This window comes from Vicia villosa, unplaced genomic scaffold (genome assembly GCF_029867415.1).
Source record: "Vicia villosa cultivar HV-30 ecotype Madison, WI unplaced genomic scaffold, Vvil1.0 ctg.002430F_1_1, whole genome shotgun sequence".
Lineage (NCBI taxonomy): Eukaryota > Viridiplantae > Streptophyta > Magnoliopsida > Fabales > Fabaceae > Vicia > Vicia villosa.
Genome location: NW_026705924.1, coordinates 1 through 72,089, shown reverse-complemented (window position 1 = coordinate 72,089; position 72,089 = coordinate 1). Strand labels below are relative to the sequence as shown.

The 72,089-nt window shown below is 34.9% G+C and overlaps 2 protein-coding genes across 2 annotated transcripts; both read left to right on the top strand.

Annotated features, from left to right (window-relative positions):
- The first annotated feature begins 48,199 nt into the window (after positions 1–48,199).
- On the top strand, positions 48,200–49,480 carry LOC131638806 (dehydration-responsive element-binding protein 1E-like). The gene has a single exon (XM_058909354.1). It carries the CDS (start codon positions 48,567–48,569, stop codon positions 49,296–49,298), a length of 732 nt encoding a protein of 243 aa, XP_058765337.1. The 5' UTR covers positions 48,200–48,566; the 3' UTR covers positions 49,299–49,480.
- Positions 49,481–52,710: 3,230 nt separating this feature from the next.
- Positions 52,711–58,865, top strand: LOC131638807 (dehydration-responsive element-binding protein 1A-like). The gene is made up of 3 exons (XM_058909355.1): positions 52,711–53,671; positions 53,932–54,063; positions 55,741–58,865. The coding sequence occupies exons 1-3, from the start codon at positions 52,982–52,984 to the stop codon at positions 55,888–55,890; spliced, it is 972 nt and encodes a 323-aa protein (XP_058765338.1). The 5' UTR covers positions 52,711–52,981; the 3' UTR covers positions 55,891–58,865.
- Positions 58,866–72,089: the final 13,224 nt, after the last annotated feature.

The following is a 72,089-nucleotide window of genomic DNA, read 5'->3' as shown; positions in this document are numbered from 1 at the left end:
ATATATATATATATATATATATATATATATATATATATATATTTAATTTATTTTTATTTTATGTGTGTCTAAGTATTGTATTTGTGACCACACAATAAACAAACACCAATTGATTTTGAAACACGTGGCTGCTAAAGAGGAACTCAATTGTCCTTCTTATATAAATCCAAACAAATATGATAACAAAAATTCAGTATTAAGAAATGGAAAGGTAAAGGAAACCTGCCGACATGAGTCGACTGTGCAAAAATAGGAATGAGTTGGTCACTCCTCCTAACAACACAATTTTATAATCAAGTTACGTCACACTAACTGTGTCTGCCAATGTTTTAAACCAAAAAAGAAACTTTGTCTAGCAAATAAATAATTCAAGGTTGAACAGATCTCATTTTATGATATTTTTGAAATAAAAGTAAAAGCAAAAGTTTTTATATACCTGTTCGTGATTCAGTTCTATAAAAAAATTGAACCGAATCATATTGAATTATTACATAATGTCACCCGAGCCGTTTCAATTTTTCTAGAACCGAATTGAACCAAAAGTTTTGATTTGGTATAACGGTTCTTAATTCTGAACCATACCAAACCATTTGAAGACAAATTTTTTCAAACTAAACAAAGAACCAAACCGTTATATTTAGTATAAAAAAAAGACTTTTTTTTTTTGCAAAAAAATGTTTTTTTTAATTTCGAAAAAAATCGACTTTTTTATTTTTGAAAAAAAACGACTTTTCAAATTTACAAAAAATGACTTTTTTATTTTAGACAAAATCGAATTTTTGTATTTTTGGGATAAATCAAGTTTTTTTTCCCTCATTTTGTGAATAACATATTTATTGGTTATTTAATCAACTGTTATTCAAAAAAATCGATTTTACTGCATTTAAAAAATGTTTTTACTGTCTTTTCAAAAAACACGATTTTACTGTATTTTTGGAAAAACTCAATTTTATAATAATTTTTGAAAAAACACTTAATTTTACTGTAATTTCAAAAAACTTGATTTTACTGTATATAAAAAACAATTTTACTGCATTTAAAAAATATTTTTACTATATTTTCAAAAAAACACGATTTACTGTATCTTTGGAAAAACTCGATTTTACAGTAATTTAAAAAAAACCAATTTTACTGCAATTTCAAAAAACTCAATTTAACTGTATTTAAAAAATGATTTTATTGCAAAGGTGATAGAGAGTCAGTGAGGCTGCTCATGGAGGAATTTCATGCCTTCTCTTATGCGACAGGCCTAAAGGCACACCCAGCGAAATGCAAAGTGCTGTTTGGGGAGTTAATTATCGTGAAAGGCAACAGATACTTACAGACACGAGATTTGCAGAGGGGGAGATGCCTTTCAGATATTTGGGAATACCGTTATCTAGTAGAAGGCTCACCATACAACAATGCAGACCTCTTATAGAGCGTGTGGTTGCGAGAATAAAACATTGGACAACTCGATTATTAAGCTATGCAGGGAGATGTCAGCTGATTAAAAGCTTGTTATTTGCAGTCACAAGTTATTGGATGCAAATAATTTCGTTACCACAAAGAGTTATCAAAGACATTGAGGCCACGTGTAGAAGTTTCCTTTGGAGTGGAAAGGAGATTATAACCAGGAAGGCACCGGTCTCGTGGGAGCATCTTTGTGGTGCTACAAGGGCAGGGGGTCTCAATATTATTTCTCTTAAAACCTGGAACACAGCTACCATGGGGAAATTACTATGGAATATCCACAAGAAGGCGGACAAACTATGGATACAGTGGCTGGAGATTTACTTTTTCAAGGGCTATGATGTGATGCAATGGCAATGTAAAGACTCATGTTCTTGGATTCTGAAAAAGATAATGAAAAGCAGGGAGTATGTGCATAATACGGATTGTTGGAACAAAGCAGTGACCAAGGGACGGTATAAAACAGGTGCTATGTATAAAGAACTGCGTGGAGACGCTGTGCATGTGAGATGGGATAAAATCCTACTGCAGAACCGTGCGAGGCCGAGGGCAAGATTCACTCTATGGATGAGTTTATGGAAGAAACTTCCAACAAAAGACCGGCTAGCGAAGTTTGGTATTGATTTAGATACCAGGTGCTGTTTTTGTGATAATATTAAGTCGATTGATCATTTATTCTTTGAATGTCATAGTTTCAAAGTTATTTGGCAGCGTATTTTAAACCGGATTGGTATTGTGAGGAGTCCGTTGGGCTGGAATTTAGAAATGGAATGGCTTATTGTGGAAACAAGGAAGAAGGGATGGAAGAGACAAGTCCTAAAGATTGTTGTGGCGGAGACGATTTATGAATTGTTGAAAGTACGGAATGATTATATCTTCTCCCAAATACAGTTTGAGGATACCATTTCTGATAGAATTATTAATAGTATTTTGATTCGGTGTTCTATGTATAGGAAACTAAGTATACATATGAGATAGTATGCTTAGTCTTGGTTTAATTTGGAGACCTGGATCCTAGCGATCGGTTTGTACTTATCGTTTTTTGGTGAATAAAGTTTAAAGCTATTTCTTCCAAAAAAATGATTTTATTGTATTTCCAAAAAAAACCTGATTTTAATGTATTTGGAAAACTCGATTTGAATGCATTTTTTAAAAAACTCGATTTTACTGTATTTTTGGAAAAATTTGATTTTATCTTATTGGAAAAAAACCTAATTATATTATATTTTTAAAAAAAACTCGATTTTACTGTATTTAAAAAAAATCGATTTGATGTATTTTCAGCAACACCCAATTTTACTGTATTTTCAAAAAAACTCGATTTTACTGTATTTTTTCAAAAAACGTGATTTTGCTATATTTTCAAAAAACTCGATTTTACTGTATTTTTAGAAAAATGATTTTACTGTATTTTTTCAAAAATACAGTAAAATTGAGTTTTGGAAAAGAAATTCAATTTAGAAACTAATATAACAAACGGTTTGGTTCGATGTTAATTAGGTATTGGTTAATTGATTAACAGTTTGGTTCTTGAACCATTAATAAAATATAAGTTTGATTCACTAACCATTACTAATGTTTGGTTATTTTAACTTCGGTTCGGCAGTTCGGTTCAGTTTGGCGGTTCTTTTGAACAACCCTACCTACGAGTTTTACTTAATATCTATTATATAGACGTGTTTACTTAATATCTTTTGAACAATGTTGGAGCGGTAAAGCGGCAAGCAAAAAGTAATAGGTATTATTTATTACCGGGTGATATAGGTTATATCGTATCGTAGTCCACAGAGATTGGTAGAGAAAAACTGCCGTCCGACTATCTCGCGTTCTAAGTTTCATGATTGGGTGCGGAAAGGTAAATGCGGGAAAAGTAAATAAAAGCAAATAAACAATCTCAATAGTCTAAGAGAAATAGTTATGGAATTGCATTTCGTTATACCCGTCGAATACGTAAATCGGAAGATCTTATCGCAACACACTCACAATATGCATCAAAATCACCAGGCATCAATCGAGACGCCACATCAGTGTCCATTTCTGCAACACCGACGAAAGCTCAACCATACTATTCACATCAGCGATGTCTCAACCGACACACACAACACGGAGGCATTAAACTCGATACTCATTAAGATTATTAGCCCTAAATCCATGTCTCAAATCTAGAAACTAACAGTTATCATTCCTAATCAAGATTTATGATGTCTATTTCTACAACAACACAAATCCAGAGCATTTAAGCAAAAAGATAAAAAACAACAATGATGATTTGTAAAGCGAATATATAAACGATCCCAAGATCGACAAATGTACATACAATAAGAGTAGAAATATACATACAAAACCCACCATTGGAATGAAACATATGGAAGAAAGAAGATGAACCGGGAACTCTCACCGTGTCAAGGCAATCGAGACAAATCCATAGCCAATCCACATGATGTAGCACCTAATGGTGTTTCCTAAGCCTCTAAACTATCAAAAATGGATCAGAGCCACTCCAAGGGGGAAATGGATGATAAAAACCTAAAAAATTCTGTTCTAAGCTATTTATACAAAAACTGAAAATAGCAGAGCGCGTGACGCGCCCTTCCTCGAGGCTCCGAAAACGCAAAAATACCTACAAAAAGACAACAAAACTATCAAACAGTACATATTTACATGAAAACGTAATAAAACACAAACGATACAAATATACACAAAACAGGGAATTATTCAAACGGTATTAACAAAAAGTATCGATAAGTGCCTCTATTTACATACACAAAATAACTACATTTTGGCATTTATCAAACAGCCCTACCTATGAGTTTTGCTTAAAGTGTACATGGATGATATGATCGTAAAGTCTTGCCAAGAGGAACTTCACGCTCAACACCTTCAATGAGTGTTCAAGAGATTCTGACAATATAATATGCGCCTCAACCCAGAAAAATATGTTTTTGGGGGTAGGGTAGGAAAATTCTTGGATTTCTATTTAATTGAGTGAGGGATTGAAGCAAATCAGGAAAATGTGAAGTGGTGATCCAGATGATCTCTCCTACTTTAAAGAAGGAGGCTCAGAGGTTAAACGATATACTAACTGTCTTAAATAGATTTATTTTAAAGTCAGCACAACACGCTTTATGTAACACAGTAATACAGTGGGAGAACTGACTTTTTAAAATGTTGCTGATTGCAAGAGTCGCCACCAACTTTTATTTTATCCAATTGGAAAGGCTAAAAGAACTGAAAAAGACCTTTGAAAAAGACTTTGAGTTCGGGGGGTAGGTTATACAAAGGGAAGGTATAAACACCCTTTGTATCCATGGTTATCCGTGGGCTCTTAATTGCTTAGCTCACTTTTGAATTGTTTGATTTGTTTGAATAGTGTAGTGTGTGTGTATAGTAAAAGATTTGAATAAGGACTTTAGCTTGTAAAATAAGTGTAGCCTTTTTGAAAGTAATTTGAAAAGGAGTGGGAAAAGTATTTTTGATTTGAATTTGAATAGAGCAAGCATTTAAGAGCACCTACCCTAAGTTTAATTTTCTGTTCTTTAAGACTTTTGTTTGAAAGGGCTATCCATAACATAAAAAGGACAGGTAGTCCTTTCATTGGATTTGGAAAGGGTCATCGAGGATTATCATTCGCCATAAGACTGTCCCTACCATAAAGAGGGCAGATAGTCTTTAGGGAAGGATATAATAGTCATTTTAGGCAACCAGTGAGGATACCTTAGCATTCGAAAAGGACTATCATCATTAATCATAGGCAACCTCGAGGGACAAGATCATATATTCGTAGGCAACATCGAAGGGACTTATGATCTTTTGTATTAGGCAAACTAAATTTATTAAACTGTTGTCACTCCCTATATTACTAACCACACAGTATAAATATCAGCAGAAAATATAAACCACAGTTATAGTTATAAGGTGCGGAAAGTAAAGGCAGGAAAATAAATCCTAATTACTGTTACATAAAAAATCTTTTACAAGCCTATACACATTTTCTAGAATTTAAATGGCAGAAAATAAATAAATTAAAATAAAGGAAAAAATTTAAATAAATAATTAAAGACACGCGACATACACAGAATATGGGATGAGGAGAGAAATCGCTAATAAAATATACTTTAAGAAAAATCAAAGTTAAAACCTTATAGCTAAAAAACCTACAGTTAATGGACAGTACCTACCAGTGGCAAACCCTAATGGGTTAAGGAAACTAATTACTGAGCCTAACTGCACTAAATTAAAAAGGCAAGAAAAAGTCAATTGATTAAATAAACCTAATTATCCTAAATTGCTTAACCTAAATTAAATTAAAAAACCTAATTATTTGACCTAATTTAATTAATTATTTATTTAATAAACCTAATTAATTATTAATAATCTTAAACTTAATTAAAAAACTAAAGTTAATTTAACCTAATTAAAATTATTAACTAATTTAATTATTAAATTAAAAAACAAATTCTATTAATTAAAAAAAATTGTTATTAAAAAAGGTTAGGTTTTTGAAAAGAATTTATTAAAAAAATTAGTCAAAAAGAAAATAGTAAGAAACAAAAAAAACTATAAAATAAAAATAATAAAACAATTAAAAAACCTGGGCGAATAATCTAGTGCAGCGAGTTTGGAGGGTCCGTGGTGAACCTGCGTTTTCTGGAGCGTTAGATTTGCTGGGCGTTGGATCCAATGGACGAGATCTGAAGGCGTATGGTGGGTGTGCGATGGAATGGAGCACTGAATCTGTGAATGCAATACTTCTAAAAAAAATATGGAAAAGCCAGGGTTCGAACCCAGGTTGTCTTGGTCACCAATATCCCCACTTTTCATGTTGTGCTACGCTGCTCATATGATAATAAACTAGAAACAAATAATTAAATACTAAAATAAACGTGATTATGGAGAAAGTTAACAAACCGTCCCTGTGGCCCCCCCGGATCACGCTGCACCCAATTGTAAGAAGAGAGAGATTCTTCTTTTGGTTGACCAACGAATAGAGGCTCAACACGCATGTGGTCCATTGGTCAAGCCTTACACGTCATCATCGTCTACCTCGGCATCTACGGATTTTATTGCGGACTTTGCTGCGGATTTACCTGTGGATTTTTCCGCAGGTTATTCGTCTTCTTCACCTGCAATCTGAAACACATACAAAACACGATCCAAACACACTTAAGCGTGCCCAGATCTCCTTAAGTGGACCTTGTGATCTCAAACATGGCTTTAGTTTGGTTTATATCGGCCTGTAAGCACCAAACTGAATCAAGAATGCTTGGTGCCCTAGCTATGGCATTTTGCGATTTAGGCATGAAAACATGCCAACGATAGCCCAGACATGTCCTACTGCATCTCATGAGGCCATTAGTATGGTTCTTTTGAATTGAAACAATGTATAAATTAAAATACAAACAACAGAAAAATTCAACCCCGTGAGTTCATGCATGCACGGTTTTGTACGTTATAGCCATGTAGTTTGATCCATACTTACTCTATGTTGATCCTGGAACACGATTTAATTCTTGAAAACCCTTGAAATAGTCTGCAATTAGGATTACGATGGTGCAACTTCTCTTGGAAATTTTGAATAATACCCTAGTCTCTTGGGCTGCCTCTTTCTCTTTTTTTCGTCCCCCTTTCCTTCTGAATGGCTTGGTCTATTTATAAAGACAGGAATTAGGGCAAAAGATTTGATCCAATTCCAATACTTGAAGAGAAAAATATTTGATTGGAAAGTTATTGAAAATTTATGGAAATCATGCTATTCTTGGCCTCAATCTTATATTTTCCTCTCCACGAATTTGGGGCCATATATTTGACATATTGATTAATGGGATTTGATTGTAAAATCAATGTTTGATTTTAAACAAATTATTTCATATTTTATATAACTTATTAATATTTAATTGAATTAAAATCCAAATAAATAAAATAAATATTATAAACATGAAATAATTGGTCCAAGAGTCTTCTAATAGCCCACAAGCACGTTTGAAACCCATCTTTTAGGCCCATTGGTCCAAAAATTCATTTTTGCTCATATTGACTTTTGTGCATTTCTCCAAAATGCCTAACTTTACCAAATCATAACTCTCTCAATAATAATCACATGAAGGTGTTCTAGGACTTTTTGGAAAGCCCAAGATGTGCTCTAAAAGCCCCTTTGAAACTATTTTTGCATTTGAGGATTTTATATTGATGATATGGCTCCTGACAAAAAACAGCTTTTTGCGAGTTTCTAGAAGGACCTGTAATGTTTTGGCTCATATATCTCAAATGGTGAATTTCTTGATCTTGGGCCCAACATCAAAGTTGTAGAGAATTGAATTTCCTTAAGAATAAGCTTTGGTTGGGAAATTTCTGATGAAGTGTGAGAGAGATATGATTAGTCAAAGTTGGGTTGACTTTTAGTCTAAAACCCTAATTTTAGCAACTTGGACATTTAGTGATTTTGAAGCTTTCCCTGATGAATCATGATAAATTCTTGATCAAATGATGAATGTTACTTCAAAATATTGATGTTAACCAAAAATCAGGAATTTTGACTGTATGTTGACCATAGTTGACTTTTAGGTCAAACTGGTCGACTGTTGACCATTTGCACTGTTGACTGAGCAATCTTGTGAATCAGAGCTTGAAACTTGGCATGAGGATACTACGAGGCATATGAGAGGCTATGAAGTCCACTTGAGGTTTTAGAAATTGATTTTACTTGAAGAAAAGCAAAACCCTAGTTGTGGGTTGATTGCTTAGGAGAGAGATAATCAGGCTTACTTCTCAGTGCTTGAGCCAAAATATTTTTGAAATATGATGGGCAAATTTTGGGGTATGACAAACACCCTTCTAAACCGCGCGGAAAATATAACATAAATCAGAGTAAGATATCATGCATATTAATTTAAGGGTGTCACACATAATTGAAAACCCATAAATACCTGTCATGCTCAATAACTCTTTGAATATAATTCATGTTTCCATAGCTCAACACATGCACTTTCGCAGTGGATACATATTCGATCAGACAAAACACATTATTGTCTCATAATAATTTCACAATAGAAAGGAATACAAGGCATCCTTCAAAAACATAAATTAAAAATGTTCCCCAATGTTACGTAATCAAAGCACAACTCAAAACCCAAAAATACTAAACAAATGGTGTATAAAACATCATTCTAAAAGAAGGTTGAGAATTCACATCATTATAGAAATATATAATAATAAACAATGCGTAATAAATATACATCAAATGAATTCATCACACTTCACATAATCATGTATTCACATATTCCATTTATACAACATTACTCAACCAATCATGATTCAAATAATAATCAATCGCAAAATTTAACACAATTTAACATTCACAACAATACTATATTTAGCACACCAGTCCATCAATTCACATTGATACATGTGACTCCAATGCAACTCAAAACTATGAAAAGTATATGGTACCATTCGTTTCATAAGATCCCTCCAAATAACTCCTGTCAGAACTCGGGTACATTGCTCACGCCCCACTTGGGCACACGATCATCCACTCTTCGTCGCTCACACCCCACATAGACACAGGACCAACCTCATCGCTCACACCCCACATGGGCATATGATGACATGATTCTCATTAGAATCCGGATATACCGCTCATACCCCACATGGGCACACGATAATCCTAAACTTGCACAAAATGTATGCATGAACTATGTACAATCATGCAATAATCATACTATATGCAATTAAGACCAACTCCAAATCTTAATCATACAAGCATATATCACAAAATTTATCATATTTGAATTATCTCACCATAGAGCATACATACACCAACAATCATATGCAATTAAGATCATCCAAATCTTAACCATACATGCATATCACAATAATCCATCACATATGAATTTTCTCACCACTTGCACAAACATACATGTATCATGTTATCATCACCAACAATGAATTCACATAGCATTAACCATATCAACACATCACAAATAACATATAGCATACAAATTCAAACCAAGTTATTCACATCCAACACTCATTCTCAAACCAAACAATACAATTACAAGTCATTTATCTAATCACATTATTATTAAATCATTTATTGACAAAAAGATCATTTTTATTGAAAAGAATATGACATTAGATTCCTAACATTTTGAACGGAGACTCAAACGCTGCTACGATTCAAAAGATATGAATTGTTACAGTTTCAAAGAAAATGCAAACACTGGCATCATGCACTGACACCACAAAAACTCATTATACACCAAAATGAATTTATTTCCAAACATGAAACTATTTTTACAAGAAAGTATATTGTATTAGGTTTCTCCAGGTTCGAAGGGTGAGTCAAATGGACACCCGAAACTCAAGTTATGAATTTTGGAAGTTTCTCCAAAAACCAGAAAAATTCCTGCGGACAGCTCTCGGGCTCATACTAGTTCTTCACTAAAATTCAACCAATTCAATCATTTTTCATGAAATAAACACATATTCATTCATACCTAACATATAGTAATTATTTGGAACAATAAAACATGAATTCTAACACATTGATTTTGACCCCAAATCTCAAACCTTAACATATCAAATCTCATGAAATTTGAACATACAACCTACTCATGCTTACTACCCATTGCATACAATCACCCTTACCTTAGTTCAAAATCTTCAATATAGGATTGCCTCCTTCTTCTCCCTTTCTCTTCTCTTATCTCTTCTTTTCCTCTTTTCTTCTATTTCTCACTATCTTTCTATTTTCCTTATTTTGTGAAAACCTCACTATCTCTTTAGTTTTCAAATGGGCTTAAAAAATACACCTCCCTCATTTGACATACTAACCAACATTAGGCCCAAATAGTTATTTTCTCATTTTTTCTCTCACTAACCCAAAACACAAATATCACAATTATGCCATAAAACATATATTTAATCAATTATCATACCAAATAATAATTAATAAAATAATAAAATAATAAAAACTAAAAACGGGATGTTACAACTCTCCCCCACTTAAAAGATTTTCGTCCTCGAAAATATACCTCAAACAAACAACTCACGATAAGAATCCTTCATCTTACTCTCGAGTTCCCAAGTCACGTTCCCACCTATTGGTTCTCCCCAAGCAAACTTCACTAAACCAATCTCATACGGTCCAATAAAACGCGGCGTCGACTTACGCGACTTCAATTCTCTTCCAACACGCGTTACCGGAGTAACTCTAAGAAACACATGGTCTCCAACCTCAAGAGTAAGATGAGAAGCCTTCATCTTATTAGGATAACTCTTCTAACGACTCTGAGAAGCCTTCATCTTCTCCTTATCCATAGTCTCTTGAATTATCTCAAGTCCAACCACAACACTCTCCCGACTCGTACCAACACCAAGGCGTCCTACACCTCCTACCATACAAAGCCTCAAAAGGTGCCATTCCAATACTCGAATGAAAACTGTTATTATAAGTAAACTCAATCAAAGACAAATAAATTTCTCAAACACCACCTTGTTCCAAAACACAAGCTCTCAAAAGATCCTTAAGCGACTGAATCGTCCTCTCAGTCTGACCATCAGTTTGCGGATGATACGCCGAACTCAAATGCAACCTAGTACCCAAAGCACTTTGCCAACCTTCCCAAAATCTAGAAGTAAACCTCAGATCTCTATCAAAAACAATATTATATAGAATACGATGCAAAGAAACAATTCACTCAACATATAGCTTCGTAAGCCTCTCAGTCGAATAATCCATCCTCATCGAAATAAAGTGAGCAGATTTTGTTAATCTATCCACAATAACGCTTATCGTATCACAGTTACTTAGTGTCCTAGGTAAACCAGACACAAAATCAATATACATGTTATCCCATTTCCACTCAGGAATGGATAACGGTTGTATCAAACTAGACAGTTTCTAATGTTCAATCTTCGACTTTTGACAGATCAAACAAGAATACATAAATTCCGCTATCTCCTTCTTCATACCTTGCCACCAAAATAATTTTCTCAAATCTTGATACATCTTAGTAGCTCCATGATGAATACTCAACCCAATACGATGTCTTTCCTCAAGAATCCTCTTCTTCAAATTTGTTACATCTGAAACACAAACTCTATCACAACATCTCATGATACCATTCTCATCAATTCGAAAATCACCATCTCTACCTTGATTAGTGTAGCGGGGAAAATCTGATATCGAAGCCATAGGATTGACTCGAATCAATATTTCGTTTGAAACCGCCACCGCGCTTTATTTTTTCAAAGGAAAAGGGAAAAGAACGAAAAACCCAAAGTTTTGTTTTTTTAAAACAAGAAAGAGAACTCAGGTTCGGGTGTTGATTATACAAGGGGAAGGTTTAAAGCACCCCTCATATCTGTGGTACTCCACAGGAACCTTTTTGAAAATCTGTGTCGTGTGTGCTAAAAAAAAAAGAGTTTGTTTTATTTTTAAAATAAGCTCGGCAAAGCGTTAAGGTTTGTGCCTACATACCTCCTCGGTGCAATGGAGAAGTCAGAGCTAATGTAGTTCCGCTTAAAGGAAAACATTTTTAAAAACGAATAAACACTTTATCGTCGTCGGAGAGAAATACTCAGCCATTGATCTTGAGCATGAGAACAAACAAGTTCTTTGCATCGCAAATGAAAGAAGGGCTCCAACTCGGATAAAATCGACGAGTATGCCACTAGCTCTCTCACGCGGAAAAGATCTCATTATAACAATCAATTTCAAAATCGTGGGGTATAACCACTCGTTTCGACAATTAATCGTGTCTAAACTTTTGAAGAAAAAGAGGAAAAAGGCCACTAAGGGCAAAAGATATTTTTAAGAAAACGCTTTGAAAAGGTTTGCAAACATAAGAATGTTTTTGAAAAAGGGAGAAGATTTTGAAAATTTAAGAATGGGAGGAGATGAAGAGGCTATCCTATTGCGTAAAATAAAAGCTAAGGAAAGAAACGGTCTAACCGAAATAAGAAGCCAACACTTGACATTATGAGTCAAGGTAGATTTCCCATCCTTTGGAATATCAATACTAAACCAACATTATCACTTGGGGATCCAGATGAACTTATTGTCTTAGCACCACTTTGCATTAAGCACATTAAAATTCTGACGAAAATCGGGCAGAGTAACGGCTGTTTTTGGGTAAAATCCTCATTTCAATGCCTTGGAATTAACCATCAAGGACTTTCAAGGAAATACCTGCACACATAAACAAACAACAATCCAATGCCAGACAGACAGAATAACAGCAGAGTAACAATATCATGAGGGTCCAGAGGTACTAAGTCCATAAGTCCGAATCTCCAAAATGCTAGGGATAGTAACCAATAGTCCAAAAGAGAGCCTTAGGTGTTTTTTAGATTTTTGTTATTTATTAGTGTTTTGGCATAAAAGTAAAGTATGGTCCGAGTGGACAAAAGAAAAATAGCGGAAGCATAAACATAGTGTCCAAATGGACAAAGAGAAAATAGCGGAATATAAACGTCCAAATGGACAAAAGAAAAATAGCGGAATGTAAATATGATGAAATGATAAAATAAAGCGATAAAGCGAGAAACATAAAGAGCAATATAATAAAGTGCGGAAATTAAAGTCAATTGTTAGATGTTAAAGATAACCATCTTGAAACTTGTCAAGTATGTTATCAAAGATAGTAATGAAGATCGATGGTGAGTGAAGGATGTACTCGGATTTAAATTCAATAGAAATTTATCAGAAGCTTGATAAAATCATAGCGACTACACGATAAACCTCCATAAGTCTTAAATCAACCGCATACAATTCTCTTCCATATTTGATCTTTTTAATTCGGGACACGAAATATTGCGCTATGTTAAGCAGATCGCCAAGTGATTTATGTAGAAATCACCCTACAACGAGGCCGGTCAAAACTTTATGTGCTAATGCATGCGAGAAGAACGATATGTAGATCGTTTTCCGAAAGCAATACCGCACGAAAAGAAAAATGGTGAGTGATCTAGTCTTTACCAAGAATCCATAAGAATTCTCAAGGTATTAAGACTTTCATCGATCAAAAGAAAAAGAAATAAAGATGGAACCACATCAAAGGCTCCTTTCATCCATAATTTCAATCACTTAATATTGCGGATTCGGATTCTCATCCTATCGACGCCCTAAGTCCATTGAAATTAGAGAGAAATTAGGCCTCTAACTTGTGATTCAAAGAAAATATCAAAAGAAAGGAGTAGAAGATGAGTTAGAACCAAAAACAAGTCAAAAACCACAAAAACAAGCATTCTGCCCAGACGTAAATCGATTTGCACAGAGTGTAAATCGATTTGCATAACTCTGTTTTCAAATCTGCGCAGTTTTTCAGTTATGTAAATCGATTTGCACCAGATGTAAATCGATTTGCACAACACAGTTTTCAAAAAAACAGCAAATAAAGAGAAGAAAACTTGTTTAAACATAAAACCAAACACCTTGTGATCTTGGATCAATTTGTGCACGAAAATGTATCAAGTAAGCAAGCAAATCTCATCAATGTAGCACCAAAGGTGCATCAAGCATAAACAACAATGGATCACATCTTGAATTATGGAATGGATCTAGAATTTTACCAAATCTTTCACAAACTTTGAATCTTCTTCAAGAACACACAACCACAAGCCTTGATCTCTCACAATTGATGAAGAAAAAGTAGTGTTTATGTTGAGGTTTAGCTCTAAATTAGTGAGGTTCAAGATGTGACTCACTAATTTTATGGAAGAAGAAAAGAGCTTTGAGTGAGGGGTTTGGAAGGGGTGAGGAGAGAAAGAGCAAGAGTTTTCTTGGCTATCAAAGCTTGAAAAATGAGGAGGGGAATGCCTCAATTTATAGCACTTAGGCTTGGGAAATTTTGTGGCTTGGAGTTAGGATTGGAAAATAGAATTAGGCTTGGGAAATGGTTTTGGAGCCAAAAATGAAATCCAATGGTCTTGATGCAATCACATGAGAGTTTATGATTAAATGATGTAGAGAATCAAATGTAAGAACTAAGTTATGCTTCCCATACTTGCAAATGATGTCAACACTTCAAAAAGCTGAAATTTGCCTTCATTTTTTCAAATCCGCACTGGTGCAATTGATTTGCATCTTATGCAAATCTATTTACATAGCTGAAAAAGGCAAAATCTGGGGCAAAAACAGTTATGCAAATCGATTGCTGTCTTATGCAAATCGATTTGCACTGATGGCAGAAGCAAATCTGGTGCAGAAACAGTTGTGTAAATCGATTTACACCTTATGCAAATCGATTTGCATAGTGAAAATGTTGAAAAATGCTCCTTTTGATGGGTATTTTGACTTGGTACCTACAAAACACAAACATACAAGAGCACAAGGCAATTTTTTTGGTATTTTGGTTAGTGAAACAATATATACAAGACTAAATCATGGGTGCTCGATGATTCCCTTGCAGATGAATTGAGCACAACATTACAAATAGAGCTCTAAGTTAAAACTTCTTGATTGATGATTGTTATGCAAATGATGTGTGATCTTAGGGTCAAAAATTGGGGTATGACAGATGCCCCTATTTAAGTTTCTTCGATTCGAAGATACAATGATTGGAAATCTTCATTTTGACGAAATCAAAGAGACTTAAATATATAAAACACAATTTTTGAACCTAAGATGCTATGCAATATTTAATGAATGCATATGATGGGGATAAAACACAGCAACACCGGGGAGGAAAAGGAACTCCACTGGGGAAAACAAATGTCTTGCTGGCATAACTCCGCTGGGGAAGGCAAGACTTTGTTGGAGAGACGAAACTTTGGTGGGAAAAGAAACTTCTCTGGGGAAAACATTTCGCACCAGAGAGGTTAAAGCAATCACCTTTCGCTGGAGATGATAAAGAGGGCATCCTCTTTCACTAGGGATGAGAAAAATATGCATCCTGAATCAGAATGCCAATCTTCCGTTAACAGAAAACACACCATCGTACCACTGATGATATGAAGAGATGTACCGCCGTACCATTGACGATAGCATATACCAACGTTCCACTGAAGGTATAAAGAGATATACCACCGTACCACTGATGATATAAAAGAGATAATTCATCGACGTACCACTGATGATGAAAGAGATGTACCGCCGTACCACTGACGATAACACATACCAACGTTCCACTGAAGGTATGAAGAGATATACCACCGTACCACTGATGATATAAAAAAGAGATAGTTCATCGACGTACCACTGACGATGAAAGAGATGTACCGCCGTACCACTGACGATAACACATACCAACGTTCCACTGAAGGTATGAAGAGATATACCACCGTACCACTGATGATATAAAAAGTGATAATTCATCGACGTACCACTGACGATGAAAGAGATGTACCGCCGTACCACTGACGATAACACATACCAACGTTCCACTGAAGGCATGAAGAGATATACCACCGTACCACTGATGATATAAAAAGAGATAATTCATCGACGTACCACTGACGATGAAAGAGATGTACCGCCGTACCACTGACGATAACACATACCAACGTTCCACTGAAGGTATGAAGAGATATACCACCGTACCACTGATGATATAAAAAAGAGATAGTTCATCGACGTACCACTGACGATGAAAGAGATGTACCGCCGTACCACTGACGATAACACATACCAACGTTCCACTGAAGGTATGAAGAGATATACCACCGTACCACTGATGATATAAAAAGAGATAATTCATCGACGTACCACTGACGATGAAAGAGATGTACCGCCGTACCACTGACGATAACACATACCAACGTTCCACTGAAGGTATGAAGAGATATACCACCGTACCACTGATGATATAAAAAGAGATAATTCATCGACGTACCACTGACGATGAAAGAGATGTACCGCCGTACCACTGACGATAACACATACCAACGTTCCACTGAAGGTATGAAGAGATATACCACCGTACCACTGATGATATAAAAAGAGATAATTCATCGATGTACCACTGACGATGAAAGAGATGTACCGCCTCACCACTGACGATAACACATACCAACGTTCCACTGAAGGTATGAAGAGATGCCCCTTTGTACCAATGACGGTGAAGAGCAATCAATAATACTTTTTCAATGATTTGAGGATGCAAACACAAATGCATAATCTCAATATTCATCGTCCAGCAACCAAAATTCAATCCATGACCAAATGGAGAGAAACTGCCAAAAAGACTGGACTAAGTGAGAGAGGAACTCACTAGTCTTCTGTTCGTAGACATCTGAACAGAATAACTGAAACATATTATCCACCTAGAAACAAATTCAGTGGGGATTTTCAAGGAAAGTGATCTTTTTCTGTTTAAGACACTCTAAATGAAAGAGCAATCTGTTTGACAGTAAACTTCATGATAGCAGATGTGAATGTATGACTGTTTTTTGATGCATGTTAATGATGCATATGCTGCCGAAACTTAACACAAGAATTAACTCAAGAGATGGAGTACGAAAATAACATAATCAAGCATGTCTCAAGCTGAACACCAGAGCAGAAACTGCTATAACAATCTTTTGATGGCTTCAGAATAAATGCTACCCAACACTAGGGAACATTGAAGCTGAGAGAACAAAACAGTTGAGTTCTACACCATATTCGAACCAGGCCAAAAGTGCATTGAGTGGAACGCATTCTTCTGTTTTTTGCACATGAACACATCAACATGTCCATTCCTTGTAATGCACTCATGAATCAAAGTAAAACTTCCTTTTTATATATTTCAAAAAAGGATTTTGTTGAGATCAATCTTCTTTTTGTTTAAAAAATTACTATCAACAATAAATGACATTTTGAGAGATATGAAAGAAATAAGATTGCCAATAAAAGGTAAAGGCTCAAACTTTTTTAATAGAATGGTAGCCTGCAAAAGGCAAGACCCCATGGATTATTACAAAGTTTGGAAAGTGGTAATTTTGTGGAAAAGGTACATTGAAATGTAATGACCCCGTCCTTTCTCTCAACTTGGAATTCCTAAGCAAAGGCTTCCGTTGAAATGTGTTGAACTTCTTTATGATAAACAGATGACTGCTGATGATCAAGTCTTGTCTGATGTAGTTACTTGCCATAAATCCCTAACTTTTGCCTGGACCGCCCTTTCGGGTTTTCAGTCCACCGGGTATTTTATTCTGTTTATGTCTCTAATTTTTGCCTGGACCGCCCTTTCGGGTTTTCAATCCACCGAGACGCTCTTTTTTGCCTAAGCCGCCCTTTCGAGTTTTCAACTTAGCGAGTTGTTCTTTTATTATTTAGGCGAAGTATTTCTTGACTACATCAGCATTCACGGGACGTGGGAGCTCCTCTCCATCCATAGTTGTAAGAATTAATGCACCGCCAGAGAAGGCTTTCTTAACAACGTAGGGTCCTTCGAAATTAGGAGTCCACTTGCCCCTTGAATCAGAGGTGAAAGACAAGATCCTTTTGAGCATGAGGTCGCCTTCTCTGAATACACGAGGTCGAACCTTCTTATCAAAAGCTTTCTTCATTCTTTTCTGGTATAGCTGACCATGACATAAAGCCGTCATTCTCTTTTCTTCTATCAAATTCAATTGATCAAACCTGCTCTGACACCACTCAGCCTCAGATAACTTGGTTTCCATTAAAACTCTCAGTGATGGAATCTCAACCTCAATAGGGAGCACTGCTTCCATACCATAAACCAAAGAAAAGGGGGTTGCCCCGGTTGAAGTACGAACAGATGTACGATACTCATGCAAAGCAAATGGGAGCATCTCATGCCAGTCCTTGTACGTAACAACCATCTTTTGCACGATCCTCTTAATATTCTTATTTGCTGCTTCAGCAGCTCCATTCATCTTTGGCCTATAAGGCGAAGAGTTGTGATGTTCAATTTTGAAACTTTCACACAGTTCTCTCATCATGCTGTTGTTCAGATTCGAGCCATTATCAGTAATGATCTTGCTTGGCACACCATATCGGCAGATGATATTATTCTTGATAAATCTGACCACAACTTGCTTTGTCACATTAGCATATGAAGCAGCTTCTACCCACTTGGTAAAGTAATCGATTGCTACCAGGATGAATCGATGTCCATTCGAAGCCTTGGGTTCAATCATGCCAATCATATCGATACCCCACATAGAGAAAGGCCATGGAGAAGAAATAACATTGAGAAGTGTCGGAGGCACATGAATCTTGTCAGCATACACTTGGCACTTATGACACTTCTTTACAAATTTGTAGCAATCAGATTCCATTGTCAGCCAATAGTAACCTGCTCTAAGCATCTTTTTAGCCATCGAATGTCCATTGGCATGAGTACCAAAAGACCCTTCATGAATTTCATGCATTAACATGTTTGCTTCGTGTCTATCCACGCATCTGAGCAAAACCATGTCATAATTTCTCTTATACAAAACATCAGCATTGATGAAGAAACTGCCAGCCAATCTCCTCAAAGTTTTCTTATCCTTATTTGATGCCCCAAGTGGGTACTCTTGAGTCTGAAGGAAGTGTTTAATATCGAAATACCAAGGCTTTTCATCTGTTGATTCCTCAACTGCAAATACATGAGTAGGTCTATCAAGACGCCTGATTGTAATCTGAGGTTCCTCATTATGGAAGTTCACTTTGTACATGGAGGACAATGTGGCTAATGCATCAGCCATCTGATTCTCATCTCGAGGGATGTGGTGGAATTCAATTTTGTTAAAGAACGTCAACAGCCTTCTGGCGTAATCTTTGTAAGGGATCAAGCCAGGATGACGAGTTTCCCATTCTCCTTTAATTTGATTAATCACAAGCGCAAAATCTCCATAAACATCAAGAATCTTAATTCTCAGATTAATGGCCTCTTCCAGTCCCATGATGCAAGCTTCATACTCAGCAATATTATTTGTACAATCAAAACATATCCTTGCAGTGAAAGGTACATGTGACCCATGCGGAGTGACAATAATGGCGCCAATTCCATGGACATGAACGTTAGAAGCTCCATAAAAAATTAAACCCCACTTGGATTCAGGATCTGGTCCTTCTTCTGGCAACGGTTCATCCCAATCCTGAGCTCTCAAATACATTATATCTTCATCTGGGAAGTCTATTCTGATAGATTGACGATCATCAATTGGTTGGTGAGTGAGGTACTCTGCCAACACACTTCCTTTCATAGCTTTCTGAGCTCGATATTCAATATCATATTCTGATAACAACATTTGCCAGCGAGCGATCCTTCCAATTAATGCAGGTTTCTCAAATACATACTTAATTGGATCCATTTTGGAAATCAATAGGGTGGTGTGGTTCAACATATACTGTCTTAGTCGGCGAGCAGCCCACACCAAAGCACAGCAAGTTTTCTCAAGCAGCGAGTATCTTGTTTCGCACTCGGTAAACTTTTTGCTAAGGTAGTATATTGCATACTCTTTTCGACCAGACTCGTCATGCTGACCCAACACACATCCCATTGAATTTTCAAGTACTGTGAGGTACATAATCAAAGGCCTTCCCTCAGCTGGAGGGAGCAAAATGGGAGGTTCAAGCAGATATTCTTTGATGTTGTCAAAAGCTTTCTGACAATCTTCATTCCACACACATCCCTGATTTTTCTTTAACAACTTGAAGATTGGCTCACAGGTAGCAGTCATATTGGAAATGAACCTGGAGATATAATTCAAACGTCCGAGGAAGCCTCTCACTTGTTTCTCAGTCTTTGGTGCTGGCATTTCCTGAATTGCTTTGACTTTATCAGGATCTACCTCAATCTGGTTGTCTTTTCCATGTCTTCAGGTGCCATCTTAATCTGGTTGTATCCTGAAAAACCATCCATAAAGGAGAAAACCTCAAACTTTGCCGTGCTATCCACCAACATATCAATGTGAGGTAGAGGAAAATCATCTTTCGGACTGGCTTTATTCAAATCTCTATAATCAACGCACATGCGAACTTTTCCGTCTTTCTTCAGAACAGGCACAATATTGGCAATCCATTGAGGATATACCGAAGTGACAAGGAAAACTGCATCTATCTGCTTCAAGACCTCATTCTTAATCTTTTCCGCCATATCAGGATGACTTCTTCTCAGCTTTTGCTTGACAGGAGGACATTCAGGTTTTAACGGCAAACGATGCTCCACAATATCTGTGTCCAACCCAGGCATGTCTTGGTAGGACCACGCAAAAATGTCAACATACTCTTTAAGAAGCTCTACCATCCTCTTCTTAACATCTTGACCAAGCAGTGCCCCAATCTTGACTTCCTTTTTATCTTCTTCAGAACCCAAGTTGATGACTTCTAATGGCTCTTTATATGGCTGAATGGTGTCTTCCTCGTGCTCAAGCAGTCGGGAAATCTCATCAGGAATACATTCATCACTCTCTTCTTCCGCCTCATACACAGGACACTCGAAGTTAGGAGAGGGTGTAGAGTCATTACTTTCAACGGTTTTATTGATTAATCTGCACAAGTGATTATTATTTCAGGAAAAAGGAAAGATATATGCAAACATGTAATCGTGCAGATTATGGAAAATGAAAACATTTTTAAGGTTTTTTGTGTTACCACTTTCCAGAAAAAGCAAAAAGATAAAAAGCATGTATATGCAGAAACAAAATGACTTTTATTGATGATTTTAATGTTTAAAACAAACAGAAAAAAGCCCCAACAACTTCACTTTCATCTTGGGCAGAATGAAAGGATTTTGAAAAACATAAAAGCAAATTACTTTGAAGCATGAGTACACTCAGGAATGTCAATGGTGATCCAATTCTTAACCATCTTTCCATGGGTCACAAAGTTTGGCACTTCTGGCTCTGGTTCGTCTTCAACAATAGCGTTCACTTCTGGAGGAGTCGGATGTAGAAACCCAGCACTATGGAACATCTCCTGATAAGGACGAAAAGCAGATTCAGGTTTCATCACAGACTTGTCTGAGGCAGAAAATCCCAGACCAGCTCTATTCTTGTTCTCTTGCAGACTCGCCACTTGTCCCCAAACTCCTGAATGTCCACTCTGAACCACCAGTTGAGCATCTTTGAAGGAGGCAATGGAAGCTTCATCCTTTTTGAATTCATCATTAACAGACAGGGCTTGGAATGCAGTTCCAATGACTACTTCATCAGCCTCTATGGTACGGAACGAAGAGAGATGACTAATCAACAAAGCTTGTTCTCCATTCACAACGACTATCTTCCCATCTTTCACAAATTTCAACTTCTGGTGGAGAGTTGAAGTAACTGCCCCAGCCTCATGGATCCATGGGCGTCCCAATAAGCAACTGTACGCAGGGAAAATATCCATCACTTGAAAAGTGATCTTGAAGACAAACGGTCCAATACCAATAGGCAAATCAACCTCTCCAACCACTGATTTCTTCGATCCATCAAAAGCCTTAACAATCACATTGCTGAATCTCATTGGTGTACCACCATAAGACAGCTTGGCAAGAGTGGATTTTGGCATGACATTCAGAGATGATCCAGTATCAATCAACACATTGGACATTGAGTCCTCTTTGCAACTGACAGAGATATGCAAAGCCAAATTATGATTTCTTCCTTCCTCAGGCAAATCTTCATCACTGAAGCTCAAATTGTTAGACGCAGTGATATTACTCACAACCCCATTAAACTGATCCAGCGTCACATCATGATCCACAAAGGCTTGATCAAGTATCTTCATTAAAGAATCCCTATGAGCAGGAGAACTCGTCAGCAGTTCCATGATAGGGATTTTTTACGGAGTACGATGCAACTGATCCACAATCTTATAATCACTCATCTTGATAAGCTTCAAAATCTCATCCATCTCCTTTCCTGAAGATGACCCTTCATTAAATTTTGTCGCATCATTATTGTTCACAGGCACTTGAGTAGGATTCCTCTGGACATCCACAACTGTTTGGGGTTGAGTAAAAACTCGTCCACTTCTAGTCACTCTACTAACATCTGCTATATTCTCAACAGAAGACAGAGGCTTAATCTCAACTTCTTTTCCAGCTTCCAACATGGTGGCATTGTAGCTGTAAGGTACAACTTTGTCAGAACTATAAGGTACAGATCCAGGCAAACATATCACAAGAGGTTCTACAGCAGCTTTGCCATAATAACCAATATCTACACATTCTAGAATTTCAAAGCATGGTTCAATCACATTGACATCATCTTCATCTCTGTCCCTCAGAATCTCAATGAGCCTTTGATCTATCATCTCTTGTAAATCTCTTTTCACAATATAACACCCTCGAGGATTAACTGAACAAATCCCACAAGCAGCATGATTATGCTCATAATGACTGTATTCACAGAGAGTGGCATGCATCTCTACCAATGATCCTCTGATGTGTTCCACACGATAAATCTTATACTTCCCAGGGCATCCATGCACCATATTCACAGCAGACGCTTCATGAGTTGGCAATGGATTATTCTACACATTTGGGCCAATATCACGGAAGGAAAGCATTCCAGAACGGAACAATCTCTGAACTTCATTCTTTAAGGACCAACAATTTTCCAAATCATGCCCAGGAGCATTCTGATGAAAAGCACAAGTGGCATCAGCCTTGTACCACCAATGGAGTTTCTCTGGAACAGGAGGCGGTGACCTTGGTTGAACCAGTTTCTTATGAATTAGAGCAGGATACAGTTCAGTGTACGTCATGGGGATAGGATCAATATTAACTCGAGGATACGGATTCCACCTTGCTGGTTGTTGATTAACGGGAGCCACAGGCACTGAATTCACAACAGGAGTTACTGACGCCACTTGTTGAGATTGATTTCTGAATCGATTATTCCTCCCATGAGAAACAGCATTAGCATCTGATTCTTTCTTCTTCTGAAATGAAGAACCATACTTCTTTGCACCACCAGACGAATTGTCATTTCGAACCAGACGACCTTCTCGCACAGCTTCTTCCAACCTGACACCCATACCCACCATTTCGGTGAAGTCTACAGGAGCACTCGCAATCATCTTCTCATAGTAAAACGGACCAAGAGTCTTTAGAAAAATCTTAGTTATCTCTTTTTCTTCCATCGGAGGAATCACTTGGGCGGCAACCTCACGCCATCTCTGAGCATATTCCTTGAAGGATTCCTTCTCTTTCTGCATCATAGCTCGCAATTGATCTCTATCAGGAGCCATGTCCACATTATACTTGTATTGTTTCACAAACGCCTCAGCTAAGTCATTAAAAGTGCAAATATGGGTGCTATCAAGGCCCATATACCACTTAGAAGCAGCTCCAGTCAAACTGTCTTGGAAATAATGGATCAACAGACGTTGATCATCAGTGTGAGTGGACATCTTCCTTACATACATCACCAGATGTGCCAGAGGATAGGAATTTCCTTTATACTTCTCAAATTCAGGCAACTTGAACTTAGCAGGTACTTTCACATTGGGAACAAGGCAAAGATCATGCACGTTCTTTCCAAACAGTTCTTTCCCACGCAAGGCTTTCATCTCTTTCTGCAGTTCTTCAAACTGATCTTGGAAACCATCCATTCTGTCATGAATTTCACTTGGAGCAGCATCATAAATGGGCTTTGGGACAAAAGAACCAGTATGAACAATAGGAGATGTGTTGACCATAACAGGAGTCAACGGACGAGTCATCTCAGGAACAGACAAATAACCTTCAGGCATGCCCTAGGGATATCCATTAGGCATACGTTGCTGAGTAGCACCAACAGGAACAGCAGCAATTTTAGAAATCACAGTGGTCTGACCCTGAGCTTGGGCATTGGGAGGAGGAACCTGATTCTGATTCTGATTCTGAGCAGCCATCAATGTCTCAACCAGATCAGTGAGACGATCCACACCAGATCTCAAAGTAACAACCTCTTCACGTAGCTCACGATTCTCTTGTTCAAGACCTTCCATCTTCTTCTTACAGTTAGCTCGAGTGTTATACCGGTGAGACAACTTGATTCAATTCTGTATGAAGAACACTGAATAAGACCTCGGGAATACTCTCGGAAGCAAGACCAAAATGCAAAATGATGCATGAAATGCAATGCAAATGATTTTTATTATTATTTTTTTTTGGTTTTCAAGGAACTTTAAGACATTAATTGTAAACATTAGCAAAAAACATAAAACATAACAATATTCTTCATTAATAATAGAAAAGATTACAAAAGGATTCAAAGATCCAAAATTACAAAACAAATGAAAAGCTAGAAACTAGAAGGGAACACTTCTGATGAAGATTCAACTCCTCTCTGCAGCTTCCTACGGAGCTTCTCCAATTCATCTTCATACAAGGCCTTCAAATGAGCATTCTCGACCATCAGCTTATCAGCAACTTCCTTCCATGCAACTGAATCTTCTTGTTGTCTCTTTCGCTTTTCTCCATGTTGTTGAAGCAACTCTTCTTGATGACGGATTTGATCATCCTTTTCCATCAACCAACCATCTTGTATATCAAGCATTTCATCCTTTTCTTTCAGATGTATCTTCAACTCTTTATTCTCCATTTCCAAAGCATGAAACTTCTTCTCCCAAGTGTCTCTTTCCAATCTCATCTTAGCCACGAGCTCTAGACGCCCCTCACTACTTTCAATAGGAGTAATGAAAGATAATGGTGGAGTAATGGGTAGAGAAGGCTCCTCAAGTAAATAAGGCATTTGAAAAGTATGAGCTCTAGCTTGAACCCAATCAGTGTAGTCTTTGAGAGCAACACATTGTTTCGTTTCCAAATGTCTCTTCCTATCAACATGGTGCCAAGCACGCACAAACCGATTTCTCATATCCGAATTTCCATCTTGATTAAGATAGAAGATTCCTGACACAAGAATACTAGCTGGTCTCTCCTTCATAGGATAACAAAATTGACGCCTTGCAAGAATGGGGTTGTAGGTAATTCCTCCTTGTATACCAAGAAGAGGTACATTAGGGAATTCTCCACAACGATCAATAATCTCACCAATGTCATAAGCAGGATTGTACCAATGGATATTCCCATTAGTAAGAGGCATGATCTTCTGAGACCATGAGAGACCATCAGGATTGTTCAAGAAATTCTTAGTCTGAGGTAAGTGCGAAATAAACCACTTATAGAGCAAAGGAGTGCAACAGTTGATCAGTCCACCTTTCTTATCATTCCTATGGTGAATGGAATGATAAGTATCCCCAAGCAAAGTAGGCACGGGATTCCCAATCATGAAGATCCGAATAGCATTAACATCGACAAAATTGTCAATGTTGGGAAAGAGTATCAAACCATAGATGAGCAAGGCCAAAAATGTCTCAAAAGCAATCATACTTCCTTTACTAGCCAACATAGAAGCCTTTCCAATCAAGAACTTAGAAGTCAACCCCCAAATTCCTCCTTTTTTAGTCATGTTTGCTTTCACATCTGATATTTTTAACTGAAGAAGCTCTGCTATCTCATCAACCTGAGGCTCTTTCTCCAGACCACTAAACGGTATGTCATTCGTAACTGGCAAACCAATCCAATAAGAATACTCCTCCAAAGTGGGCATAAGCTGGTAATCCGGAAAGGTGAAACAATGATAAACCGGGTCATAAAACTGCACAAGAGTCTCAAGAATCCCCTTTTCCACTTTGGTCTTCAAGATAGAGATCAATTTCCCATAACGGTTTTTGAAGTTGTCAAGATTAGGAACCAAAGTTGCTAGCTCTTTCAATTCCTTTGCACTTGAATTCCGGAAAGTGTACTTCTTGATGCTTCTCTTTTGATCCATGGTACCTGTGATGTTTACAAAAAATGTCTCTAAGTTCCTTGAAAACCATTTGTGAATGTCATTTTTATGAATGCATGAATGCATGGTTTATGCATCAACCACAATCAAGAGCACTCAAGATCACAGCAAATCACACAAAATCACACAGTCCAGGTTCTTAGGTTCGACGTCACGAGCATGGAGCCATGGGTCTACCCATCCCACAAGGCGTAATCTAAGGAGTTTTGTACCTGCCAATCGGGTTCTACGAAGGTTCCTAGAGTTTTCAATCTTCTATCGGATATTACCGGCACGCACAATTGCTCATGGGCGCCAACAATATGCCTAAAAAGACCTCGTCTGAGCGTAGTATCGCATGACAACAAGCTCAAATTGGTACTTGATCTTGTTTCTGCACTACATCCTAAAAAGGCTTAGATTGGTTAAAAGGGTTCTAGGCCATTCAGCTTCTACGGACACTCACTATTGAAAGTAATAGCGTTATCACGATGATTCGTAACAACCTCTACTACCTTCCATGAGGCCTCCACTGATTGGGGTTCCACCATATGACGCTCATGTTAAGGATTGCTCCTGACATGCGACTATTGGTCTTACCACCTCCTATCTCAAGTTACTCACCAAAGTTCGGGTTAGAACTTTATCTCATCACAGAGGAACCATCGAGCACCAAAAAGAAAATAAAGAAAATAAACAAACAAAGCACACAACAATATATACAGATAAAAACACACAGATAAACAAAAATAGGCTTAACACACTTAAAACTGGATCCCCAGTGAAGTCGCCATTTTTCTATAGCGGGGAAAATCTGATATCGAAGCCATATGATTGACTCGAATCAATATTTCGTTTGAAATCGCCACCGCGCTTTATTTTTTCAAAGGAAAAGGGAAAAGAACGAAAAACCCAAAGTTTTGTTTTTTTAAAACAAGAAAGAGAACTCAGGTTCGGGTGTTGATTATACAAGGGGAAGGTTTAAAGCACCCCTCATATCTGTGGTACTCCACAGGAACCTTTTTGAAAATCTGTGTCGTGTGTGCTAAAAAAAAAAGAGTTTGTTTTATTTTTAAAATAAGCTCGGCAAAGCGTTAAGCTTTGTGCCTACATACCTCCTCGGTGCAATGGAGAAGTCAGAGCTAATGTAGTTCCGCTTAAAGGAAAACATTTTTAAAAACGAATAAACACTTTATCGTCGTCGGAGAGAAATACTCAGCCATTGATCTTGAGCATGAGGACAAACAAGTTCTTTGCATCGCAAATGAAAGAAGGGCTCCAACTCGGATAAAATCGACGAGTATGCCACTAGTTCTCTCACGCGGAAAAGATCTCATTATATCAATCAATTTCAAAATCGTGGGGTATAACCACTCGTTTCGACAATTAATCGTGTCTAAACTTTTGAAGAAAAAGAGAAAAAAGGCCACTAAGGGCAAAAGATATTTTTAAGAAAACGCTTTGAAAAGGTTTGCAAACATAAGAATGTTTTTGAAAAAGGGAGAAGATTTTGAAAATTTAAGAATGAGAGGAGATGAAGAGGCTATCCTATTGCGTAAAATAAAAGCTAAGGAAAGAAACGGTCTAACCGAAATAAGAAGCCAACACTTGACATTATGAGTCAAGGTAGATTTCCCATCCTTTGGAATATCAATACTAAACCAACATTATCACTTGGGGATCTAGATGAACTTATTGTCTTAGTACCACTTTGCATTAAGCACATTAAAATTCTGACGAAAATCGGGCAGAGTAACGGCTGTTTTCGGGTAAAATCCTCATTTCAATGCCTTGGAATTAACCATCAAGGGCTTTCAAGGAAATACCTGCACACATAAACAAACAACAATCCAATGCCAGACAGACAGAATAACAGCAGAGTAACAATATCATGAGGGTCCAGAGGTACTAAGTCCATAAGTCCGAATCTCCAAAATGCTAGGGATAGTAACCAATAGTCCAAAAGAGAGCCTTAGGTGTTTTTTAGATTTTTGTTATTTATTAGTGTTTTGGCATAAAAGTAAAGTATGGTCCGAGTGGACAAAAGAAAAATAGCGGAAGCATAAACATAGTGTCCAAATGGACAAAGAGAAAATAGCGGAATATAAACGTCCAAATGGACAAAGGAAAAATAGCGGAATGTAAATATGATGAAATGATAAAATAAAGCGATAAAGCGAGAAACATAAAGAGCAATATAATAAAGTGCGAAAATTAAAGTCAATTGTTAGATGTTAAAGATAACCATCTTGAAACTTGTCAAGTATGTTATCAAAGTTAGTAATGAAGATCGATGGTGAGTGAAGGATGTACTTGGATTTAAATTCAATAGAAATTTATCAGAAGCTTGATAAAATCATAGCGACTACACGATAAACCTCCATAAGTCTTAAATCAACCGCATATAATTCTCTTCCATATTTGATCTTTTTAATTCGGGACACGAAATATTGCGCTATGTTAAGCAGATCGCCAAGTGATTTATGTAGAAATCACCCTACAACGAGGCCGGTCAAAACTTTATGTGCTAATGCATGCGAGAAGAACGATATGTAGATCGTTTTCCGAAAGCAATACCGCACGAAAAGAAAAATGGTGAGTGATCTAGTCTTTACCAAGAATCCATAAGAATTCTCAAGGTATTAAGACTTTCATCGATCAAAAGAAAAAGAAATAAAGATGGAACCACATCAAAGGCTCCTTTCATCCATAATTTCAATCACTTAATATTGCGGATTCAGATTCTTATCCTATCGACGCCCTAAGTCCATTGAAATTAGAGAGAAATTAGGCCTTTAACTTGTGATTCAAAGAAAATATCAAAAGAAAGGAGTAGAAGATGAGTTAGAACCAAAAACAAGTCAAAAACCACAAAAACAAGCATTCTGCCCAGACGTAAATCGATTTGCACAGAGTGTAAATCGATTTGCATAACTCTGTTTTCAAATCTGCGCAGTTTTTCAGTTATGTAAATCGATTTGCACCAGATGTAAATCGATTTGCACAACACAGTTTTCAAAAAAACAGCAAATAAAGAGAAGAAAACTTGTTTAAACATAAAACCAAACACCTTGTGATCTTGGATCAATTTGTGCACGAAAATGTATCAAGTAAGCAAGCAAATCTCATCAATGTAGCACCAAAGGTGCATCAAGCATAAACAACAATGGATCACATCTTGAATTATGGAATGGATCTAGAATTTTACCAAATCTTTCACAAACTTTGAATCTTCTTCAAGAACACACAACCACAAGCCTTGATCTCTCACAATTGATGAAGAAAAAGTAGTGTTTATGTTGAGGTTTAGCTCTAAATTAGTGAGGTTCAAGATGTGACTCACTAATTTTATGGAAGAAGAAAAGAGCTTTGAGTGAGGGGTTTGGAAGAGGTGAGGAGAGAAAGAGCAAGAGTTTTCTTGGCTATCAAAGCTTGAAAAATGAGGAGGGGAATGCCTCAATTTATAGCACTTAGGCTTGGGAAATTTTGTGGCTTGGAGTTAGGATTGGAAAATAGAATTAGGCTTGGGAAATGGTTTTGGAGCCAAAAATGAAATCCAATGGTCTTGATGCAATCACATGAGAGTTTATGATTAAATGATATAGAGAATCAAATGTAAGAACTAAGTCATGCTTCCCATGCTTGCAAATGATGTCAACACTTCAAAAAGCTGAAATTTGCCTTCATTTTTTCAAATCCGCACTGGTGCAATCGATTTGCATCTTATGCAAATCTATTTACATAGTTGAAAAAGGCAAAATCTGGGGCAAAAACAGTTATGCAAATCGATTGTTGTCTTATGCAAATCGATTTGCACTGATGGCAGAAGCAAATCTGGTGCAGAAACAGTTGTGTAAATCGATTTACACCTTATGCAAATCGATTTGCATAGTGAAAATGTTGAAAAATGCTCCTTTTGATGGGTATTTTGACTTGGTACCTATAAAACACAAACATACAAGAGCACAAGGCAATATTTTTGGTATTTTGGTTAGTGAAACAATATATACAAGACTAAATCATGGGTGCTCGATGATTCCCTTGCAGATGAATTGAGCACAACATTACAAATAGAGCTCTAAGTTAAAACTTCTTGATTGATGATTGTTATGCAAATGATGTGTGATCTTAGGGTCAAAAATTGGGGTATGACAATTAGTCAGCATTAATCGATCAACAAACTCAAATCATATTTCTGACCTTCTCGAATTTCATCAAGAATGCCACTAGTAAGCTTCAACATAACAAGCTTAACTCCAGAAGAATTCTCTTCATAAACCAAATTCAATCTCTGAATTGCTCAAGTAAATCCAACTCTCGCACCATCCACATCGACATATGCAAATACTTCCTACTCAATGCATTAGCCACAACATTCGCTTTACTAGGATGGTAATTCAAACCAACATCATAATCCTTCAAGAATTCCAATCATCTTCTTTGCCTCATATTCAACTCTTTATGATTGAATAAATACTTCAAACTATTGTGATCAATGAACACGTCAAATCTCGATCCAAATAAATGATGCCTCCAAAGTTTCAACACAAACACAACAACTGCCAACTCTAAGTCATGAGTCGGATAATTCCTCTCATGTACGTTAAGTTTCCTTGAAGCATAAGCTACCACTTGTTGATTCTACATCAACACACCTCCTAAACCCATCAAAGAAGAATCACAATACACAACAAACGTTTTTGTCGGATCAGGCAAAATCAAAATAGGAGCGGTCGTCAACCTTCTCTTAAGCTCTTGAAAATTAGCTTAACATTGCGAAGTCCAAATAAAAGCTTGACCCTTCCTAGCCAACTGCGTCAACGGAAAAATAACTTAGAAAATCCTTCAACGAATTTCTGATAATAACCAGCTAAACCACGAAAACTTCTAATCTCAGCAACAAAATTCATATATTCTCATCGATATACAACCTCAATATTAGACGGATCAACAAAAATACCGCCACTTGATATCACATGACCAAGAAAACTCACTTACTTTAATCAAAACTCACAATTATAAAGTTTCGCATACAACTGCTTCTCTTTCAACACAGATAGCACGATCTTCAAATGCTCAACATGATTTTTTTCACTCTTTGAATAGATTAAAATATCATCAATGAATACAACAAAAAAGTTATCCAAATATTGATGAAAAATCCTATTAGTTTATTCCATAAATACACTAGGTGAATTAGTCACACCGAAAGGAATCACAGAATACTCATAGTGACCATATCTCGTCCTAAAAGTAGTCTTTTGAATGTCTTCAACCTTCACGCAAATCTGATGATACCCATACCTCGAATCAATCTTACTGATCATACACGGTCTAACCAATTGATCCATCAAATCATCAACCCTTGGAAGTAGATGCTTATTCTTAACCGTCACTTTGTTCAGTTGTCTATTATCCATGCAAAGTCTCATAGCACCCTCCTTCTTCTTAACCAACAAAATAGGTGCACCCAATGGTGACACACTCGGACGAATAAACATCTTCTCAAGCAAATCCTCAAGTTGTCTCTTAAACTCTTTCGTAGCCACTTTTTCCACCAGGTTCACGTGAAATGGTGAACGACTATCTTCTCGATAGAACTTCAATCACTTCACACGTTATCAAGCTGACAAGACATGTCTATCTCATCCCACACAATCTCGTATACTATCAACAAGATATTAAGGGTGATCAGTTCCTCAATTTGTCAATAGGTAGCCGACAACCATGATAGGGCATATACCATCTTTACTAAACTATAATAGCGTTCCCTCAATACTTGTGCTCGAAATCACCTAAAGCACCATGGTCCAATAATCTCCCTTACAATTTCAATTTCTCCCACGATTTCCTTCTCATTCGATCTCGTCAAGACAATTCGCAATCACTTGGTTTAACTCCTAACAGTTCACCCCAAAGATAACATCAAGTTAATCCAACATCTCGCTCTAACGACAAGTTGAAATTATCCCCGGAAAACATCAGGACTCGCATACAACTAGCACATCACTAGCCATAACATAGCCCTCCACCCCTAGAGATGCGAACATCACGAGCACCAGATCATTCCCTCACAAGGACACTTCGACCTGACCTCTAAATAAAATCTCGAATCTATACTTCCTTCGAAATCGAGAAACAATGCGGTCTCACTAGTCTTTGGATTCCTGCAATTCATAGCACACTAAACCAACTATTCACACCTGAACCATCACAAAGAAGCACACGTTTCTCCCCCACTTGCTTTAATCTAACTTCTGCCAACAAGTGATTAGAAAAGCAAGAAAGCACCGACAGTGTTTCACACACATGTCGCGTACTAATGAATAACACATAGACAATATTCAACTATCATTCCACACTGACTCAATAATTTGGCTGGACGGACCGACCTGCTCTGATACCACTAATGTAACACCCTTCTAAACCCCGCGAAAAATATAACATAAATCAGAGTAAGATATCATGCATATTAATACAAGGGTGTCACACATAATTCAAAAACCATAAATACCTTTCATGCTCAATAACACTTTAAATATAATTCATGTTTCCATAACTCAACACATGCACTTTCGCAGAAAATACATATTCGATCAAACAAAACACATTATTGTCTCATAATAATTTCACTTCATTAAAACTTAGGCAAAATGGCCAAAGTTCACATAATTTTAATAAAATAACACAATAGAAAGGAATACAAGGTATCCTTCAAAAACATGAATTAACAATGTTCCCCAATGTTACATAATCAGAGCACGACTCAAAACCCAAAAATACTAAACGAATAAATAAAGGAATAGCTCTCCTACTAATTCTTGCAATCAAGCACCACTATCTTGAGTACCTGAGTGATATCGTATAAAATATCATTCCAAGATAAGGGTGAGAATTCACAATAATACTACATTTAGCACACCAATCCTTCAATTCACATCGATACATGTGACTCCAATGCAACTCAAAACTATGAAAATGCCTGTGGTACCATTGGGTTCACAAGAACCCTCCAAATAATTCCCGTCGGAATTCAGGTACATCGCTCACATCCCACTTGGGCACACGATCATCCACTCTTTATCGCTCACACCCCACATGGGCACACGAACAACCTCATCGCTCACACCCCACATGGTCACACGATGACATGATTCTCATTAGAATCCGGATATACCGCTCACACCCCACATGGGCACACAATAATCCCAAACTTGCACAAAATGTATGCATGACCTATATACAACCATGCAATAATCATACTATATGCTATTAAGACCAACTCCAAATCTTAATCATACAAGCATATATCACATAATCCATCACATTTGAATTATCTCACCATTGCACATACATACACCAACAATCACGTGCAATTAAGATCATCTCCAATTCTTAATCATACAAGCATATCACAATAATCCATCACATATGAATTATCTCACCACTTGCACAAACATACATGTATCATGTTATCATCACCAACAATGAATTCACATAGCATTAACCATATCAACACATCACAAATAACATATAACATACAAAGTCAAACCATGTTATTCACATCCAACACCCATTCTCAAACCAAACAACACAATTACAAGTAATTTATCTAATCAAATTATTATTAAATTATTTATTGACAATAAGACCATTTTCATTGAAAAGAATATGGCATTAGCTTCCTAACACTTCGAACGGGGACTCAAACGCAGCTACAGTTCAAAAGATATGAATTGTTACAGTTTCGAAGAAAATGCACACACTGACATCATGCACTGACACCACAAAACCTCATTATACACCAAAATCCCTCTGATGCAGTTAAGTATCAAAATTACAAATTAAATAAATATTATGTTAAGGAGTGAGAGTCATGAAAAGCCCTAAGGCTAGGCACAAGAGACTCTAGCTAATCATGAAAATTATTAAAGACAACCTATTTCAAGTATTCCTCAGAAATATCTTGCAACTGGTTATTTAAGTTGCCTTGTTCTCCCTGTATAGAATCTAGATCTCTACCTATGCCAATTTTCTTCTCCTCATTTATTATCTCCTTATTTATACTTTTGTTAATGACAAAAGGGGGAGTAAGATGATAAGTATTTAAGCTCTGAGTCTGACAGTTATATTTCTACTTAAATTTTGATGAGTCATATATATTGTTTGTTATAAGTTCAATTTAATTAAAATGGATATAACTTAGGGGGAGCTTACAAACCTCACCCTTAGGACTACCATACATTAGGGGAGCTTACAAACCTTCAGCATTACAAGTCTCTTGCTTTAGGGTTTGAGCATTGGAAGTCTCTTTTCTGTGTGCTTGAGAATTATAAGTCTCTTACTTATGGGTTTGATCATTGAAAGTCTCTTGCTTGTGTGCTTGAGCATTGGAAGTCTCTTGCTTTTTTGCTTGATCATTGGAAGTCTCTTGCTTTTATGCTTGAGAATTTGTAAACAAATTTGATTATAGTGAAAATCCTTGGAAGTGCAATGGGTCTGGACTAATCCTGATTTGTGGGACGAACCAAGATATATTATTTTTTCTCTCTTTCTCTTTCACTTTAACTCTGATCATTACTTATCTGCAGCAAAGTGTAACTTCTGTATCAGATTCTATACCTTTGGTTCAAAATTTGATAAGAGAGATTCATAAAAGAAAGAAATAGATAACACAATTAAATCTCCCTTCTTGTGTTTTTCTAGACTTCATCAATAACTGAGCATCATTATGGAGCTCCATAAATTCGTTATACTTCACTTCTTCAACAAAAAGTTCTTCTGCATCCTCATCTGGAGTTTCTTCTTCTTTCTCAACTTGCTTTTCCTTGGTCATAATTTTAAAAATAGAGGGAACCTTGCTTATACCCAATTAATTAATAATTGAAGGTGAAATCCTCTCAAACTTTCCTCTATCATACACCTTTCTATACTCCTTGTAGCCTTCAACATTATATTCATGGGATATGTTGGTAATAAATTCCTTGACCAATTTCGCATACCAAGGACCAACATTAGTTACAATCTTTATTATCCCAACAACTTTCATGATTTCTTTGCAATCAAGAGCTTATTTACCTAATTCTCTCTTAGCTACACTCCTTCTTTGAACAAAATTCCACTTCTAAACACTTGTTTCATAATGGAATTAAACATTATCCATGTGAGTAGAAGAGACGTTCACATGAATTCTCTTTGCACCAACCTTTATCATCATGATGGATACAATATTCTCGACATTTGCCTCCTCATCTGTCTTAGATTCACTTGTTCGAACAAGCTTTCTATTCTCTTCAAAATTAACAAGGGTAATTTTCTCATTCTTCCTCTAAGTTGGAAACTCAATCACCAACATGTCATACATGTTGTTTAGCTCATCCTGGTTGACATTTTCGTTACCATCTGTTAGAATTTGGTTACTCCACAACAGCTAAGTGCAACTACTTCTAGCATATGCACTTTTGGAATCAAAGGAGTAGTCCTTCATTTTCTTCACTTGAAACTCAAGAAAGTAGGTAACATTTGTTACCATGCTAAACTCAATTTTAGACTGCATTTGTTGAACAAATTGCTCTAACATCTTAACTGATATCCTACACAAAACAAAGTCTTCAACATAAATGTGAACTATCATAAGATTTTCATTATCTTCTACCCTGACACTCTCCATATTGTTAATATCAGTAGAAGCATCCATATTGACTTCCAAGTAGTCATCCTTCTTAATGATGCCATCATTGTCAATGACATAATTACTAACATCCTGATTGACTTCCACATTCATATACCTATTGAGGAAGGTAATTTCACATCCATCTGATAAAGTTTGAACTTCACAATAAATGAAAATCTTAGTATCAATCTGATGGCTTCAATATGGGAAATATGAGCAAAAGTTTCAACATCATAAAAATTTACATCTTCTTCAGTAGACAACTTGGTGTTTTTTGTTTTGTCAGCAACAACTTGCTCCACGTCAAAACTAATGAGATCAAAATCTTCATCATCATTGGGAGTCATTTCAGTTTGAACATCATCTATAGATTGTGAGCCCTTGGTAAAAAAATCTATATACCTTGCTATTAACAACATACCCCAAAAATATGCTTTCATCATTACTTACCACATCTTCACACAATGTCTAAACATCTTTCTCCATATCTTATACCTGTTATACCCCAAAATTTGCCCGCATCTTTTTTCAAGAAAACTCCAATCTGAAAATTAAGAGTCTCATATAATCATGGATTTTTATTTCAACAAATATCCTGACATATGAAATACTTAGTTTTTAGAATTTTTCTTATACAGTAATTTGGCTTGCAGTTGAATTTATTCTTACGCAAACGCCAAATACTGTTTATTACTTCACACATGCTATTTATTTATTTACAGATAAATAGTACTGACACAATTGGTACAGAGTTAAATCTTTTTGCAGGCGCAGAATCAGGAAACTCAGACTGTACTGGTAACAAGTAGATTATTATTATCTTTTGTTTCCCACTAATTTTTGTACTATATTCCATTATTTTCAAAAATCTTTTCAAATCTCTTTTTCAAAAATCAAATCTTAACTTTATTCTCCACATCTCTATTTTTCCCAACACTATCATACACTTTCTTTCAAATCTTACTTCCACTCAAATTTTCCTTTTGTACGGAATCACATCATTCCCCAACGTCTCTATCCTCCTTTCCATTCTATAAATACCTCCCATTTTCTTCCATAAAATCTCACATCAAATTCTAATTCATCTCTCAAATTTCCACTTCATAATCCATCCTTTCTTCTTTCCCGACAAAATGGCAAAGCGGTGGGAAACGTGTTTTCTTATGGTCATCACCATTGCTACGGTGATCATGTCTTTCTTCTGTCTACATAGCCCGGAACACTATGGACCTGGGATGCTTATGCTCCCAATCATCTACATGTTACTATTTGTAGCATGGGTTATCAATCGTCATTCTTAAAATTTGCCGTATTTCTTATTTCTTAAATGTACCGTTTATTCGTCGTACTGTTCAATATAGTATGTAATATTTGTACTGTCAGTATTAAATGTTGTACTATTTGTCATAATATTGCTTAATTACTCAGATAATATTTTATGTGTTTTCTGCCAGTCAAATATTCATTTTTCTGTGCATTAAATGATTTTCAGGGTTATTATCGGTAATTTTGCTCGCATACAGTAAATATTAGTTATTTATTATGTCTGTGTTTTTTAACAAGTCATGTAAATAAACTTTCATTTTTCACATAAAACAAAAGCAAAAACAACAAAAAAAAGAAAATTAACTTTGACTGTTGATTTTTCACTCTAACTGCTACATCGATACCTGGACAGTCAGTTGACAGCCAAACTGCTGGCAGTACAATTCTCAGTGTTTTGTACCATCAATCAAATCAATCTTTCACAATTCAAAATTCCAAGATTTTTGTTCTAGAAGTCTTCTGAATATCACGCGATTAGCAGAGACTCAACACTGCACAAAAATCAGGTACGTTTAACTGTCTCCTACATAAACAGTCCCTGACTAGGGTTTTCTTGTTTTTACAGGAGAAACAAGTTTTTGAGAGCTCAAATGGATTTCATACACATCCATATATCTCAAAGTACCATCATACAAATTTTCAAACTTCAATTCATTCAGACGCACCGTCAGCAGCTCAAACAGTCAACAGACGACCCGTTTGACCAAAAAAGTCAACAGACAGTTAAAGTCCATATTTTGTCAAAGGATTCATAATTTGATCATTGGATGATCATAATTCATCAAGGAAAGATCAAAAATCAACAAAACCCTAAGATTCAAAATTAGGGTTTTTGCCTGAAAAGTCAACTCAACTTTGACTGATCATAACTCTCTCATCCTTCATCCAAAAAATTCAAACCAAAGCTCATTTTGAAGGAAATTCAATTATCTTTCAAATGCCATTGATCCCATGGTCATTGGATTCACCATTTGAAAAATATGATCAAAGACATTACAGGTCATTTTCAAATTCAACAAAAAGACACTTTTTTCAAAAGGACACACAAGGAGCATCAAAAATCATTTTGACATGAGACCAAAGGCATTGGTTAGAGGACTCTTTGATGTTTCCAAAAAGTGCAAGAACTCCTTCATATGACAAAAATTGAGGGATTTACACCTTGTTGAAGTTGGCTAAATTTTGGAAAATGCATAAAATTAACATTGCTCAAAAATGCATTTTTTTCCAAATGGGGCCAAGTTTTCATGGTTCAAACATCATTTCCATGATATTATGGGCCTCCCACGACCAAGACTAAGCCCACACCATTTTTATTTCATTTTTTGCATAATTTTATCTTATTTTAAGATTAAATTAAAAAGAAAAATGAAAGGATAATGGATGGCTTAAATCTTAAGCATGACTCACCCAAGGAATCTTCATTTTTCTGCAGAGAATTGAAGAGCAAGGCAAGAGCATTGAAGAAAAGAAGACTTGGTCAATAATTCAAAGCTTTTTAATATAAAAAATTCAAGAATTCCACAAAGGCAACTAGATGCTTCTTAGCTTCAATTCTAAGCACTCAATGCTTATATATAGGCTAGCATACTTCAGTAATGAAGGGGACAAGTTCAGAAACAAAGCCTTACTCATAATACACTTGTAACCACTTGAAAAAATTTCAAAGAAAATTCAAATTCGAATTTTTAATTTCAGTCAATTTCAATACAAACTAAGCATTCAAACATCATCTCTGAGCTTCACTGAAACTATTCCAATCAATTGCAAGTCTTAAACATCACTGAATCGAGCTACACAGGTCACGATTTGTCCAAACTAAAACTGACTTATATCTCATAACACAAGCATATCTAGCACGATGTAGACATATATTTGGACTTGGTGTGGTGTGTAGATCATTTCTGGAACTTTAATTAAGTTTTAGACGCTTACACACGAAGTTACCATTTTAGGGTTCATAACCTAAAATTTAGGGCTTTCTGAAATAGGCAAAATTAGAGGTTCTAAGTGGTACCATTGAGTTCGTATGGATCAGACGAGTTGAATGGATAGGTCGCGCCAAATTTCTTTTATGTCTAACCCCTATTCGTTATTTTCCAGGTTTAAGCTTCATCTATTACAGCGCTTTTGATAAGAAAGCGCTATTAAAAGTCCTGGCGAGAGGTTGAAGATGATGAGGTGTCCTCACCTCATTGGACAGCAAGCGCGCGTTTTTTTAAACTTAACCCTTGGTTTCAGTGTTTGCAGGCGCGTCATAATTGGTGGACCCTCACAATCTGAGCCATCTGATTTCATTTATTATCCATCCAACGCATCAGAATGAGGACCTATCCCATGGACCTTATTTAATTTCCACACCTGATCAGTATCCTTTTATTTTCTATTTTTATTTTAATTTCTTTGTTAAATTAATTAAAAATAGTTTTAAAAATCCAAAAAATACACAAAAAATATTTTTAGACTTCTAAAATAATATATTATTTTCTGAAATAAAAATATTTTATTTTTCTTCATAATTTCAATATTTTGCATAATTAATTAGTATATATTTATATATTTTCTTTTTAATTATTCTAACCAATCAAAAAATCATAAAAAAAATTGTTCTTTATGTTAAATATTGTTTATATACTATAAGCTAATTTTGTACATATTTTGAATAATTTTCTCTTTAAGTTTTAATTATTTGTGTAATTATTTGCATAATTATGTTTAATTAGCTTAAATCAATTTCAAATCAATTTCCAAAAATTCCAAAAAAAATTAGTTTTGTTTTAAAATTAATTAACAAATATTTTGTACATATTTTAAACTTAATTTCTAGGTTTAAATCTATTTTCATCTTTTTTCTTCATTTTAATTTAATTAATTATGCATTAATTATAATTAAAATAAATCATAAAAAATCCAAAAACATGCCCTTTTATTTTTCTTGCAATTTAAATTCCTAGATAAATGTATAGGATGTCAAATTCATGTAAATAGGATAGTTTACATTTCCTGCACAATCGATGTAATAGCGTAGATTTACTTTCCGCACTTTACATTTCCGCATTTTAATTTCCAGCAAATATAAACTGCGTGTATGTCAAAGATAAAATTGAACCGTTAGATCACTAACTTCAAAGATAAAATATCTGAATACAAACACAATCACACTTGCACCTCTTAAGGTAAATCCCTTCTCATTCTTTTTAAAATCAAAGTCAAAATTCCATTGTTTTGAGTACAAAATCGAACCTTTTGTTTGTATCCGGTGAAAGGATAGATTTTTAAAGGAAATAGGATAAAGACCTTACAACTCAGGGTAGACCTCTTAGTTTGCTTGCTCAAATCAAAACAAACAAAATTCTCATACACTATTGTTTTTCAAAACAAAACTTTCAAAAAAGACAATACTTTGTATACATCCAAACACGGACTATTACAAAGTTAACGTTCTTTTCAAAACATCTTTCGAAAGATAAACAAACATTTTGTATACATCCAAACACGGATCATTACAAAATTCAATTTACAAAAGTATTTGAAACCACATATGAGCATTCTAAAGCAATTGAAAAGTGATCGAAAAACAAGTGAGCTAAGCAAACTTAAGAGCCCATGGATAACCATGGATACAAAGGGTGCTAACACCTTCCCTTTGTATAACCTACCCCCATACCCAGAATTTCTTAAAGGTCTTTTTTCTGTTTCTTTTATAAACCTTTCCTTAATTGGATAAAATAAAAGGTCGGTGGCGACTCTGTGAATTTTCAAAAATGCGAAAGCATTAAGCGATAAAAAAGAGTCAGTTCACGTATCTCTCCAGAACAGAGGTATGGCCCGGGATAAAAAACGGAGGTCCACAATACCACATGATCCTTCTTTCTATTTGAAGCATATTTGCTTTTTTTTCCATTATGGTTATTGATAACACTAACATGGGCTACAACAGTGTCAACCTCAAAATCTTCATGGACATGATCATCACCACCCACATAATTACTCCCATGGGTTACATCATCATTCTGCTTAAAAATTTGAGACTCTGTCTCCAACATGTCAGACAAGATGTCTGGAACATCTTTATTAATATCTTGATTTCCTAGTTTGGTTTCTTGGATTTCCTCAGCAAAAGACTATTGAAAGAGATGATGGTTTCTTATAGGTATATACATGATAGGGACATCAAGCACATTTCCACCAACAACTAAATCAGACTTGTCAAAATGTGGAATATTATGGAGAGAAATATCTAGAACATAAATCTTTTGACTAAGATTCAACAAACTAAGAAGAACACTAATATCAGCTTCACCAAACTCAACATCATATTTTTGAAAATTGAAAATTCCATAAATATGAGAGGGAACCCCAATAGGAAGAATTATGACATAAAACTAATCTTCTTTAGCTTCTTCTTCTAAAGCACTATTGGTTGTTCAAAGCTAGGAAGACCTTTAGCCTGACCATCAACCATCGCTTCAATGACAACTCCTTGCACAAGTCTCATAAAATCCATAAGCGGTAATTTAAAAGCATGAGTAAGATGTTGAAACATCCTGTTTGACATATTGGTTTTTTTGCTATCTTGATTGTTCTCATAAATTTTACCTTCTTCAATTTTGAGGTAAGTCATACATATGGTAGATTTCTCTGCAACAAAGTTCCATGTACACCTATGTTGTCCAAAATATGATCTTCAACATTCAGCTCTTCAATGGTAGCAACCATCTTCATCTTTAAAAATTTCTTTCTCTTATTTCTATCATACAATGCAACATAGTTTCTTTCTCCTATTCCCTATCTATTGCAGCTAGTTTCAAAATAAGAATCTTCACAAGAAAATACCTTGTGGGAGGAACTAGAAATATGAACAAGAATATTAGGCTTGCCATGCCAAACTTGTTGATGATGCCTTTGAGACTTCTCATTCCACTAGAGATAAATATGTTTATGATGTGATTGTCTACCATACAACTTACAATAGTACAAGGGAGTTAAGGAGACAAAATTAACGCACTGGTAATCATGTTTGACTAGATGTTGAAACATGTTACTTGGCATTTTGCAATATGCTTTCAGAAGAGGAGTAATACACATTTTCTATGAGTTTGATAGCTCGCAATCATGTATAACCTCTTTCATGTCTTTGAAGGTCAGAACCTTGTTTGCTTGATTAAATCCACCATCTTCATCATTAGTGACATTGAAGATTCTTCTTTGTTTCCTTGGAAAATTTGAGCATTTAGCTTGAATATGTCCAAAGTATTTGCATTTAAGAAATTGGATCCAGTTAATATTTGGTCTTTCATCATATTTTTTTATGCTAAACATTACACCTCTTTGAATTATGTTGCTGATAGTCTTGAACATTTGAAGAAACATTATTCCCATATCTCATATATAGTTTTCTCATGACTTTATTAAAGATCTTAGGAAGCATGAGATTTTCTTTAGAATCACATTCTACTTGGTCTTCACAATCTTCATAACTGCCTTTGGCTCTATTCATTGGAGGATTTTTAATACCATAAATAATCTTTAGTCTATGAAGTGCTTCTCCTTCATTGAAAATCTCCATCTTGAACATAATAAGAACCTTGGAACACACCCAAACAAAATAGGATGCCTGTTTTATGCCAATTGAAATTATGTTATCAAGACGACAAATGTTGGACCTAATGTCTGGATCAACGTGTAACATTGGTTTATGACTGATGACAGATTCTAGGGACAGATGTCAGACACGATGTCTGGGACATTGTATACCAAAAAATTAATTTGCAAGAAAAGTGATAAATGCAGAAAGCAAATAAATAACACAAGAGAATTGGTAATCCAATTCAGAGAAACCACACCTACGTATGGAGGGCACTCTACCCAAGAAAGAAAATTCACTATTCTTAATTAGTACAATTAGTCTTATAGGAACAACAATCCCATGTTGTTCAATGCCTCTTCCTAATCCTCACGACTTTCTATTTAGGACTCCGTATAAAAATAGTTCACTCCCAATAGTTAGAAGGAAAAATGAGCTTAGTCCGAACTCTCCCAATTCAAGGTCATTATCCTAATTCTACCCATAAAGCTTCATACTATACTCCCCCTAAATATGAGAAAATTCTCACTTTCACTCAAAAACTCTCCAAAGTGTTTAGACAATAATTTTATTGATAAGATGAACCAATCCAAAACTCCTACAAAAACTTTGTTCTCAAGCTTATTGAATTAGTTTCTAGGAACAAAGTATTAAAACTTAACTAACAATAATAAATTTATGCCTAAAGATATGAATCCATGCGCTAGAGTGTTGTACAACAATAACTCAAACAAAGACATAAAAATAGAAACCCTAACACAATGGGTCTTCAATACATGGACACCTAAAACTCTAGGTTTGAGTCTCGTTATATAACAACGCTAACTCTGGGCTTTTTCTCTATGAATAAGATCACTTCCAAAAATATAGAGGATTTGGTTTTATTTTGTTTTCCACAAAAACCTCCAAAAAGGCATGGTTTGATTTGATTTGATTCAAATAAATAAAAATCTTCATTTAAGTTGAATTGATCTCAACCAATCTTGAACAAACAAATCAAATAACTCATTGTTAAATATAGCAACCAATCACGTTGCAAAATCTCCAGAATTTTCGCTCAAAACAACAACAATCATAACCTGCCGTCAAAGGCTAGATGTTGCACACATGTTGGAACATCCGGTTTGACGCATGTTCTTTTGACATATTAAGAATATTTGAACAGATAAAATAATATATTTACTTGATATAACTTATAATTCTAACTTCTCAAGTAAAAGATTCAAAATAAATCTCTTACTAGAACTAAACCACACTTCTAAATCTTGGATTGAAGATCTTCTCATTAAGTACAAATTCATATCTTGTAAGTAAAAATAATCCCATTAAATCTCTTCATGGAATATTTGTTTAATTAAATATTCAACACAATCTTGGATAAAACCTAACCACATCTATCTTCAAAGCATATCTAATTAAATCTTTTCTTCAATGCAAATCCAAGCAAAACTTCCAACTCGAAATATTTTTAATTAATCCATATCTAAGTTAAATCTTCTTCAAACTTATGGATTAATAAAATAGTTTTATAAAATATTACTGACTAATATTTGCTAAGGGATGCAACAACAAATCTTTCAGGAATTAAACACCAACACACACAAATGCACTCACAAGTATTGGTCTGGAGACTGAGGACATATGCTGTAAAACATGCTGGAACATCTTGTTTTACATGTTTCCTCTCCATAAAATACATCTTGTACTAATTTTATTTTACCTTATGCAACCAATCAAAAGGAACAACACATGAACAAAGAAGGAATATTGATCCTATGAGTAATTAATGCATATTTCTGGCCTATTTCATTAATACTAGGGCGTGTGGGGTGTTTAACAAGCACACAAAATCTATGAAGAAATCCATAAATATCATTGTTAATGATGATAAGTATGGAGTAATCTTCTCCAAAGATGAAAATTCAGGTCTCAATAGTTAACATGACGTGCTAGATATTCAAAATAATTTGGAGAACGAGTTACATTCTGCCAAAGAAGATGGAGATTCACATGATAATTAGAATAATTCTTCTCAGAGAAAGAAACAATCATCAAGGAACATGAATAAATTTTTGTTGTTGATTGAGAATAACATGAAGACAAATGAGAAAAAGAAGAAACCTTCTATGAAGAAAAATCCAAGTTCCGACAAGAACATAATAGTAAAAAGGAAGAAGGATTTTGCTCACACTAAGGAGTAGAATGTTGAAGATGATGTTAATGACTTTGTGGAAGACTTTTGGATGAGTCTGCTTCAAAGAAAGTTAAAAAGGTGGTTGGAGTAAAAAAATGCCTAAAAATATTCTAGTTTCTTTCTCTTTTCACTTTGAAGAGAGTGTGGATAAATCGAAATTTGTTTTCCATAGAAGAATATATCCTAAAAGGGAACTTTCGTATGATGCTAAGAAATGCAATGAGATCATGCAGCTTCTCAATGATGCTCTGGTCTTGAAAACTATGATGAATATTGATTTTTTTAATCTAGTGAAACAATTCATTATTAACATGCTTTAAGAGTTTAATGATGTCGAGAGTGGTGAGTGTAAGAAGGTGCAAGTAAGGAGCCAATCCTTTTCCTTTTCTCCTGCATTTATAAATGATTACCTTGGTAAAGGAAGACTGATTACAAGTGATTGTGTCACATGTTGATAACTTTCATGGTTATTGTAGGACTCAACAAGAACATTACATTTTAGTTAATGAATAAACAACAGTGACAACAAACTTCATCTAGTTTGAGATTGAATGAGAAGAAATAGAATAAGTATGAAGTTATTGTGTAAGCTTCTTCCTTCTTATATTTCTTTTTCATTGCTTCACAAACTAGATGAACTTCAGAATTGATTCATGTTGAACAATTAATTTCAATAAAAGGTGCGCCCTGGAAATTTATAATATATCTTTTTCATTGCTCACAAGTTTATAATATCTGGTTCTGTTGTATAATGTTGTTTGAGTTTATTATATTCTATGTAGATTGTTTGTTTTACTAACCCTCCCTTAAAATACATTCATTTAAATTGACATAGATATTATAATATGAAAATTAAATTGTATTCGAAAACCAACTTATATCAATAATTGTTTTTGGCTTGCATGTGTCTCATCGTTCATTTGATGTTCTTTTACATATAGATTATGGTGTAATGACCTGGTTCCTCAGATGCATCGTTGTCTTCGATTATATTTAAATTTCATTAACTACAAGACATTTAACTACATTCGAAGACAATGATGTATCCAAGGAGTTAGACCAATAAACCACGCTATATATGTGTAAAAGTGCATGAAATGCACGACGAAATGCATGCAATAAGAAAATAATGGTTTATTTAAGTTGGTTTTTAAGAATAGTTTAAATTTTCATATTATAGACTTCTTCATCAATTTGAAAGCTTGTATTTCTTTAGTGAGGTGTATGGAAAACAAGAAATCTACATATTTTATAATAAACTCTGGGAAATTTTCACATCGGTTATATATTGTAACTATGATCAAAGCTCATTTATGATCTACATAATTTGTGCTGGTGGGTTTCGAACCTAGTACCCATGTCTAAGTATCACAACGGTTAATAAGTATAAACGTTGTGATAAGTGGTGCGCGTCATGCCCTTTAATAACGGTTTCCAGACCATGATAGAAACAACAAACTTACAACCACACCCAACTTAACAACGGTATGACCCGCACGACGGTACCCCCTTTTCCAACCGTTGTGAAAGGGGTTTTCCGTAGTAGTGATGACTATTGTCCATCTAAAGGCATGTTAATTGCGTCAAACCTTAGTGAGAAATATGCACTTGTAAACAAGATTTGTGTCACAAACTGGGTTTTTTTCGCCCATAGGTCAGGTATTACCCATAGTCTTGCTAGTTTGTTCTATCAGATATGCACTAAGGCAACTTAAATATTGTTGATTATGTCTTTGAGGAAATGGTTAAACATGCTAATTCTTTTGCGATTAAACTTTCAATTGGGTTCCCCTCTTTAATTTTTGGTATATTAGTTGGACAAAACGTGATATTATATGTTGAGGATGAAGTTGGTGTTTCTCATGGCTTGCTGAATTTCATTCACAAAGTGTTTACTGGAAAACATGTCCCTGACATTAAGTTTCATACTGTTCACGGTATTAATGAATCCGGTTTAACTACTATTGAAAATATGTTTCATGTGACACTTGTGAGAAGCCTTGTTCTCAAGGCACTTATCCATGAAGTCAAGGATATGTAGAAAATCATTGTCACATCCACAGCTAGAAAAATCTATTTTTGAAAGTCTTTTTAAAATGTTAAGCCTATCAGTTGTTGGTGTTTCTTCTTCTCATGCTACTATTCTAGATGTTAAGAAAGATGTTATGACAATGGATCAAGATGAATATATGTCATGCACTGAAGAGGAAGATGATGCTGAGGATGAACTATGAAACTTATTCAAATGATGATTCTTCTAATCAGTCCCAATGATTTGTTGTTGTTTTGCTAGTTTGGAATCCCTCATACCTTCTCATGATCTTGAAACCCTATGATTTATCTATCATCCTTTTGCTTCTTTCATAGCTAGAGAGGATGATTTAATAGATCTTAGTAGTGGTGACTATATTGGCTGGAACGTACCTTCACCGATCAGATCTATGGAAAAAATTTAGAAAGAACTTGACTTGGAGAATTACGAGGGACCTTCTTTCGAAGCTACTTCCATCTTAGTGTATTGGCCAAAACAATTGAGGTTTGATTTGAATGAGATATGATTGAACCAGGAGATATCTCATCGAATCGAAGATCAAATTGTCGAAATTTGTAGGAATTAAATGTTGATTCCATATTTCATCAGGCGGCGAGATTGTTTCGTTCCAAAACTATAATTGTTAATGCAAATCCTTGATGTAGTAAATTATGGAATAAAACCGTATATTTTTCTCCTCAAGTGATTATATTGATATAGTCGACGAAATTTGACCTTCCTTATATTAAACCTAAGATTAACCAAAAACAACTACTATTAATTAACTATAATTTTTTATTTTCTAATTTTGTCTATAAACTATTACTCCCTCTGTCTCACAATAAGTGTTCTCGTTACAATTTTTATTTGTCTCAAATTACTTTGTCATTTTAAAATACCAATGTGATATTTATTATTTATTTCCATTAACTTGCCCTTATTTATTGTATTTTAATTTATGTATCTACTCCACTATTTATTATTAATAAGATTATTTTAGTAAATAATATTCATTTTATCATTAAAATCAACACAATTAATTATTATTTTAAGAAACGTGAAAATTGCAATGAAAATACCTATTGTGAGACGGAGAGAGTAGTTTGGTGGTAAGAGTTTTATTTCTAATTTTAACAAACAAAAAGTCAAAATTTTCACAAAATAAATTATTAAATTGTAATTATAAAAGGGATGGAGTACTACATATAGTACATTCCTACGAATCCTTTAATAGCCATTTATAGTGAGTCAGTATTGATATTTTTATAACATGCCTTTCAACAACAATGACAAAAAAAAGAGAGAGGATATTTTGATCACGTTGTTCATTTTGAGCCAAGTGTTTCTCTTCATGGGCCACAGACTTTCTCTCTATCTGACTATCTGTACCCTCTACTCTCATCGGTTTACATTTCTCTTTCTAAATAATTCATAACCAAGCACATTTCTACCTCCAACAGCTAGCCAACCAACTTCTAAAATATCCAACTTCTTCACTCACACTGTTATACCAATTTCCTTCAACCAAGCTTTCCTATATATACAACACCTTACTCTTCACCCTTTAATTATAACACCAATTTCACTCTCAAAAACCTTTTTCTACTCTCTCCAACCCATAAATATGTTTCCAACTAACAACCTTTCCACTTCACAACCCACTTCCTCAAACTCTTCCACTTCCTCCAACACATCATTGCAAAATATAGAAGTCTTTCATGGGATGTCAGGTTTCCAAGAGGAGATGCGGTTAGCTGCTACTACTCCGAAGAAGCGTGCAGGAAGGAAGATATTCAAGGAGACTCGCCATCCGGTGTATAGGGGTGTAAGGAAGAGGAATTTAGATAAGTGGGTTTGTGAAATGAGGGAGCCTAACAAGAAGACTAAAATTTGGCTAGGGACTTTTCCAACGGCCGAGATGGCAGCCCGAGCCCACGACGTCGCTGCAATAGCATTGAGGGGCCGCTATGCCTGTCTCAATTTTGCAGACTCGGTGTGGAGACTACCTATTCCTGCAACATCTAATACTAAAGATATACAAAAAGCGGCTGCAGAAGCTGCTGAGGCTTTTAGACCAGACAAGAGTTTAAAGACTAATGAGATTGAAACAGTTGTAGCTATTGTTACCGGCGAGAAGTTGATTGATATGTTTTGTGTGGAAAAGGATGAGGATGAAGTGCTGAGTATGCCAGAAGAGTTGATTAATATGTTTTGTGTTGAACAGGATGAGGATGAAGTGTTATGGAGGAATATGGTGATGATGTCCCCTACACATAGCTTGGGAAATTATGAGTATGAACATTTTGACCTAGACTTTCAAGATGATGAAATATCACTGTGGAACTTTGAAATTTGATGAATTAGGTTATTTTACTTTTTCTTTTTTGTGTGGATTGTATAATTGGAAAGTTTGTACTACCGTCTTTTTCTATTAGTAGTATGGATGTTTCATGTACATAGGTTGGAATTGAAAATGATTTTGTTTTTATATTCTTATCTCAGCCCTTTTATTGAATATGAAAGATGAATATATAATATTGGAATGAAAATATAGTTGTGTGTTAATCTATATTGGAATTTGATGTGTTTGGTCAGTTATGCAATTTCCTTATGCTTCATTAAAAAGAAATGAATGAAACTTGAATGGATATTCTGAAAGGTGTCTTTCTAGCTAGCAGAAAGAGTAAAAAATAAGCCTCACAAGTAAAATGCTTTCATTACAAAAACAGTTAGGAAATACAAACTTCATTAACTTGCAATCAAAGATCGAAAAATCCCAAATGTCGAACTCATAGAATATATATATATATATATATATATATATATATATATATATATATATATATATATATATATATATATATATATATATATATATATATATATATATATATATATATATATATATTGGCTTAATTGTAACATTGATCTCCCTATTTTATTTTGTTTTTTCGATTTTGATCCCCCATTTTTAAAATCAAGATTTTGGTCCCCTTTTGAATTTTCTGTTGATAAAGAAACAAAAATAGAGATTAATTTTGCAAAAAATAGCAAAATAGGAGGACAAAAATTACACAGAAAACTTAAAAAGGAGAATAAAATAGTGGTTTTTAAAATAGAGGAATTAAAATTAAGAAAAAGACAAAATAGGAGGACTAAAGTTGCAATTTTGTATCAATTTTCATTTGATCAAAATGGTAAGGGAATTTGTTGAAGGTTTGTATCAATAATATAAGGTGAAAGTAAATTAAATTGAATTGAATGTAGTATGTTGAAATATGTCCGGATGAGTGGAATATTTAATCTCTTTTGTACCTTAAATTGGTCTTGTTATAACCAATTTCTATTATGTAAGACTACTTTCCTATATTAATTATCCTTAAGTTTGTAGGGAATAAATCTTTAGTCTTAAATTAATTTTTTAGATATACAGGACGAACCCATTTATCTTTGGGAGTGTTTGTTGGTGGTAAAAAGTTCTCTGATATGGGAACTTAGCTTTCTCCTGAGGTATTTGAGTTCTGCGTGGAACCCCCTTTTTGTCAAACACAAACCTAGGATTCCTTTCCAGCATTCGACTTCTCCTCAATTCTCCAGCCATGGTTGACTCGACTCCCTCCGTTTCTTTTTAAGTGTCATTTTAGCAAAAAGCTCTTCAACCAAGATAGTGGATTATTAAAGTTGTTTTTTCTATTATACCCTTATTTATTTTCTCTTTCCAAATAAATTCAATCATCACTCTCTTTTTTAATGACTAATTAAGGAATTTATTGAGAAAGTAAGGGTATAATTGACAAATTATAACATTAAACTATAAAAACGACACTCAAATAGAAACAAAAAATTCCTCTAAAACGACACTTAAAAAGGAACAGAGGGAGTATTTGATATGGCTTATTTATTTATTTTGAAACTATTATTATTTGCAATCAAACTCGTCTTGAACACCCTGAACCCTAATTTCCTTTCATTTACTTGAATGGAGGCAAACGCAAAAGCACCAGATCTTCAAACCAAGAGTCTCCGACACAGTTTCTTCTTCTGGTAGCATCAATTCCATTCATTCCAGATTTGTTTAGATGCATTGGCGGCGGCTTTAGTTAAACAACGCAAGATTCCCCAAAGAAGCACTAGAGATAATCGAATAAATGCACCTCTCCGTGATTCTCAAATCGCCCGCCATAGGAAACAACCTCTTGTAGGATTTTAGGGTTTTGATTAAGTTCCCAAGGCTTTTGAGCACGTCACATGATTGTTCTTCAACGATTCCATCTTCATCCTAATTTTTTGCTTGGTATTGGTTCTTTAATAGATGCTTGACTACCCTAATTTATCTCTTGCTCACAAATTCTTCTAGAAGTTTCAGTCGATACATATCGTTCTTTTCATTCTAGTGTGAGTTCAAACTGAAATGAGTAACGCTCTTCAATGTTTAGTCCACACTCCACTAGTTGCTGATTTTTTCTTACAAGATTACAACGATGATATCCACATAGACAATCCTTTAGGAATGACTGTATGTGACCATTCCTGTGGGCTTTTTTTCCTGCTATTCTCTATTTTATAATACTTTGTGTAGCACATTGACTTTACTTTTAAGGCAATTAAATTCGACATTTTAAGTTTTCTCTGATTTGCATGGTGAGTTATGATAAGGAACATATGCATGCAATTATTTGGTATATATCAAAGTTATGATATATGATTTAGAAGAAGGAGAGGATTATAGTGTATGTTGACTGTCTTATAAGTTATAACTATTGGATTAGTCCCTTACGATATGAATGTTGATTGTCTTATAACTATTGTATTATTTTATTTTGTAAATAGGTGGGTGTTTGCAAATTTCAAAAGATGAATGTAGCTCTAGAGTAGAGTAACATGAAGGTTGGAGCTAATGAAAAATGAGATCAAACACAATGCGTCTCAGGAAAACAGAACAATTGTTATATTTATTTTACACATTATTAACTATTTACGGAGATTTTTTAACCTCCGAAAACAAAATTCCTTTGGGTTAAATAGAATATCAATTTTTTTAATACATATTCTGACTTAATTTTTTAACAATTGCCTTACCGTCATGTCACATATGCAAAAACATTTTTTTTTCTCATAAAATTTAACTGAAATGGCAAACTAGACTAACAGAACCATTTTTAAGAGACTAATATCTAATATTTCTTAGATAAGATATTAAAATAAAACTTAAAATTAAGTTATCTGGCTTCTTGAGGATATGAATGAAAGTATTTAGATGGTTGGATTTTTGTAGTGTCTTAGCAAATAATAACTTATCTATATAAATCACTTTATCAATTTTAATATCAAATGGTAGACAAATTCATTAATGCATACCTTTCAATTGGTTAGCTTAGCTGGGATTTGTTTTATTTTGAGATGCAAAATCAATGTAATTTTAAAATTATTCGAGAATAAAGAAGAAATAATTGTTGATATGGTAAATTTGGTATCTTGGACAATGATTAAATCATAGAAAAAACTAATAATTTCAATCTTTGAAATCCACAACCACTAATTTTTTTAATGCTAAAATGATGTTTGTATATGACTTTGGATCATATTGTAATTTTTAAAATACAACTTGTGTTTTGATTGCTTTTTGTGTAATATTTTTATTTTGTATTTTAGTTAAAAAAAACTAAAGTGATGTAGCATAGTATTCTAATTTTTGATAAGATGCCTTAAAGAGGAAAAAAAGAGATATTTTGATAACATTATTCGTTTTGAGCAATGTGTCACATTACTACACACAAGCACACTTTCTTTCTCTGCCTTTACTCTCTTTTCTCATCAGTTTCCTTTTCTCTTTCCAAATATATTATAACCAATCACAAACCCTTCAACTTGCCAACTTGATCATTCACACAAAACACACACACTCACACTCACACTCTCCTTGTTACCTTACCTCTTTCCTTCAACCATGTTTGCCTATATATAGAACACACCTTACTCTTCTCTCTCTTAAAACTAACTCTCTCCAATTCCTATATTCACTCTCTTCAACACTTTGAAATGTTTTATACTAGTGACCCCATTTTATCATCAACTTCATCTTCCTACAACACATCATCGCCAGAATGGGAGATGCAGTTAGCAGCGAGTTGCCCGAAGAAGCGAGCAGGAAGGAAGATATTCAAGGAAACTCGCCACCCGGTGTATAGGGGCGTGAGGAAGAGGAACTTAGATAAATGGGTGTGCGAAATGAGAGAGCCCAACAAGAAGACTAGAATTTGGCTAGGAACTTTTCCAACGGCCGAGATGGCAGCCCGAGCCCACGATGTTGCCGCGATGGCATTGAGAGGCCGCTACGCCTGTCTCAATTTTGCAGACTCGGTGTGGCGACTCCCTATTCCTGAAACCTCTGATACAAAAGATATACAAAAAGCGGCAACTGAAGCTGCCGAGGCTTTCAGACCAGACAAAACTTTAGTGACTAAGAACTTTGACATCGTTGTACCGGTCATCATTGTACCAGACTTTGACATCGTTGTACCGGACTTTGACATCGTTGTACCGGTTATCATTGTACCGGTCATCGCGACAGAGAAGTTGAATATGTTTTGTATAGAAGAGGAAGAAGAAGAAGGAGTGGTGAACATGCCAGATATGTGGAGGAATATGGCTCTAATGTCCCCTACACATAGTTTTGGGGATCATGAGTATGAACATATTGATGAACAAGATTTTCAAGATGATGATGAGGTATCACTATGGAACTTTAAAATTTGATTTATCTTTATTTTTGGATTTTAGAATAGAAAATGTCTATATTATTACACTACAACCTTTTTTATTAATATCATTTTTTTTTTGTTGCTTTTATGTGAAGTAATCACTAATCAGCATAAAGTGCTTCTCATGATCTGTTTTATTTTATATGAAAGAAGAATTTAATTTTGGAATTTCAACTTTTAACATAGAAAATAAAATCTATTGTCTTATTCTTGTCTTCTCTTTTGTAGGATTTTAAAAAACCTGTTACAGTGATTTGGGCTGTGACTGCAATTGGAGTTCTTTGGTCAAATTTTGCAGTAATATCAAGGATCATGATCGTTACCATGACTGCAAACACGCCGATGTTTGTTTTCATTTTGGTAAGGAATTGTATAAAGCATGTTTTAAATCATATATCCGACCGCATTAGGAACCGTGTATACAGTTCTGAATATTTTTTTCAAGTATTTTCATTAAAATTCAAAATTTCAAAGCCTTAAAACTTAATTTACTTCTGAAGTGATGAAAAATCTTAATTTTTTCAAACATGTTATCATAAAAAAATGCACGTCACTGCAAATGCAATTATCACAATTGCTACCATCTGCAATCACAACTGCATCCGCAACCGAAACTACAATTTAAAACCATGGTATAAAGAATAATGAGTGAAACTTGAATCGTCACTCTGAATTTACTACATGACCAGAAGCTACTCATTAGTAAACTCAGCAATTTCCTCATGCTTTTGATTTGGAAGGAAATCAAAACAAATAAGAATTGCAAGAAAAAAAAGAAGAAAAAAACAGTTAACTTATTAGTAGTTAATTATATATATACTTAAATCTGTTAATATATACTTATCAATAAAGAGAAGCAAACGCGCAATTGATCTCTAAACGTGTGTGGCTGTAAAAGAGGAAAATGTTAAATCATTCATGTATCGCTTTCAAGCTTAATTAAGTAATGGAAAATGACAAAGGAAACTAAAGAGTCAACTCAATTTTGTGTAATATAAAAAATTGGAGTTAGTTTCCTCATACCTACTCTAAGGTATGATTGGTCGACAAAAGAAATTAATTTCAAATATTAATGTGAAAAAAATACTTCAAAAAATACTCAAATATTGTACTCAAATCCATTTCATATATAAGTTTCATAATATTTTTTCAAAAAGAGTGGAAGGAGAGTTGTCAATTAAGAAATTTTGTTTTTCTTTAAGAAATCTTATTTTTTCGATTATGTTTTTGTTTTTATTTTCAAGAAAGGAGATTGTCTATTAAAGATGAGAAAAATATTTTTTTTAACTACTCAATTCATTGCAATAAAATTTATAGATGGATAAGAGCTCATTACAAGTAAATTGAGATTTGACATAATTTCTCTCGTTTTCATCGTAGTTTTTTATGAAATATATATGTTGGCTTCTTCCTTTTTTTAAATTCATCGAAGGAGTTCGTGTCGTTTTAATATTATGCAAGGCAAACTCTTTTTGTGGTCTTTAGAAACTTTATTGTTTCCTTTAGTTTTGAGGACATGTTGGATTTATGTGACATTTCTTTTCACATTGGAGACATGCTAGAATAAAGGATGACCTTTGTTCATTTTTATGTTGAAATTTTTAAAGTACTTTTTTTTGCCTTAGGAATATTTTGAATTCGGGGAACAGAAGATTCATGTCTTCATCACTTTCTAATTCTTTGACCTTATCAGCTACTAGTACAAATCATTTTTTTTCTTATCATCTTCTTCGCTTTCAGCAATATGTTTTATATCAATTTCATTTTCTTGCAATTTAGCAAACAAAAAAGCTAAATTCGTAGAAGACAAGTCTTTAGATTCAAAAATCATAGTGACTTTAGGTTTCACCTACAGCTAAAGCATCTTTGGATTTCAATAATTAAATCTACATTTTAAAAAAATTTTACTTCAAATTCTTAAGTGATTTACTATATCCTTATCATGGATATTTTCTTCGGTTTTTATTCAAAATAATTCATATTCATGGATTAATGTGTTCATCCTAACCATTTTTTACCTTGTTTTTACCTTCATAGGTAACTTTAAGGTGCCCGCATTTCTTTACGAGTGTTATAGTGTGTGATACACATAAAAGTTCATCAATACTAAAAGTGGTAGTGGTAATGGTTTTATCTATCAAATTGTATTGCATTTTTTCTTTATCTTCTTTGGCTATAAATTTCTAGGTTTGTTTTTCGCACATCATTAACTTGATATGTGGGAACAAAATGATCATTTTTTACAACGTCCCAAATATCACAATTCACCCCTTCATTAAAAAAAATTCTGTTTCCCATAAGCATATCCTTGACCATTGAAAAGATTGAGCTTAGTTTAATGAATTGTTTGAAGTCATCTTTTCTCTTGAGACAATATTTAGTCTCCGAAAAAGATTCAAGCTCAAATACCACATGATTACCAAGTGGCTTCAAACATAAGAGAGTGTGAGAATTGTGATATAAATATTTTTAAAATTTTGATTAAATAAAAATGATTTTTTGAGAAGTTTTTAAAAGACAGTTAGATGAAGAAGAAGAAGAAGATAATTGATAATAGGGGATGGGAAAATTAAGAGTAAAGGTATTAAGAAAAACACCCAAAATTTATCCTATTTCAACCTGATACAACTAAGAGCTCCACTAACAATTGAGATATTATCTTATGTCTAGCTCTGAAGGATAACACCTTCAAGTTTCCAATAACAGATGAGATTTTATTACAGGTTCTGTCCACGGTATCTTACACAAAGCTTTTATCTCACTTTCAACTTACAACCTTTATATTATATCAGTTCAAGATACATAACTCTCTTGGTTTTACAATTACATATCTAAAGTTACAATACCAAATTACACAAGTTACTATTTAAGAAGCTACTCCCTTAGAACTAAAACTATACGAAGGCCTCTTTTTGTAATAAAAAAAAATAGGAAAATAAGGAAAATTTGGTAAATCCAGTTCGAGCCATATTCAATTATCCTATGATAATTTTCATGGCACGAAAAATACCAGAGTGGATGAACGCTCAAAATTCAATGAAGTTGCCACCAAAGTTTATTATTACAAGGGAAAACATCGATAAAACCCTAAAATAACAAAAATATGATCATCGCAACCAAATTCAAGTTCAGGAATCGGTTATGCGCGGAAAAGATATTAGCACCTCACACATCCATTGTACTTAACAGGAACTGTCTAGTTAATTGTGTGAATAAGAGTGTTAGCTTAAGGTATTTGATTTCTCCTAATTATTGTGATTATTTACAAAAAGAAATAAAGGGGGAAATTAGGTTTTTTATTAGGGTGTTTGACGAGACGTTGAATCTCGCTCCTACGTATCTCTAGGTACGATGGGGAACCCAAAGCTACGTAGTTATGGGTAGCAAATGTTTGTTTGTTGGAGATTTTAGCAAAAGATGTTTATGTCGCATTCGAGTAGAAAATATTGCTTGCTACCCAAACATGGGAGTAGGGAACGTTGTGTGTCCATCGCGTTGGAATGGCTAAAACATGATCCGGATTCTCATAGATTATGTTTTGATCGCATTCGAGCGAACAACGTTGCTAGCTACTTGCACATGAGAGGATTGAAGGGTTAGTTTGTGCATTGCATTGGAATGGATAGAATATCATTTGATTATGAAAAGTTTTTGACGTGTAGAGGCGAGAGAAGTAGGTTTGATTGGTTGAAGTTGTTTTTAGGTGGAAGACAAATAATCGGTTCGAGCAAAGTGTACACCTTGCTTTCAATTATTCAAAAATAATAGGAGTACACCCAATTTTCCTTTTTCAATCCAATTATTTATTAAAATCATGTTTGTGGAAGACGAGTATCAAACTAGAATGAAGTGTGCGCTTCGCGTTTGACTACTAGAGAATCAAGAGGATGAATATCCGTTTGTTCTTTTTTAATTCAAGTTTGATTATGTATTTTTGGCAAAAGACGAATAATCGGTTGAAACAAAGTGTGCACTTTGCGTCCGATTACTCGAGGTTCAAAAGGATGTACATCCAATTGTCCTTTTTAATCAGATTTTTTTTATTAAGAAAAAGTTCTAGCGGAAGTCGAATAATCAGTTTGAACAAAGTTTACGCCTGGGGTCCGATTATTCAAGGGTTAAGAGAATGTGCATCCAATTGTCCTTTTTAATTCGATTTTTATTGAGAAAAGTGGTTTGAAGTCGATTAAATTTTGATAGAGATGTTTATTTAATTGTAAAAAATAACTAAATTTTATATTGAAAATAAAATAGAGTTTGTGACAATTTTAATACTCATAATAATAATAATTAATCAAATTAATAATCAAACCATTAATTAAAACAATCAATGAAAATTAAAGATTAGGAGATGGGTGCAGAAATAAAAAACCGGTGAGGCCTTAGTAAATAAGAGATTAAAAAAACTAAGCCCAAGAAGCAAAGCCCAACTAACAAAATGAAAACAAAAAACAAGATAAAAAGACTACAACGCCCCTGACCGTATGATTAAGATCAGACGCTCCAGATTTGTTATCTAAATCACACGTTCCACACCACATGATTAAGATCATAGAATGAAAGCTTGATTTGTTTGAGAGTGTACCTTCGGCATAGTGTTATTCTTTGGATTGATGTGTTGTAGGATCTCTTCTATCCTAAACAGCCTTTTAGCCAGGAATTATGAGTTATGTTGTTGCATAATGTTCTACACACTTTCGCCGAGTTAGTAGCTCATTGAATCTTGGATTTGGCCTATGATAGCTCAAGGTCATGGAGAGTTTCTGTAATACCCACATATAATATGCATCTAGATTAATATTACACATAATGTTAATTGGTATGGACACAACATATGTGCCTAACGGCATCATTCATATATACATGTCCAAAAATATAATATACATCATATGGCACTTGATATACAAGAGTTTCTAATAAAAAACGATGATATACACAAAGTATACATATGAATAGTGGAAATAACTATAAAACATAATAAAATCTCCAAACTTCTTCATACAACCTTGCTATTTCCTTTGACCTGCTCAAAATTACCTGAAATTTAACAATATAATAGGGTGAGATAATAATCTCATTGGGCTCTCCTATCTTATGGGTCCACTTGAATCTAATGGAACCATTAAACGATATTTTAACTTTAGTCGTTCAACTTTGTCCTACTTGTGTACACTTATAGAATAGCACAAGGACTTAAGTATCTAAGGAGTTTTTGCCTTGTATGGAAACATGTAAACTTGATTCCACATAACTCAATAAATTACTACCATAGACTGCAAAAACAAAGTATATTTCCCCGACTAATCCTACATCTAGGACTATGGACACGGGTCACGGATCTTTGTCACGTCAGACAACTTTACCCGGCCTATCCTACATCTAAAAAAAGGGGACACAGATCACAGATGTCCCTACAATGATTCATCTTTCCACTATGAATTTTGCTCCTCCATAAGACTAGAACTCATTTTAAGGACCATTCCTCGTATAGGACTGTAACCCACTTTGAGGTTCACTCCTCGTATGAGATTCTAACTCACTTTGAGGTTCACTCCTTGTATGGAACTCTAACCCACTTTGAGGTTTCAAATCAATAGTTCATATATCCTAATAACTACTTTACATAAGATTTGAACTCGGGATAAGCACGGAAAGAGGTTCTTTCTGAATACGTGATTATTCTCAACAATGACTACGTGATTATACTCATCAATCACATTATCATACTATGTTTCTATATAAATCCCATTAATTCTTAACTAGATTATCGTTCACCAGCCATGCTATTTGGGAATTTCCTAAGATAGAATGATTCATCTCAAGCGGCTACTCGCTCATGAGTACACATTGAGGTACCTTTCACAATTGAGCATCACAGCCTGATTTATTCATCATAACCAAAGTTCATCTTTCTATACATTATAACCTAACTAATATCATAGGGTTAAACTAATTCATTATTATAAATTTGATCAATTATCGTTCATTTTAATTCATTACGTTTGCATTATCTATGGAACATGGCACACATAAGTAAAGGAAATTACAATCCATTCACAAAGAGCAAACATGAAAATTATTATCATCAAGCACCATCATGAGATAAAGCTTTAAACAAACTTTCTAAAGCATTTGACAGTGTATGATTTCAAGTTACGAAAGTCAAGATACGTTATTTTCAATACTACTTAATGTTCAAATTAGTAGTCTCGCCTAGCCACGGCCAAGCGAGGTCCAAGTGAGCCAAGTCAAAATCCCAAATCAGCAGTCTCACTTTGTGTGCCATTTGTGGCTAAGCGGGCCTTTGTTTTCAAGAGTGGCATAAACCCATTTTTAAACCATCTTCTTCAACCTTTAAAAACTATCATTCATGTGCAATCATGGTCTAACATATCCAAGCATCTCTAACCACGTATTCCTCAGCATACAATGATATAAGGACAACTATGTTTTTATCATTTCCTAACCTCATAAACTTCTAACCATGACAACACAATTCATGTAATCACCATTTACCAACATCAAGAAACGACAACAACAACATAGTTTCATCATATGATTTCACAACATGAACATAACACCAATACAACCACAACATAACAACTATACGAATTCAACACAACATATCATCATGGATTATCAACAATAACACAAGACATATTAAGAATCATATCTCAATCATCAATTCCATAACATATCAAGTATTCACAAACCCTAATTCCCGAATTTTCAAGAGAATTTCCCTCAAAGCTACAACTAAAATAGAACCCTCCTCTAATAATGAAAGAGTATGATGAAGTAGTGATGAGATGAAGAAAAATCTTCTTCCTTTTCTTTGATCCAAGCACTTGTTCTTCTTCATCTCTTCAAGTTCTCTTTCTCTTTTTCTCTTAATAAAAAAATGCAAAAATGAATGGAAATGAGAGAGTGAAAATGATATGTATAATGGTGTTTTGTCCTTTAGTGGATAAAATGACCAACTTGCCCTTGCCATTCTCTCATATTCTAAAAAATGTCATTCATCAGAATTACCAAATTATCCTCTCTTACTAATTAGTAAGAATTAAGATAATTGATAAAGAATTTAGTCACTTCTTAGCTCACTAATTACTCAATTTGTCTCACTTGATAGAGAAGTGAGCATTTAAGAGTATATGGGATGTTACAGTTTCATGTCCAAGAATCACATGTAAAGATGGAGTTCTATGCAAAAAACTTCCTTAATGAAATTGTTGCATAGATCCGAACAAAGGAGTATGAAATACTCCTTGAACGATTCTTGGTTGAATGGAATATTCTAGTGAAGGATTGGATGAAGATTTTACCAAGACTAGGTTGACCACTGTTTGAGGAAGATGATGTGGATCTTTGGAGGTTTCAGTAGTAATGGTAGCAATCTTCCGTTGAATGGCGGAGCGAGTGGCTTGGGATGCCACCATATAATTGATGAATCCGAGAAAAGATCTGATGGAAAGGAATTTGAGATTCTAGGAAGAAGATCAAGATGCAGAAATTTGTATTTCCAATAAAGGAGATCTGAACTTCTAATGGAGGAGATCTGAACTTCTAACACAATTTGATGGAAAAGTGATGTAAGAGTGGGAATGAATTTGAATACCTGAGAATATGGTATTTTCCATCTTAAATAGCGGGGGTATGATTTGAAACAGAATGCATGGGGTGTAACGTGACTTGTGTGCGGCCAATCGTCTGATTGATTTGGATGGCCAACAGTACTCTTCAAGGCGGAATTGCCTATCTCATGGAGAATGGAGATCAACTTGTTCTTCGTGCGTGTTACCCTTCCTTTATCATTAGGCCTTTCGTCTTAGGTCTTATGAATGACTCAAAACATAAATAAACAAATAATTATTATTTTACACAGTGTGATTTCAATTAGCACACCTAATTTGAGACTGCGGAAATAAAATTATAACATATTTATAAAATGAATGTTCATGTTTTTCGCAATCTTTTATGTTTTGACATTTCTAAAAATTTGGTTAATTTCATTATTTCTTCCTTAAGAAACAGCCCTTATGAGTACTTTTTAAAATGATTAATATTTATAACATAGTAATAATTTTAAAAATCGTTTTGTTTTAAATATTTATTTTAAAACTTATGTTTTGTCAGGTTTAAGTTCCCTTCCTATGTGGAGAAAATCCTAAATATGAATAGCCTATTTATCTCACTTATTTAAGTGGAGAGTGTCAATTTAGGATCAAGAGAGATAAAGAGAAAATAAGGATTCAAAAGAGAGAAAAGAGGAGAGAAACTCATTCCCGTTTTTCTGCATCAGTCTCACTAAATCGACAATCCCCGATTTGTTCATCATTGGATCGAGCTGAAATTTTGTGATCATGTTTGCAACTCATGTTTTTAACTTTTTTACCATTCCGAATTTGAAAACAAGGTCTGAGCTGAGAGATATGTGTCTCGCATTGGAGCTGCAGATTTGGGTTATTTTTCAGCTTTTTGATTCTTATTTGTAAGTTAGTTTTCCTTTGTGATTTGCGGTTGTTAGAACTTGTTTGTGAATCACTTTAAGACTTTCTTGTAACTTCAATTAATTATAGTGGAGCTATTTAGTTGGTCTGGATGAGTAGTGATTTTTACTCTCATATCAAAGGGTTTTCCACGTTAAAAATATCAGTGTTCTTTTGTGCGTTTATTTGTTTTAATTGTCGTCTTATATTTATTGTTAATCCTCAAGGTTCCTACAAATGTGGAGAATTTTATATCTGCTTCATATTGGTTTGTTATTATGGCTTAATTTCCCATCAGAGTGACATCAGAGCTCTTGGTTAAGAGCTATTTTACTTGTTTGAATGATGGAGTCAAATACAAAGATGAATATGGTATTGTTAAATGGTTCTAATTACGAATTATGGAAGGGTAAGATGAAATACTTACTATTTATGAAGAAATTTCATTTACCGATTTTTAGTTCTGCAAAGCTGGATTCTGTGTCTAAGGAAGAATGAGAGTTTAAACATCAACAGATATGTTGTTTTATTCAAAAATTTGTAGAAGATGATGTTTATAATTATATTGTTAATGAGACATATGCAAAAACTTTGTGGGAGAAGATAGATTCCCTGTATGCCTCTAAATCGGGGAATAGTAAATTGTTCTTGTTAAATAGCTTCATAAGTTTAAAGTATAAGGAGGGGACTTCTAATTTAGATCACGAGTGAATTTCAAGGGCTCATTTATCATATGTCGGGAATGGGTATTAAATGTGATGATAAAATTTCGATACTTTTTCTATTGCTATCTTTACCAGAGTCTTCAGAGACGTTTTGAGTTTCTATTACAAGTTCTTCTCCTAGAGGTGTTGTTTCCTTAGAAACAACTAAGGGTTGTATTCTTAATGAGGAGATGAGAAGGAAGGCACATGGTTCTTCATCTCAATTCGAGGTACTTGTCGTTGAAAATAGGAGAGAAGTCAGAAAAAGGAACCGAAGGATGGTAGAGAGAATAGCATAAGCAAGTCCAAGCCACGATACAAGAATCTGGATTGTCGTTATTGTCACAAAACAGGACTCGTACAAAAGTATTGTGATTAGTAAAAAAGGGATAATAAAGGCAAGAAAGGTAAGTCTAAACAAAGAGATCATGATGATCGTGTTACTACTGCTACCAGTGATGATCTTGTTATTCTTCATTATTATGAGTATGTTAATCTTGTATTAGACGAGAGCATGTGGATAATTGACAGTGGTGTTACATTGCATGTTACACCAAGGAATGATTTCTTTACATCTTATACTTCTAGTGATTTTGGAGTGTTGAAGATGGGTAATTATGGTGTATCTAAAGTAATTGGTATTGGTGATGTTTGCTTGCAAACCTGTTATTTCTCTATAATTTAAATTGGCATTATGTTTGGTAAAACTAATATAGTAGCAATTAGTTAAATAGGCTATATAACTTGTAAGAGAAAGCATGTGGAAGTTCTATTTGATAAAGAAACATGTTGAGTTCACTTGTTTCAACATCTAGACAACATGTCGAAGAAGATGTCCTATGCAAGCCATTCGACATCGCGCCTGAACCAGAACTGTTGATTGAATCTGACTCAACAATTAACATCAATGCAGAAAATTACTAACCAATATTATGCAATCATAGGTGGCGCATGAAAGATCTGGAAGAATCAAATCAGAATATGTTTGAATGAAGACTTTCTAATTTTGGAGACTTATTAGGAAGATTTGATTAAAGACCTATTTTGTAGGAGAATCTTTTGGAGATTTGTAACAGCATATTTGTAGTAATTAGAAGCCCAAATCCAGTTGGGTAATAGGTTATAAATAGAAGCATTGTAACCTAGAAAGCCAAGCCAGCAACCATGTAAATTATAAGGGTTGTGTTGGTCGATGAACCACCCAGTTTGTGGGATGGTCATCGTGTTATCACTCAGAAACTTGTAGGCAATGAGTTGAGTTGTGTTCTTGGAGGAAGCATTTAAGCAACTCCAAGATAGTGTTCTTAGTCTAGAGTCAAGACTGATTATGAAGGGAAGTGCGTCTTCCTTCCCGGCATAGGAGTGTGTCTCCTCATCATGGAAGTGTGTCTTCTTATTTATCTATGTGATCAGAATGTTGGTGAAGGGATGTTGATGTAGTGGCTGAGGTGTTAACTGCTAGACATCATTACGGTGATTGGGAATGAGAGGGGTTTCTCATATCTAGGGAGGACCTAGGTAGAAGGGTCATTGGGTTGTGATTAAGTGTGTAGATCGTCAACGGGCATATTGGTTGTAGGATCTACAAATTGATACTGCTACCAGTGGACTTCATCCCTAGCATGGTAGCCCCAGAGTAGGTGTTGTTGTATATCGAACTAGGTAAACAATTTTTTGTGTTTTTATCTTTTCAGTACTGTTATTTTTCTTGCATGTGTTATTAATGTGAGATCAGATGTCTCAACATCCTTATAGGACATTTGACTCTGTTGTACCATAATTTCAATTGGTATCAGAGCAGTCATCTTGTTCCTTTTTCTGGGTGAGATCCAAGGGATGATACTTTCTGGTTCATGAGCAAGAAAGATAGTTTTGCTAAAAAGTTGTATGGATTTGGTCAGTCATATGTTTAAGAATGGTCCCTAGAAGTGGAGGATGGACTATTCATGACAAGTTGTGTGGTGACCTTGTCTTGAAGTTATCAGGAAAGCAGAGACTCATGTTGTGCCTGAAGCTTGGTGGAGGAGTTTTTCGATTATTCCGCTGCGTCTGATGGAAAACTCCTGGTATATTCCCTAAAGATATACCATATTCTGTGATATGTGGAGGGTAATATCAACTGACTTATTAAATTATCCTAGGATACTTGAGGTTTGACCCAAGTCCACTCATAAAGGCATTTACAATAAGTTTGTTGAAGAGAGATCAGAAGGAAGCAATTTATCATTGCTCTCTTCTCTGGAAGACCAACCCCAGGTCTTTGTTGAAGGGTCTCTTGGTGTAGTTCTTGAATGATGTTCTACAAAATGTTGGGGCATCATATCAGTAGATTATGCGGGATTTCGCTGATTAAAGAGATTGCACAACAGATGCTTTGGGGGCTAAACATTAGTGTATTGTTCACATGTTTGGAACCTACTCCTAATATGGAAGAGGTGGCATCTGGTTCTAAGAATTTTCAAGGCTAGAAACTTGTTAGACATATATGTTGGTCAGGACACAAACAACATATATTGTACTTTCTGGGTTAGTTTATTTCTGATCCAAGAAAGTAGAAGTGTAGGAGATGAGCTTGATATTGTATTTAAAGGACATCTCATCAAGGTTCTTCATGTATGAAGTTCAGTTCTAATGTCAAGCGCATTATCTCTAACATCTGTTAGGTTTTCCTGACCAAAGGAACCAAAAATTCAGAGAAAAGGATTTAAGACAGTTGTTATCCAAAGGTTCGAGGTTGATAGCTCTTTCTGCAATCAAGATAGAGGTTGTTTGCTCAAACTTGATTCATCTGTCAAGTATATGAGAGCATGGAACTCTGGTTCTGAATAAAGAAGAACTATTATCCAAGAAGGGATAATGAAAAACGTATCAACCTAGGCTCAGTGGTTGATAAGTATATGCACTTTGGAAGTTTCATCCAAGCTTTTGGATTGACTCTTCGGTTGTTGTGTGAGAAAAGAGGGTTGAGCATACCACATCAAGAGTAAGGTATGTACACTCAAAGGAGGTCTCTCGCAAGTTAGTCCAAGTGTGATGTGTCCTCATAATTTGGAATCATTGGCTATGAACTAGGGCTAAAGTGCATTAGTGAGCCTTGAAAAAGTTAAGGTGGGTATGGTATTGTGCTGATCTAATCATATACTAGTTGCTTCTACCTCAGATACCTGTTTAGAGGGAATCTCCTCTTCAGGTGAAGAAGTCTGGTTCCTTCCACCTCAATGTCAGACAGGAGGTCTGTACATATGTTCCTGAGGTGTGTATCATGCATGTTACTGCATGAAGTCATTATGAACAATGATCAGTTGCTGAAGAATCATCTTGTATCCCCTACAAGAATTATACAAAGATTACTATGGAAGTTCCTCCATATACCATAGTTGTTGAGTCTGTGTATAAAAGATAGATGTCGGATATGATGTTAAGACATTTATCTCTTCAACAAAGAAGGCCTAAATTGTCCAAAAGAAAGCACAGGGTCAATCCACTGACCTATTTTGGAGTTGTTTGTGATGAATGAGGTTGTCTTTCAGTCTGAGCCATAAGAACGCAGAAGATGTAGCATGAGACTGATGGTGAATACTTTGACGGGAGATGGAGTGTTTATCTGAATAGTTATGCAATTCTGCAATCTGGACTCACAAGGTTCGGGAAAGGTATAGAGAATTTATTTTTCTCTTTATGGCTGAGTAGCTATCAAGAGAGCTACTAACTACTGAGAGTTTATTTCTCTCAATGGTTCTGGTGTGGAACATCAAGACAGTAGTGCAAAATATTACTAACCAATATTATACAATCATTGGTAGCGCATGAAAGATCTGGAAGAATTAAATCAGAATATGATTGAATGAAGAATTTCTAATTTTGGAGATTTATTAGGAAGATTTGATTGAAGACCTATTTTGTAGGAGAATCTTTTGGAGATTTGTTACAGCATATTTGTTGTAATTAGAAGCCTAATTCCAATTGGGTAATAGGTTATGAATAGAAGCATTATAACCTAGAAAGCCAAGCCATCCACCATGTAAATTATAAGGGTTGTGTTGGTCGATGAACCATCCGGTTTGTGGGATGGTCATCGTGTTCTCACTCAGAAACCTGTAGGCAATGATTTGAGTTGTGTTCTTGGAGGAAGCTTTTAAGCAACTCCAAGATGGTGTTCTTAGTCTAGAGTGAAGACTAGGTATGGAGGGAAGTGAGGCTTCTTACTTGGCATAGGAGTGTGTCTCCTCATCATGGAAGTGTGTCTTCTTGTCTATCTGTGTGATCAGAATGTTGGTGAAGGGTTGTTGATGCAGTGGCTGAGGTGTTGACTGCTAGACATCATTGCGATGATTGGAAGTGAGAGGAGTTTCTCATATCTAGGGAGGACCTAAGTAGAAGGATCATTGGGTAGTGATTAAGTGCGTAGATCGTCAACGGGTGTGTTGGCTGTAGGATCTACAAATTGATACTGCTAATAATGGACTTCATCCCTGGCTTGGTAGCCTCTAGAGTAGGTGTTATTGTATACCGAACTGGGTAAATAATTCTATGTGTTTTTATCTTTTCAGTACTGTTATTTTCTTGCATGTGTTATTAATGTCAGATCAGATGTCTCAATATCCTTATAGGACATCTGAGTTTGTTGTACCAGAGTTTTGTTGCTTAAATATGTCAAACATGCTCCAAATGTCTGCTTTAATTTGATCTCTGTGCATATGCTTGATGATTGTGGTTATGACAATCACTTTGATTCTGGAAAGTGAAAACTCAACAAAGGTAACTTGGTTGTAGGTAGATTGTAGAAGTTATCTAAATTGTATTGGACAAAAGCTTTGGTTGCTAGGGATAATGTGAATGCTATCGACATGGAAGCATCTTTATGGAACTGAAGACTTAGTCATATTAGTGAAAATGGACTGAATGTTTTGGCTAAAAAAGATGTTCTTCCTAGGTTGAAGAATTCATATTTGGAGAAGTGTTCTCATTCCATGACTTGCACACAGACTAAAGTATCTTTCAAGAGACATCCTCCCTCAAGGAAGTCAAAGTTGCTTCAATTGGTACATTATGATGTTTATGGTCCATTAAAGGTAAAATCCTTTAGTGGTGCACTTTATTTTGTTACCTTTATTGATGATTGTTCTAGAAAACTATGGGTTTATGCCTTGAAGACAAAAGACCAAGTATTGGAGAATTTCACATAATTCCATGCTTTGGTAGAGAGGCAGACAGGTGAGAAGCTGAAATGTGTTCATTCTGATAATAGTAGTGAGTATTATGGACCATCTGATTCCTATTGTAAGCATTATGGTATTGCACATGAAAAGAATCCTCCTAAAACTCCTTAATTGAATAGTTTAAAAGAGAGTATGAATCGAACACTGATTGAGAGGGTAAGGTGTATGCTCTCTGAAGCTAAGTTGCCAAATAATTATTGGGGTGAAGCACTTTACACGGTGGTGCATGTTATTAATATCACTCCTAATATTGCTTTGAACATTTAAGTTCCAGACAAAACTTGGTTTGGGAAGAATGTCAAGTATGATCATTTGAGAGACTTTGTTTGTAAGGCTTTTGTGCATATTCCAAAGGATGAAATATCCAAGTTGGATGCAAAGTCAAAACAATGTATCTCCATCGGCTATGGGAAACATGAGTTTGGTTACAGGTTGTATGATCCTGTAGGGAAGAAGCTTACTCGAAGTCGCGATGTGGTGTTCATGGAAGACTAAAATATTGAAGTCATTGATAAGGTAGAGAAGACTACACTCAAGAAAGATATCAGTTTGTCTGTTGATCCAGTTTGATTACCTAGTGTCATACCCCAAAATTTTCCCATCACATTCCATCATACTTTGACTCAAAGATCTCCAATTGCTCAAAGCTACACAAAAAGGAAGCATGCATATCTTCTCCTAAACAAATACCTCTGAATTAGGGTTTTTGTCTCTCTCCGAGTAAAAATCAAGTTCTGATACCTCAAGTGGATTTCATGGCCTCTCATATGCTTCAAAGTATCCTCATGCCAAGTTGCAAGCTCTGATTCACAAGATTGCTCAGTCAATGACTCAAATAGTCAACAGTCGACCAATTTGACCTAGAAGTCAACTATGGTCAAATTACTGTCAAAACTCCTGATTTTTGGTCAACATCAACATTTTGAAGTAACATTCATTATTTGATCAAGGGTTGATCGTGATTCATCAAGAAAAGCTCAGAAATCAACAAAACTCAAAAGTTTCTAAATTAGGGTTTTTGACCTAAAGTCAACCAAACTTTGACCAGCCATAACTTTCACATGGAACATCAGAAATTTCCTATCCAAAGCCTATTTTAAAGGAAATTGAATTCTCTACAACTTTGTCTCTCACATGCCAAGGCTAAAAATGCTTCATTTGAGAGATATGGATCAAAGCATTATAAGTCTTTTTGAAAGTCAACAAAAAGTCATCTTTTTAAAATGGAGCATACATGAACAGGGAAGACTCAATTGAGATGAAACCAAAAGGATCATTTGGAGGACACTCTAAGATTTCTAAAATGATCAAGAAAACCTTCATAGGGTTAAAATTAAGAGAGATACGCGTCATTAAAGTTGAGCAATTGTTGAGAAAATGCATGAAAGGCAAAATGGTGAATCTTGAGTTTTTGGGCGAATAGGCCTAAGATTTTGATTCCAAACACACTTATAACTCAAATAAGGACTTCTAAATCCACCATCTTAATTTTGTGATATTTATTCATATTTGTTTGAATTTTATTCATTCAAATGTTAAATAAATCACATAAAATATAAACTTAAATGGATCAATGGATAAGGCCTTAGTTTCTAATCATTCAAAAACCCAAAAATATGCCTTAAAATTCAAGAAATTCGTTGGCTAATGGGATGAAGGGATTTGATCAAAATTAAAAGGTTTTTATGTAATTTCCAAACAAATACCAATCATTCTAAAAACACGAGACCCAAGCCCATTCTAAACCCTAATGGAATCCTTATATATGCACAAAGCTTGCAGTCAAGGAGGGCACGGAAAACTGGAAAGAGAGCAGCCTCAACACACGTACTCAAACTTTCAAAACTTTCAAAAGATTAGGGCATATAATAACTATCGGCACAGCCACTTTCAGACATCTTGAAGGATTGCTTCGTGTTCCTGGGGACTTGAGGAATCTATTTCATCCATTACTCGAGCCTACAACCACACAGAACTCCCCAGTTCGCCTTGCTTCGGAGCTCAGTTGGTAAGGGACAAGGGTATGTGACTATCAGGACGCAGGTTCGATTCCTAGCGTCAATGATTATTTTTAGAATTTGTTTGTTTACACTTGTTTGCAGATCCAGTGCCTACAGTCCATACACGTCCATCGTACATCCTCAGCCTGGACCATCTGATCTTCCCAGCTTTGGATCTAACATCCAGAAACCTGCTACTCCACCATGGACCTCCAGAAGCGTGGAGTACCTAATCAGAGCTAAGTTTTATTTAATTTCAATTGTTTTTTTGTTTTTTTTCTTTTGTTTTCCTTGATTTTTTTAATAACAAACTAAATACTCTTATATCATTTTTCTTAAATCATAACTAATCTTTTAAATATTTGTTTTGGATTAATAAAACTAAGTTTTTTTTTAATTTAGATAATTAATATTTAATGCTAGGCTAAGTAATCATTTTTAGGTTTTCAAACCCTAATTTTATTTTTGGCTAAGTTTTTTCATCATGACTACTAATCACTGTTTTTCCCTTAACCCTAAAAATTTCATTACTCGTAGGTGTTGCCCATTAACCCTAGTCTAGGTTTTTACCTATTTCTTCTATTAACCCTGGTTAACTTTTGTACCTTTCGGGATTTGCCTTTTGCCTTGCCTGTTTATTTGTTTGCCTAAATTATTACCATTTTAATTTTTGATCTGTTACATTATAATTGTTGAGATCTTTAATGCACTAACATTTCTATTCTTCATGCCTAATTTTCAAGAATAACCAGGATCCTTCAGCCCAGTGCCACACCAGATCAAAAAGCTAAGTTTCTAATTTTTTTTGTTTAACATCATTTTATTTTTTTATTTTCCCTTTTGATAGGGTTTGCATCAATAATCAATGAATCTGTAATACACTCACCCTTATTATTTTCCTTTTAATTTTTAGAATTGATCGAGGGTTCGAGGAAGATCAAGGCATTCAAGGATTTTGATTAATTATTGTTCCCTCTTATTTTCTGTCTTTATTTCCCCTTCCCCGCAGGTGTTTATTATAATAGCGTAGGACTATTAAACTGTTTTACTTTTCGGTTGTGGTTAGTAATCCTAGGGAGTGCAACCTTGAATCGAATTAGGATAACTAATCACAAGATAAATAATTGAATTTAATCACTTGATTGTGTACCCACACACCTTTAGGGTAACCCTTCTTGTTGCCTTATATTGTTGCATGTTGCCTTACTGTTGCCTGTTGCCTTCAAATTGTTAAATAGTCAAATTCCGTCGATTCCGAGGATACCTAAAGCAAGAGTTGCCTTAATCATTGATATCATCTATCTTGTCCCTCGAAGTTGCCTCGGTAAAACATGATGATTGTCCCAATTGTTAAGGTATCCACGCATGATGCCAAAAAATAAATGACTATTATATCCTTCCCTTAGACTACCCTCCCTCTTTATGGTAGGGACAGTCTTATGGCGAACAATAAATTTCGATGACCCTTAAACATCCAATTGAAAGAATTCCTGCCCTCTCATGGTGTGGATAGATCCTTTCTCCCGAAAGACTTAAAGAACATGAAAGACAAAATTAGGGTAGGTAGTTCTTAATTGCTTGTTCAATACTTCAAGTTATTTTTCATAATCTCTTTTCAAATCAATTCAAAAAGGCTACGCTTACTTACAAGCTAAAGTCCTTATTCAAAAATCTTTTCTAAACACACACTACTTTTCAAACAAACGATTCAAACAAAGTAAGCTAAGCAATTAAGAGCCCATGGAAAACCATGGATGCAAAGGGTGCCTTGCACCTTCCCTTTGTATAACCTACCCCCCGAACTCAAGTCTCTTTAAAAGATCTTTCCTATTCTTTTAGCCTTTCCAATTGGATAAAATAAAAGTCGGTGGTGACTCTTGCTTACCGCGACATTTCTTTAAAGTCAGTTCACCGTATTACACCTAGTCATAATCTAGATGCTATTGTTGGTGATGATTAAAAATGGTGTTCCAT

What these genes read in the sequence shown, in the direction of transcription:
- LOC131638806 (XM_058909354.1), top strand. Translation starts at nt 48,567, where the DNA reads ATGTTTCCAACTAACAACCTTTCCACTTCACAACCCACTTCCTCAAAC.
- LOC131638807 (XM_058909355.1), top strand. Translation starts at nt 52,982, where the DNA reads ATGTTTTATACTAGTGACCCCATTTTATCATCAACTTCATCTTCCTAC. An exon ending in ATTTTCAAGATGATGATGAG is followed by an intron (nt 53,672 to 53,931) that starts GTATCACTATGG and finishes TCTCTTTTGTAG; the next exon opens with GATTTTAAAAAACCTGTTAC. An exon ending in CGATGTTTGTTTTCATTTTG is followed by an intron (nt 54,064 to 55,740) that starts GTAAGGAATTGT and finishes TTACCTTCATAG; the next exon opens with GTAACTTTAAGGTGCCCGCA.